Raw genomic sequence first — 72,089 nt, forward strand, 5'->3', positions numbered from 1 at the left:
ACAAAGTTTGTATTTAACTCTATCAGTAGCTTCTATTATTTCAAAAAAAATTCAAACCTTACTTCGTTTTCTATGATTAGTAGTCGGAGCCACAGGTGGTCTACTTCTAGTGCCACGACCACCACCCCTTATAGTAACCCCAACACTACCAACTCCAACACTAGTAGGTGTAGCTGGTATCTCATCTTCCATTCCTATTTCATTATCTTCTATTCTGAAATCTTCTTGTAATTGTTCATAATCTATATCTAAATTATCATTAGGCAATGATTCGGAAACATGTATAAATGATAATGGGTTATTACTATTACTACCAAATGCTGAAGGACTACCTTTTTTTTTATTTCCCCTACCAGTAACTCCTTTACACGCTCTTCTAGCAGCATTAAACATATTGTAAAAATTAAAGTATAAGCTAAAATTAAATATGCAATTAAAATAGTAAATAAGAGAAAGAGTTGGAGGGAGTGCACCAAATTCGACAATAAATTGAGCACTTGATTAGGTAATTTCGATGTTACCACGAACAAACGTCAAGCAAGTATTTCAATTTTGAACTTCAATTGTTCAAAGTTCAAACTTCAAATTCCGAATGACAAAACATGACAAATTAAATTCAAGAAAAGAGAGCCAAATAAAATTAGATTGAAGACTTGAAGTCTTGCAAATTGGAGAATGAGAGAATGAGAGAAATTGAGATTGAGAAATGAGTATTGAGTGAAGAAATGAATAAATACATTGTTAGCGGAAACGTCAAAGAAAGAACACAAGATTTAATGTGGTTCAGATCAAAATAATCCTACGTCCACCAGAGAACAGTTGCCTTTTTAATATTAACAAAGGAAGGGGAGAGTTCCCAATTACACTTAAGAGAATTTCTCTCTTAACTTTCTACTCACTACAATGTGTTGTATTATTTTTGGGATAGTTTCTACAAATGAAGGAGTGCATCTATTTATAGAGGTAACGACCTCCTCTTGATGTCATTGGTGATATCAAACTACCTCCTCTTGATGTCATGGGTGACATCAAAGGAGGAACATTCCTCCTAGCATCCACACCAACTCTTTCTACCAACTCTTCCAATTGGCATGTCATTGTTGACTAAACATAAACCAACACCTTCAATCTCCACCTTGGTTTGCGTTTCGAGCGTGCGTGTGAACAACTCTGGCCAAAACTTCTAAGCTTACTGGGCAACCCCGTTGTAAGAAACAAGAAGAATCAAACCATTGTTGAACATACCACCTCCACCTAACAACTGTTCTCTTCGGAGTTGCATCAGTTGATGCACACCCCCGCCAAGTCCTTGCAGTGTGCAAACTTAGCGAGTGGGACTATCTTGGTCAACATATCTGCAGCATTATCGTCTGTGATAACCTTCACGACCTTGATAGTTCCCTCTTCAACAACATCTCGAATAAAATGAAATCTGACATCAATGTGTTTAGTGCGCTCATGAAATCTCTGATTTTTCATTAGATGAATAGCACTCTGACTATCACATCTAAGAGTTGATTCCAGCTGAACCAAACTCAATTCCGCTACTAAACTTTTCAACCAGATAGCTTCCTTTACCGCCTCCGCTGCTGCCATGTATTCTGCTTCTGTCGTAGACAAAGCGACAATCGACTGCAAAGTCGACTTCCAACTGACGGCACTGCCAACGAGGGTAAAGATGTATCCAGTTGTGGACCTTCTTCTGTCAAGATCTCCTGCATAGTCAGAATCCACATAACCGAGAATTGAAATACCTGTACCACTTTTTCGAAAGGTAAGACCAACACCAGAAGCTCCTTTGAGATATCTCAATATCCACTTGACAGCTTCCCAATGCCTCTTTCCTGGGTTGGACATGTATCTACTTACCACACTTACAGATTGAGCAATATCTGGACGTGTGCATACCATAGCATACATAATGCTACCAACTGCACTGGCATAAGGAATCTTTGACATATGCTCCACCTCATCCTCGGACTGAGGCATTTGTAACTCTGAAAGTTTAAAATGAGGAGCTAATGGTGTACTTACAGGCTTGCACGTATGCATATTGAATCTCTTGAGAACCCTTTCAATATACCTCTTCTGAGAAAGATGTACAACACCGTCTTCTCTTGAAATCTCCATACCAAGGATTTTCTTTGCAGCTCCTAAATCCTTCATGTCAAATTCCTTACTCAACAGTTTCTTCAAAGCATTTATCTCTGTAATGTTGTTAGCAGCAATAAGCATATCATCAACATACAACAGTAAATAAATCATTGAGTTACCAGACATCTTCTTGTGATACACACAGCTATCAAATGCACTCCTTGAGAATTCATGTGTAGTCATGAATGCATCAAACCTCTTGTACCACTGTCTAGGGGATTGCTTCAAACCATACAAAGACTTCTTTAGTTGGCATACGTGATCTTCTTTTCCCTCAGCTAGGAAACCTTCAGGTTGATCCATATAGATTGTCTCTTCTAGATCACCGTGTAAGAAAGCAGTTTTGACATCAAGCTGTTGAAGCTCCAAGTCAAATTGTGCAACCAATGCTAGTAGCACGCGAATTGAGCTATGCTTCACGACCGGAGAGAAAATCTCATTGTAGTCAATTCCCTCCTTTTGGCTGAAACCTTTTGCAACCAATCTCGCCTTGAACCTAGCATCTTCCACTTCAGGAATTCCCTCTTTCTTTCGGTAGACCCACTTGCATCCAACTGTCCTCTTCCCCTTTTGTCTTTTCACTAAAACACATGTCTGATTCTTGTGAAGAGACTCTATCTCTTCAGTTATGGCTAACCGCCATTGTACAACATCCTTGCAAGAAGTTGCTTCAATATACGAGGAGGGCTCCAGATCCTTAATCTCTTCTTGTGCAGCTACTAACGCATATGCAATCAAGTTTGCTTGATCTATAAGGCATTCCGGTTCTCGTGTTTGCCTCTTCTCCCTCCCCTTTCCAATTGTGTATGGTTCATTGACAGCAAGTTCTTCAACGCCTACATCTTCTGACTCATCTTTAACCTGAGTCTCTTGATCCTTTTCCTTGGCAAGCTCCACCGGAAGCTCCACCTGCTCGTTGTTCTTGTTTCCTGAAAACTCCACGGAAACTTTACGGGGATCAAGTATAGAGGATTCATCGAAGGTGACATCTCTACTAACTATAAATTTGAGTAAAGACAAACACCAAAGTTTGTACCCTTTTACTCCATCCACATACCCTACGAATATGGCCTTCTTAGCCCTTGGTTCAAGCTTTCCTTCATTAACGTGATAATAAGCTGGACACCCAAATACTCGTAAGTATGAATAGTTAGAGGGTTCACCTGACCATACCTCATTCGGAGTCTTAAAGTCAATTGCCGATGCTGGAGATCGATTGACAATATGAGCAGCAGTGTGAACTGCTTCAGCCCAAAATACTTTGGACATTTTGGCTTGTAGGAGCATACAACGAGCCTTTTCAAGAAGAGTTCTGTTCATTCTCTCGGCAACTCCATTCTGCTGTGGGGTATGCCTGACAGTCCTATGTCTTGAGATCCCATGAACCTTGCAGAATTCATTAAACTCTTCATTGCAAAACTCCAAGCCATTGTCTGTGCGAAGATACTTGATTTTCCGCTCCATTTGATTTTCAACCAAAATCTTCCACTCTTTAAATGCTTCAAAAGCATCACTTTTTGCCTTCAAAAAATGCACCCAAACCTTTCGTGAGAAATCATCAATAAAAGTGAGAAGATACCTCTTTTTGCCCTTCGATGGAAGTTTAGAGGGACCCCATAAATCTGAATGGATGTAGTCTAGCACTCCTCTTGTCTTGTGTTTGCCAGTGCTGAAGCTGACCTTCTTTTGCTTCCCTAGAACGCAGTGCTCACAGAAGTCAAGTGTGCTGATCTTCTCACCTTCCAAAAGGTTACGATTGCTCAACATCTCCAGTCCACGTGCGCTCATATGACCTAGTCTCATGTGCCATAGTATTGCCTTATCATCATTAGATAACTGCACTGTAGATGCATTTGTAGAGCCAACAATGGTGCTTCCGGCCAATGTGTAAAGGCCGTTCTCCAGCTTGCCTTTCAGCATGACTAAAGAACCTTTAGTCACCTTTATAATTCCTGCTTCGCTCATGTACCTGTAGCCTTGTTCATCCAGAGTACTCAGGAAGATCAAATTCTTCTTCAGATCAGGAACATGATGGACTTGTGTAATAGTCCTCACGACTCCATCATGGCAGAACCCGAACTGAGCCAATGCCAACTATTGCACAAGTTGCATTATTGCCCATTACTACGGTTCCTCCACTTTTCTCGTAGCTACTAAACCAGTCTTTTCGGAACGTCATATGCAGAGTACAAGCAGAGTCTAACACCCATTTGTTTTCATAACTACTATTATTATTACACGATGTTGTTAGTACATAATCATTATCAAAATTATGTACCTGTTCAACTGTAGATGCACTCGCCTTTTCCTTGGACTTTGACATTGGGCAATCTCGTTCAAAGTGCCCCTTCTTGCCACAACCCCAACACTCTGTATTCTTCTTGTTCACACGAGACTTTGATCTGTGCTTTGATTTGGTCTTTCCCTGTTGGCTAGTCCGGCCTCTTACAAAGAGGCCACTTGCCTGGTCATCTCTATCTCCTTCAATGTGCCTCCGCACATCACTAGAGTTAAGTGCCTGCCGCACTTGCTCAAGCTTGATAGGCTCCTTGCTATACATCATTGAATTCTCAATATCACGATATCCTGAAGTCAATGAAAATAGCAAAGCACATGCAAGCGTCTCCTCCTCCTTTTTAATTCCTGCAATCTGTAAGTCCATGACAAGTTTATTGAACGCATCTAAATGATCTTGTAACGAAGTACCTGACCCCATCTTAAATGTGTGAAGACGCCGTTGTAACAACATCCTTGTTGTCACTGATCGGTCTTGGTATAGCCCTTCTAGCTTTTCCCATAACTGTTTGGCCGTCTCTTCGGTACCCGTACTCACTTCACAAAGCACGTTAGGTGCAAGGGATAGTTGGATTGCACTCAATGCATCCCCTTCAATCTTCTCCTTGTCGGGAGTTGATATATCCTTAGTATACTTTCCGTCAATAGCATGGATTGAACCTTCCCTCCGCTGTAACGCCGTCATCTGGATCTTCCAAATATTGAAGTTGTTGTGTCCACTGAATCTATCAATTTCAAACTTCATGGAACTCATCTTTGCTTGTTCTTCCTCCTTGGATCGTTAAAGAATCATGTTGCTCTGATACCAATTGTTAGCGGAAACGTAAAAGAAAGAACACAAGATTTAACGTGGTTCGGATCAAAATAATCTTACGTCCACCAGAGAACAGTTGCCTTTTTAATATTAACAAAGGAAGGGAAAGTTCCCAATTACACTTAAGAGAATTTCTCTCTTAACTCTCTACTCACTACAATGTGTTGTATTATTTTTGGAATGGTTTCTACAAATGAAGGAGTGCATCTATTTATAGAGGTAACGACCTCCTCTTGATGTCATTGGTGACATCAAACTACATCCTCTTGATGTCATGGGTGACATCTAAGGAAGAACATTCCTCCTAGCATCCACACCAACTCTTTCCATCAACTCTTCCAATTGGCATGTTATTGTTGACTAAACATAAATCAACACCTTCATACATGAATTTGAAGTTTCTCATTATACAGTTCAGTGTAAATTTTATGCTCAAGTATTTAAGCATGAGCTTGAAATAATAGCATGGGAACAAATTATCTGATTCGACACTTGATTCATAAGCACCCACAAGTAAAAGATAAAGTAGAAGGCCACTAGAAGGTCTGAGATTGAATTGGATCGATAAGAAGAAATAAAGAAAGAGCAGAAGATCGTTCAGAACATGAATTTGAAGTTTCTCTTTATTTTTTAAATTTTATTAAATTAGAAAAGTCGTGTTTGTACTTTGTAACTTGCAAGCTTTGAAATTTAAATTTGAATTTGAATCTACAATGTTATCAATTGAAGTCTAAAAATTAGTAGTCTAATTAATACAATATTACAATGTTATTAGCCTAATTTAGTTGCTTAGCCTAATCTAATTCAAAATTTTAATCATAAGTCATTAAGACAATAAACTAGGAATAGAAAGAAAGTTATCGGTAAATGATTGGACTTTAAACGGTCATCTTTCCGATCGTTTATCCAATTTATATGATTTGTTTTTTGATTTTTCATATATTTTTTCAGTTCTGGGAGGACAAACTGCCAAAGTTTGACCGAGCCAATTTCTAGAAAAATAATTATATTCCTAATCAATTTAAATTTCTTTCCAAATTGGTAATTTTTTTTAATCTTTCAATATATAATTTTGGCAAGATACATAAAGAGACACCTAAAATTGGCCCCAATGTCTATATTACACTCCTACTCACCAGGTGACCATATAGACACTTCAAATTGGTAGAGGTATATTTCGTGAACACCTGAATCTGACATGGAACTATGCGTGTGTTATCCTCACAATTGAGCGCATTTTCAACTAAAAAGGTATTGTGAAATTCTCTTTTTACCCTTATAAATTACCTTTATTTCACCCCAAATGCCCTACCATCCTTCTTCATCTTTCTCGTTAGCCAACCATTGTTAAAGTACCATTAAAACCATTAAATGTAGTAGTGTAGCAGTACCCAGGTTGTTAATTCTTAAATTATACTACTAAAGTCAAAAAACATTCACCATTCAATCAGCTGAATCACTCTTACAGAACTAGTGACATTTCTTCTCCACACCAAAAAAGTGTTTTCATAGGGATTGTTTTCGTACTACTAAAGTAAAAAAAAGTGACATTTCTTCTCCAATCAATCTTGCAATTCCAAGCTGTGGAGATTGTTCTCCACACCAAGAGCTACTCTCCACCAAAAATCAGGAGATTTCATCGTAGCAATCGCCACGTCTGATGACCTACAACTCTCCAGCGAGCTCTAGTTGGTTGAAGATGGCGTTCCAGTGGTCCAAATCGCCCAAGATCAATGTCAATCGATTCCTGCTGCTGAGGAGGTTGAGAACAATATGCCAATTGGGCACTACAATGAATCAATCGTCATAACTTTAAAGAAAACCAATTCTGCGACAGTGCTGATCGAAAAATTTCTACGGCAATCTACCTAGCCAGAAAAAAATAAGAAAAATTTGGAAAGAGAGGAGAGGACGAAGAAGAACCTGGGAAGGGAGTGCTGATATGGACTAAACGAGGAAGTAGACGGGGAAGAGGAAGTTAGAAGGGTTTAAGTTTTTTCTTTCTCATTGTATTTATTTTTATTTTTAAAATATAAATATATGTGATAATTTTTATTTAAAAATTACACATGTCATTATTTGGGTGGGGTCTACTTTTGAATTTTCATTTCCGTTTTTATTTATCACTTTTTTGTTTAACAACGTGTAGTCTACGTGTTAAATTATGATTGGTTCATTTATCTAAGTAAGAGCGATTGTGTCTCACGCATTTTACCTTCTTTACTTGACATACTAATACCAACATAAAGTGTCTATATGGTCACCTGGTAAGTTGGAGTGTGAGATAGACATCTGGGGCCAACTTTAGGTGTCTCTTTATGTATTTTGCCTAAAAGTTTTTATGCAAAAAAATAGATTTCAACATCAAAAGGTTGCATGTAGCTTATGTGACAATCAATTTTAGTAATATAATAAATATAAAAAAATTAAAAATTTATTGGATCCGGGCCGGCGCGGATAGCCCTGCCAAAATCTCTTAAGGGCTGGGTCGAAAAATCTTATTCCACCTAAAAACCGGACGCGATATCGGCCCATATGGATTGGGACCCGCGAGGGCTCACCAATTCGTAAATTTTTCATGTGACACCAGTTTTGCGCCACCCATTGAATTTGTACCCACTTTTTAAAAAAAGTTTAACTCACACCTAATTTTAAGATAACTTCATATACATACACTTTTCTCTTCTTCTTTACTATTGTTTTTGAATGAATTCTGGATTTCGAGACCTTAAAAACCTCTTTCGGCATCACCTCGATTTGCGTGCACCGTCCGAACGCGTATCCGGAAAGCCATTATGTAAAAATCTGTGAAAAATGATGAATTTTGACTGTAAAATGGATTTAAGTTGACTTCGGTCAACATTTTAGATAAACGGACTCGGACCCATGAGACTTGGCGCGTATGCCCGGAATCGAATTCCGAGAAATGAATTTTTAAAGAAAATTATTTTCTGAAATTATTTCTGAGTTTTGGAAATGAAATGAGTTTAAAACTCGATAGTATCGGGCCCGTATTTCGGTTCCGGCGCCCGGTACATGTCTTATATGTGATTTATGATAAGTTTGTGAAGTTTGGTAAGAAACAGACTTGGAATGACGTGAATCAGATCATTTTTGAGAAAAAAATGGAAAATTTGAAGTTCTTAAGAAATTTCATGATTTTGATGCTAAATTCATAGTTGTTGATGTTATTTTAGTGATTTGAATGCACGAGCGAGTCCGTATGATATTTTTAGGTTGGTGTGTGTATTTGGTTTGGAGCCCCGAGGGCTCGAGTGAGTTTGGATAGGCCAAAAGGTGGATTTTTGAACTTAAGGAATTGTAGGCTTCAGCTGTTTCTGTGCAGGCCTGCAGGCTTCCCATTTGCGAAGCCTGGCTCGCAAATGTGATATCACAAATGCGAGGGCTATGTCGCAATTGCGAAAGTAGCCCAGGCCAGCCTATCTTGCAATTGCGAGTGTTTTAATCGCAAATGTGATCCCCCAGTTTGTGGCCAGTCGTCGCAAATGCGAGCCCATTTTTGCAAATACGAACTTAGCAGAGGTTTGGGTTCGCAATTGCGAACCCTGGTCGCAATTCCCATATTTGCAACCTGCAATTTTATAACTTAACAAAAAATCTTTCATTTTTTCACACTCTTTCAAAACCAAAATACTCTTGGGTGATTTTTCAAAGACAACTCTTCTTCCAAATCTATTGTAAGTCAATTTTAACTCGTTTTCTTCAATCATTAACAACTTTTCACATGATTTCAACTCAAAATCAATGATCTTTATGGGGGAAATTGGGTGCTTTGGGTAGAACCTAGGTTTTTCAAAATTTGGGAATTTGGACCTCGATTTGAGGTCCGATTTCAAAACAAATTATATATTTGGGTTCGTGGGGGAATGTGTAATCGGGTTTTGGTTCGAACCTCGGGTTTTGACCATGTGGGCCCGGGGGCAATTTTTGACTTTTTGGGTAAAACTTTAGAAAACTCATTTTCATGCATTAGAATTGATTCATTTAACATTTATTGATGTACTTAAGTAACTTATGGCTAGATACGAGCGGATTGGTGGTGAAATCAAGAGGTAAAATGATAGTAGAGGCTTGAATTGTATTCGTGGCATCGAGGTAAGTGTTTGGTCTAACATTAGCTTGAGGGATTATGAGTCGAGTCCTATTTGCTATGTGGTATTTGTCGAGTACGATATATAGGCATGGTGACGAGTATCTATACGTTGGTGTCAAGCATGCCCGTGAGTCTTATATTGTGACTATTATGGCGTCGTTTTATTATTCATGCTTTGATGATGATTTCTATTGTTGGGCAAAGTTTGTGGAAGTAATTGAGACATTTGAACATTGAGGAGCGTTGGCTCAAGTTGTAAAATGAAATGTGAAAGTATAAGTGGAAATTGAACCTTTTATAGCACTGGTTCAAAGTGGTGAAGTGAGTTGTGAAATAAAAGTGAAAAAGAGAAGAGAATCATTATATGCCGGGATATTGTTGCTTTTCATGTTATCTCGCTTGCCAGAATGTTGATGTTTCTTTTGATGTTATTCCCTTGCCGGGACTTGATTGTTGAACTATTGTTCCCTTGCCGGGATTCTTATCGTAATTTCATTTATTCCCTTGCCCTATTATTTGTGATTGTTGTATTGGTGAGGAAGAGTGTTAAAGCATGAAGGGTGATGTCGTGTATGATTTGTGAGGAAAGAGTGTAAAGCACGAAGGGTGATGCCATGCCGCACGGTGTACCATTCCGTGCCGATCATATTGACTATATGGTGAGGACGAGAGTAAAAGCACGAAGGGTGATGTCGTGCACTTATTGATTTCTGATTCTTTGTTGATATCTGAAATATGTTATTTCTTTCAATTTCCTGCTGTCTTTCTATTCTAAATTGATAGTTCCCCCGCAGCATGTTACCCCTCACATACTTGATCGTATATTTATGTTCTTCTTTTCCGTTGTATATAGCTAAATTGCACAGGATTATTTGGTAGTCTGGTCCTAGCCTCGTCACTACTTCGCCGAGGTTAGGCTAGGCACTTACCAACACATGGGGTTGGTTGTGCTGATACTACACTCTGCATTATGTGCAGATCTCAGAACAGTAACATTTGGACCGTAGAATGTGTGTCTGCCTTCAGTCCACGCGGAGATCCAAGGTAGACTGCAAGCGTCCGCAGGCCCGGGCGTCTCCCTCTATCCCTTATTCCTGTTTCATTTCCTTAATTCAGAAACAGTGTATTGTTTGTTTTCAGACTTTGTATGTAGTATTCTTAGATTGTCTGTGGTACTGTGACACCAGTTCTGGGTGGTCGAGTTTCAAACAGTTGTATTAGACATATATATTCAGATAATTTACTGCATTTCTTCCGCTTATTGAAATTTTCCGATGTCCACACGCTTTGGCTTTATAATTGTTAAAGAGTATAAAATGGATAAAGAAGCAATTTGTTCAAATAATTGGCTTTCCTAGCTCACATTAGTAGACGCCATCACGACTCTCGAGGGTGGGAAATCCGGGTCGTGACAGTTTTCTTCTTCTTTGTGCTTAGAGTTTCTTCTTCTTCTTCTTAGTTGAAAAATGAGCTTATTAAATATATTGTTGGTTTGACACTATGATGATTGATATTTGTACTTTATAATATTTGAAATTTATGCTTCAAATTTGAGCTCATTTGGAGTAGATTTGGGAATTGAATCGTGTATTGGATTGTTAAAATTCGAAGAGCAAGTTTATGATTCAAAACATAAGATTTGAAATCTGAAGTTGCATTCAATAGATTGAACTACTTAAGATTCAAATTTCTGAAGTTGCATTTGAAAGATAGAATAACTTCATATTTTATATCTGAAGTTGCATTGAAGAGATTGAACTAATTCAAATCCGAGCGGGTGCACTTTGCAAAATTATAATACGAGTATAACTTCAATGGCGGCCCTAAAAATGGTATATAATGAAAATGCCTTTACCAATTTGAGGGTCGAGTTTACCTGGTCCGCCCCAGTTGACACCCTTAGGAAGATGAGAAAATGACTTTGCATGTTTTCTTTCTCATCTTGACAAAAGATGCCTTTGAGACAGAATATTTGGACGGTGTTTTGTGTTTTATATATAGAAAGAGATTTGACTATTTATTATTACGAAATTTTTTAATAATTAGTTGACCTACAAAGTTTAGGAATAATTTTACTTGGTCAAAGACAAAATGTTGACTCCCGAGAAAAATGAGAAATAGCCTGATTTACAACGGGTAATTGAAATATAGTTATAGTTTCAAAAGTAATCAAAATTTAGTCACTTTTTTTATGTAAAGATAAATTTGAACAAAAACACCCTTAAAAATCAGAAAAAAATTCCAGCATAATATGCTGGAATTTTATAACGTGCTGAAATTCTAACATAATATGCTGAAAATTTATACACATGAGCTTAATAATCCAGCATATTATGTTGGAACTTTTCGTGTTTCAGCATATTATGTTGGAACTCTTCCTGGTTCTCGGCGACGAGGAAGGCATTCCAATTTCATGCCTAACAACTATAATTTTTCTGGACAAATGACCAACTCAAAGGCGTTCAATAACATGCATAATCAATAAAGAATGCAGTTCCAACTTTGCGACAAGTTTGGTCATATAGCAAGGTGTGCCGCTCTAAATCTCACGATGCACTTGAAGCTCAGGCAAATTTTACTAATCATGCAAACACTGCTGCCAATCACTCAAGTTCATTGATTGTTGACTCAGGGGCTTCTCACACATTACAGATAATCCAAAATACCTTCAGTCTACTACTCACTTTTCAGGCAATGATGAAATCATCATCGGCAATGGTAAAGGAATACTAATAACTCATATTGGTCAAACTACATTTTCTTATGATAACACTAAGCCTTTTCACTTGCATAATGTTCTTTGTTCTCCAAGAATCAAAAGAAATTTAATTTCAGTTGCTAAATTTTGTCGCCACAATCAATCATCTATTGAATTCTTTCCCTATTCTTTTTGTGTGAAGGATTTAAATACGGGGGCACGCCTCATGCAAGGACGGAGCAAAGGGGACCTCTATGAATGGCCAGCTGACAAGTCACAACATCGTCCATCTTCTCCTCATGCTCACTTCACAACTAAATCCACGCTAACATTACACCTATGGCATGCCAAACTTGGTCACCCTCAACCTAGAATAACGAAATCATTTGTTTCTTCTTTTAAGCTTCATGTTGCTAGTAGTAGAGACGATTCCTTTATATTCTGTCATTCATGCTTATGCAATAAAAGTCATCGCCTTCCTTTTGGTGACAATTCCATTAGCAGTTCTAGACCTTTTGAATTTTTGTACTCTGATGTCTTGGGTCCTTCTCCTATTCATTCATTTGATAATTTTCGATTTTATGTGATTTTTGTGGATCACTATACAAAGTACACTTGGTTATTCCCATTAAAGAATAAATCAAATGTTCAAGGAGTATTTGTGAACTTTCTTAGAATGGTGCAAAGCCAATTTCACCTTACTGTTGGCACACTCTATTCAGATGGGGTGGAGAATACATAAGCTTAAAATATATCCTTACGCAACATGGCATTCAACATCTCACTAGTCCTCCCTACACTCCTCAAATTGTCGGAACAGCTGAATGCAAGCATCGACATATCATTGATACTACTCTAACTTTAATGCACCAAGCATCTGTACCTTTACGTTTTTGGTCATTGGCTTGTCAAACGGCTGTCTACCTTATCAATAGGATGCCTACTCCATTGCTCAAAATTTGTTCTCCTTTTCAATGCCTCTTTCATACATCCCCTAACACTTTGAAATTAAGAGTTTTTGGTTATTTATGTTACCCCTGGTTAAAACCATATAACAACAACTTGCTCCCAAATCAAGACCTTGTGCCTTCATGGGGTACTCACCTTCTACAAATAGTTATGCATGTCTTGATATTTCAACCTCCAAAATATTCATCTAGAGACATGTACTCTTTGTGGAACATATATTCGATTCAAAAATAGTCAGCTAGGTCTTCCCAGAATAGAACCATCACTCTTGCACTAGTGGATCCACTCCACAGAACCAACCAATATTTCTCCAATACAAAACTAATCAGATATTGCATTTGAACCTATCTCATTTCCTCCCTCAAGCAACTCTCCTTGTCAGCAGCCACCCATGGAAGGTTCTCCGAGCTTATCATTGCAGGATAATGCTTCACCTTCACTCGAGGTATGATCTTCTCCACCTTATTCTTCTTCCACTACTACGCCTCTTCTCTCTTCTTCTACCACACAAGTGGTACCTATTCCTCCCTCAAGAATGGTGACGAGATCTCAAAATAATGTCTTAAAGCCCAAACAAGTTTTTGATTACCTTTCTATCTCGCCCAACAAAACACTGCCACTAGCACCTCATACGTTTAAACAAGCAAACAAATATATTGAATGGCACGATGCAATGCATGCTGAATACTCAACCTTTTTGAATAATTCTTACTTGGTCTCTAGTTCCTCCAACTTTTTTACAAAATATGATAGGCTGCAAGTGGGTGTTTTGTGTAAAACACAATGCAGATGGATCAATCGAACGATATAAAGTGCGTCTAGCTACAAAGGGTTTTCACCAAAGACCTAGTATTGATTTTCATTCTACCTTCAGTCAAGTCATTAAACATACCACCATTCGTCTAATTATTTCTTTAGCAATGTCTTTCAGGCGACCCTTACGCCAACTAGATGTCAACAATGCCTTTCTCCAAGGCACCTTGCATGAAGAAGTCTATATGCAATAACCTCCCGGATTCGTTGATCCTGTTTATCCCAATTATGTCTATAAACTTCATAAATCCATTTATAGACTTCGCCAAACTCCAAGAGCTTGGTATACAGAGCTCAAGAACTTTCTTCTTTAATGTGGTTTCAACAAAACTCACTCGGATAACTCACTGTTTGTCTAGTGTCAACACAATATCCTTGTCTTTGTTATAATGTTTGTCGATGATATTGTTGTCACTGGTTCGTCAATCAAGCATGTCGACCACACCATCAAGTTGCTGGGCAACAAGTTCTCTATCAAAGATCTTGGATCTTTGCATTTTTTTCTTGGTGTCAAAGTCATCCACATTCAGATGCTCTCTTACTTACTCAAAGCAAGTACATCGCTGAGCTATTAGATAAATTTCACATGCTGGAAGCAAATGGTATTGCTACTCCAATGTCTACTAGTGAGCATCTAAGCATTAATGATAGAACATGTTCAGCAGATGTGAAGTTGTATAGACAGGTCGTTGGCTCTCTTCAGTATCTTAGTTTTACAAGGCCGGATATTTGCTTTACCATCAATAAGCTTGCTCAATTCCAACATGATCCATCAATTCGACATTGGCAAGCAGCTAAGCGCTTGCTCAGATACCTCAAAGAAACACTCACCTATGGACTTCTCATAAGGCCCTCATCCACTACCATATTTCATGCTTACTCTGACGCTGGTTGGGGCGGAATGCTTGATACAAGACACTCAGTTTCAACTTATGTCATTCTTCTTGGGTCCAATCCCATCAATTTGTATTCTAAAAAGCAGCGAACAGTTGCTCGCTCATCCACTGAAGCTGAGTATCGAGCTGTTGCAGGAGCTGTAGCTGAAGTAAACTGGATTGTTAATCTCCTTAAGGAGCTGCATCTTCCACCTAAGACTCCGCCAAAAATCCTATGCGATAATGTTGGAGTCACTTATCTCAGTCATAATCTTGTCTTCCACAGTAGAATGAAGCATGTGGCCATTTATTTTCATTTCGTCCGTGATCAAGTTGAAAGGAATCAAATTGATGTTCGGCACATTAACAATGCCTCACAGCTTGCAGATGCCCTAACAAAACCTCTACCTCGACGACCTTTCTCTGACTTTGTGACCAAGATTGGCCTCCAACCAGTGGAGCCAATCTTGCGGGGGCATGATAAGGATAAGGATAAACAGAGCTAAAATTCTCATTTGAATTCAAATTGTTGGATATGTCTCCTAAACCTCTCTTCCTCGTCTACAAAACTCCTACTACCATTATACTTCTTCAGATATAAATGTACCCTTTTACATGACTGAATAATACAAGTTGGAACACCAAATCTTCACTGTTTTAGAAACTACACTATTGAATAAAGAATTTCACATAGATAGTCGATCGAATTTATTATTTATTTTTTATAGCCGATATATTTATATTATTTATTAATTATACTTGATTATATATAGATTATATACTCATCGAATATATTTTATTTAAACAGTTGGATGGACAACTATTTAGGTTAGTTTTTCTTTGATTTATATAAACAGGTACAGCAAAAAGACTGAAATTTTATGAAGTCAACTGAATGGCTGACGATAAGCAGATAATGGTAAGTTAAGCCACGAATTTGAATATCATTAATTTCTCAATTGAAGAAATGATTTCTCAATAATTATTTTAAGTCGAGTCGTATTCATTGACGATCACAATCTCCAAATGATCGTAAGGGGACAACATCATAAGAAAAAGACTTGCAAATTTATTCTAACAACGTACTATATTTTATTGGAACATATTTTAACCTAATTATTTTATTACAGACCTTTATGCATTTATTTCCCCGAAATAATTTCGCGTATGATCGCTCAACTTTAATTTATTGTATTAAAGTTACTAAGGTATTTTTTGTGACAAAAAAACACTCTAACTTCTTTAAGTATCACAAAAAATGTAATAACAACCGCTCAGTATAATAATTTTTATAATTAAAATATAGCTCCGCTTTGCTTAACTACCATAGAAAATGACTCATTTGTTCCTCCATTGACTTTCTAGTTTCTATGATATGACACTTAGAGAAAGAAAAAAAGTGAAAATGACAACAGTAAAACTTTTCCTTGTTGTAGCAAATTGTAAACAAAAGTTTTTTTTTTTTAATGGCTCGTGCATATCACAGAAGTTTCCTTAAGCACCTCTTATATTATCATGATAAGTATAGTGGGTCGTCGTCTAATGTGTCATTAGTGGAATCAAACGGTTTTTTTCAAATATATTTTAAACATCGAATTATTATAAAAACAAGCATAGCAACCTCCCAAATTGAGAAAAAGGTGAAATCATATTTAATTCTTAATTGCTTAAGTAAGAGATTTTAAAATATATAGGTTGCGTGTGAACCAAAATAAAATAGCAAAAAGGATTGTTCGACTTGTTCAGTATTGTTTATTAGACTGATCTGACTATTTCAAATTCATATCGTATTGGCCTCATTTAAAGGGAAAACATTCTCTAACAAAAAATTTTACGTTGCGCTAGCGCAATACGGCTTTTCAACCTTCTGCAGGTCCCTTCATTCCCTCCACCTTATGCGGGAGCAACCCCATTTTTCACCTTGAATTGGTCAAAATATGCGGAATTTCTTACTTTTCGTGGAGGATTAGATCCTGTAACTGGGGGTCTGTGGCTGACTGATATTGCCCATCGCCATTTAGCTATTGCATTTATTTTTCTCGTTGCTGGTCATATGTATAGAACCAATTTCGGGATTGGGCAAAAGCAAGTAGTGGACCGTCTGCTATCGGGACAGCCAGCCCAGTCGGCATCGGAGAATGCAAAGAAGGTGGTTAAAAGTCCCTGAGTGATGGTTAGGCCAAGCCCAAGAAAACCCTTCATATACCGTAAGATGCCTTTTACAGCCTGGAGATAGAACCTCTTCTCTTCTTTCAAATCGCATCTCTCAAGTGAGAAGAAAAGGCCCCCCACGGAGCGGTGGGAAAGCAAGGGCGTAGCAGGAAGAAGAAGTATGAAAGCAGCAAATCTTTCCTCCTCTGAGTAAATACTCAAGACCCAAGTAGGCTTACAAATCAGATCATGATATGATCAAGTGCTTTCTGGGTCGTCTCAGACCTTCTAATTGGTATTTATCTCCAAAATATTTGGAGCACTTAAAAGAGATGATTGGTGTAACCCGTCTCCCGCGCGATTTGAGGCAAAATTTCGTTGGCAGGGCCCAAACCCGAACATTTGGTTATGAAAGAAGCAATCTCATCCGTTCTATCACGTCTGTTAGTGATTGAGTTCACTCTGACAGTGTATATTGAGTTCTCCCTATTTTCAAGTAATATGAACTGAGTGTGCGGTCCCTTCGGGGACATCCGATAAAAAAACTCAGTGTGTACTATTGTGCTAGAATAAAATATCCACTTGCTCCTTGAGCTTGACTAAGAGGAGTAGCTTAGCTTAGTCACGTCTGAAGGAGATAGTTTTAATTTATTCCTTAATAAATTAAAGTAGAGACATTCTCTAAATAATCGTGATTTTGTTATTTGTGTTCCCTGAGCTTTTACTATTGACCAATTCCAAGTATATATATATATATATACACACACCCCTGACCTCAATGAGAGCGGGAATTTTTCTAATAGGCCATGAACTAGATCAGAATCATTCTCAACGAGTCCATAAGAAGTGATCCTTTTTTATTTTTTTTTAAGTAAGTAAGACCCTGTCCTCTTCCCTTTCGACATCAAGATAATTGACGAAGGTAGTGCTTTGAACATTTTCGCTGACTGTGCCCAATTGGTTCTATACATATGACCAGCAATGAGAAAAATAAATACAATAGTTAAATGGCGATGGGCAATATCAGTCAGCCACAGACCCCCAGTTACAGTATCTAATCCTCCACGAAAGTAAGAAATTCCGCATATTTTGACCAATTCAAGGTGAAAAATAAGGTTGCTCCCTCGGCAAACTGGGATATATATATATATACACACACACATATATATATATATATATATCCTTATGTAACACTATATATCCTTCATTCTAATTTCAGTTTTATTAGTCCCTGGACATGTATAATGCACGTGTATCCCATATAATTACTATAAAATTGAAAAAATTATATCGTTTTGTACATGGATAGTAAAACATTTTGAATTATGATTGGGTTTATAAGAAAAGATTGCATGTAGAAATCATAACAATTTGAATATTTAAGCTAAGAAAAATAGAAGGAAAAGAAAAATATAAGAAATGTAAATGTTAGCTCAAAATATTATTATACTCATGTGAAGTTAAAGAGCTTAACTTTGTAGAGTGAAAAATTTAGATACATTTACCTTAATAAATTCTTTTTTCGAGATGTTTTGACTCACAATCAACTTGAGGCTTGATTATTTCTGCCCTAAATTTATTTTAGCATATAAATACCTCTTAAACTTAGTTTTTAGGGGGGTTAGACATTATTTTAGCAAGAAAAGTCGGCTGGAACAAGTGCAAGCAACGGATCACAAGAATTCTTCTTTCAATTCTTTCTAGTTTGTATATCAATATTTTCAATTATTAACATGCTTGTTGGCATGACTATGAATAGCTAAATTTCTATCTAGAGTTTGATTTAACATTTTGAAGGACGACTGCCATTATATTTGAATATAAATTTGCCATTATATTTGAAGGATGACTTTAAATTTCTCTATGCATTCAACTACATATTTATTTTAGTTGATTAAATGACCATCAATTAACTGTGCCTATTTATTATATATTACTTGAAAAAAATATATATATATTTAAGTAATTGCTAAACAACGTACTCCCAACGTGTATGAGAGTACGACAAGTTTAAAGATGGATTTAGAAATAACAGAACCTTGACATAATCTTAGTAAAGAAAGTGCAACTAGATAATTCGGACATAAATTCTGTCTTTTTATTGAGAATATAATTAAATAAATAAAATTATACTTTCTCTAACCTTTCGACAAATGGCCACACATTAAATAACTTTTATCTTTTATTTCACCGTCTCCTAAAGCAGCTTCAGAACTCCCACATAAGACAGTGCGAACCAAAACATTCGCTTCACATGGTAAAACTCAGACAATTACGCATACTAATGAACCACGCCTTAGTTCAAAGTTCAAAATCGGAAAATGGAAATAAACTCATGAACTACTCTGCATCTCTAATCGCCTGCAAATCAACATTAACAACATGCACGCCGTCGATGAAAATGAACTCGGTTACTTCCTCGCCAAACATTTGGTCAAGAAAAATAGGCCAAATACAATATATTCATCAACCAATACAAACCAAGTTACTGGAAAAACTACAACATTTCGGTAAAAGCAACTGTTTGCCCGGAACTGCAATTTGCTGCTCTTTTATTCGTGTATCCGCTTATTCATCTGATAGTGAATTGTCATTTATTCATATTTAAAGCACTTGCATAGATTCAACTAGCCTTCTCCACCAGAACAAATTGATGAACTGAACCAAGCTGCTCTGCTTTTTCTTTCATCCTACGAAGTGCCAAAATAAGCTGCTCTGCCTGAAACTAAAACGAAAGGGAAAAAGAAAAAGAAACTGATCCTTGTACTTTACTGCATCCATTTTCTGACTCTTTGGGGAAACCAACTGAACAACATCCACACTGGGGGGGGGGGGGGAGGATAAGCATCTGGTATCTGCCATATGTAGGCTATTTAACTACAAGCAGATGATAATGTCAACTCCAAAAACATCATTCATTGAATGGCACCATATCTATCTCGCAAGTAGTACACTTTACCATCATGATAAGTTTGAGAAGTGGAGTTTATTGGGTCTATGAGGATTAAAAAGGAATTTCCCAGTAGGTATCGTTATTTTCAGGTGAAATCATTTCACCTTATACAGATCTCTGCTGACTGTAGCGTAAGATTCCATAAACATCAATCACACCAGGAGGGAATACAGGGTCTGTTGCCGCTCTTACAGCAACTTTAGCTACTGCAGTGACGTTCACAGGAGGAGTAAACAGTGGCCCGACAAGGGGTATTTGACTCAATGGTTTTGCACGTTGCAAAATCTGAAAATGTAACCAAGAGAAACTTTAACCAACAATATATCAACATACTAACAGAAACTATCACAATGCACAATAATTGCAAAAATTGTATGGATGAGAGTCATACAGCACAACCATTCATTGTATGGATCTGTCATGAGGTAAGGAAAGAGACTCCTGTTCCCTTTCCAAGCTAATAATTCTTTTATTACTTTATTTATTAATTTTGTGCAGAGAGGAGAACGGGGTTTGAGGGGCTTTTCATCTTTGGATAATACAGCACATGTTCAATTCAATAACCTAAGGAGTTTCATTAAGGAATGACAGCTAGACGAAACAAAAAAGTAATTACTCTTCGATGTACATTATAAAAGAAAAAATGTAACGGAAGGTGGGCGGTCCAACTTTTGTTCATCTTCCAGGATGAATAAGCAGTATATGCAGTAGTTGTGCATGAAAAGGAGTAAGAATAAGCAAAGGATACACACCATCTCTAGAGGAGAACCAACTACACCGAGGGGCAATTTCATGCTCCCGACACGACGGGTCCCATAGATAAATCCAGGCCTCAGAATTATTCCTGAAAAAAACTAGATATCACCAGATGGGTTTTTACAAACATGTGAATAAGTCTCAACACTTATCTTAAATCATCAAAACAAAAATACAATTGCAAGTAGAAATTAACTTCAAATATCACTATCTTTTGCAATACAATGAAAGTTTCCAGCTATAACAAGGAGAGTGTTCCTCTGTTCACCCATTGCACTTTTTCTCCTATGATTTGTAGAGTTGGGTCAGAATAAGCACTAAACGTGGAAAATCCTCAACATTTTTACCGGTTATTTTGAGCCTCTTAACGGGCCACCAATTCAGCAGATTCTCTTCCATTGATCTAAATGCTACTCACATCATTCCTCTTCCTTTTCCTCAACAAGACCAATACATGTTACATAAGCCATCTCTAATGCGGTGCTGTAATTCTTAAAGATATAACAAGAAATGAAACTATATGATTGGGAAGGAAAACCCCAAAAGAAGCAATTAATACTGTGTTACGTTGCTCATTAGAGTTAGCTCTCCTACCAGAAAGGGTTGGGTTGAAGTGAAGGCATAAGTTTTACGATCTGATGACAACTACTTAAGATAACTTATCCAAAAGTTTGAACAAAAATAACCATATCGCGCCTAAGGAGCAATTTTGCATGTTATGTCAGTTAGCACGTCGACCAGTTAGACAGACATAGTGAGCACACCACAAAGTAGTTAGGTAATGAATGAAAACCGGAACAGCTTACCTCCATATGGATATCTTGTTAGCAGCTCAGTTTCAGCAGCTCTCTGCATAACATATACAGACATGAGACGAAAGAACAAAAAGGTCACTTTCAGAGGTTCTCCAAATTCCATCCCCTCATTCAACCTACTTGAACAGTGAGCTCCACAATTGGGTGCTGGTTATTCCTTTTATTATGTCCTAGACACTAATATTTTATTTTTGTAACATTTGTCAGTGCAAGTCCTCCAAAGTTGTTTACATCTGAGGTACCTTAAGTCGTGAAGAATCTTCTTACCTTTGCCTTTTCTTTTTGAAGTAAAGATGGGGAGTGGAAGCAGAATTGACATAACTGGTGCTGTAGTGTTTATTAGTTTAAAAACTATGATTCCAGACAGGGGAAGACCCCTTGGGACTATCAACCAGCCCCAAGCCTCTTTCTTAGACAGGGAATGTTCAAGTAGATAGGGAAATTACCCACCGAAAGAACAAGGAAAACATCTATAATTAGTCAAATGATATCAACTACATACACCTGACCCTGAGTAGCGTATTATAATTATGGTGAACATCAAGAAATGTGTGTCCAGACTGATATATGTCTGCATTCATTAAACAGGATTAAGGAAAATATTATAACATACTACACAAAATACCTTAGGATATTTGGTATTTATTATAGAACATTTAGTTACTTTACTAGTACCGGGCATTATTGCCTAATCATATTCTACATAGTCTAAGACTCGTATATAAGGAGCCACAGTTGTAATGTCAATAATCAAGTTAATAAAAGGCTCTAATCTACTTCGACATGGTATCATAATCTCTGTGATACGGGTAGAATATCAAGTAACTTCTGCCAACTAGGGGGAGGACGTTTTTGCTTCTCTCTCCTCTTTCGCGGCTGGAATGCTTTCTTTTTCAGCAACAGGCTCCTCAAATATTTCATTGCCACCTAACAGCTATTAGATGTCACTTGATTTCTAAGAGACCCTCGGAGAGGCTATTATCAGGAACCTTCCCAGAAAACCTGGTCGAAGATCTTATCAGGAGCCTTCCTAGAAAACCTGGTCCAAGGATAGGACGAAGGTAATGGTAACATTACACGCTCCCTTACAAATAATACATATATATAAAATAGTATATACCTATGTTTACTTGAATTTCATATGCGACACTCATACCCGAGTCCACAAAACAGCCTACATGAAATTCCCACATTATGTACTCAACCCTCCCATTGCAACTGAATATAATGGGCTCACAGACCACCATTAAGAGATGTAGTTTTGAAATGTTTAAAGATGGACTAAAGAGAACAAAATAATAATAAAATCTAATGTATGTTTCTAGAAAGGAAATTTATACTACGACCTTATACAACCATGGATCCAATTTGAAAAAAGGACCTAACAATTGAAGAATACCAGATTATTCACCAAAAATTAGAAGCTTTTCAGAAGAACAAAAACAAGTTATTGACTTAAGATTCAGGATTGGCTCGATTTAGGACCCCCAATAGCTCTTGGCATGACCTCGGCAGAAATTTCTTTGGACCACAACCCCCAAAAGTGTAAGTTTGAATCACCAAGGATAACATACCACACAACGTCCTTCACTGTTCTCTAAGTAGAACTGTAAAAGGCAACATCTTCTGCATATAATTAGTAACTCGTCTACATCAATCAAACGTATTGAGCTAATACCTTCCCCTCATAATAACCTTGTAGCACGTAATTTGCAACACCAAAGTCTGCAGCAGAGATGTAAACAAATCTTTTAACTCCTGCACACAGAAATAAAACATATATTAACAACATCGCTTCCACCACTCCAGCATCAACAACATATTATACCAATACAGCAGCAAGGCCAAATTTTCCTTTCTGTTTACATAAAAATGCATATTGCAGTTCTTCAGCAAAAGTACATTTTTAGTAATTTATCCAAAATTGACGCCTAAACAAGACAATCATCATGCAGACTGAAGATGTGCAAACTGATCAAATGCTCATATAGATTAAAGAGTCGAGTGGAGATATAATTTTTTATTTGATAAGAACAACATCAAATAATTATTGGAGTATTTACCAAGTACATCTATTGTAAACATATCCCCGGAATGTGTAAGAATTCTAATGGTTAAATGATCTAAAAAAATCCCTCTGTAGTCTGTATCATTGTAGGTGGCAGTATTTCTTTATTAGTTTGTTCAAAAAAGAATGACGTTTTTCTATATTTAAAAACAAGTTAACTTTAAACATCGCCTTGCTGCAGCACCAAGTCACCCAGTGATTTCATCACAAATACTTGATTCCTCTGTTCTAGCATCCCGGACAGTGGATGTTCGGGCATCTCAAGGTATAGAGAATAGACGAGGAGGAGGTCGTTTTGGGAGATCTAGACCCAAGTGTTCTTATTGTCACAAACTTGGACACACTCGTGAAATGTGTTATTCCCTACATGGCCGTCCACCCAAAAATGGCTATGTTGCTCAGAGCGAGACTACATGTAACCATGGCTTTTCCGTATCTAAAGAAGAATATAATGAGCTCCTTCAGTATCGAGCAAGTAAGCAGACATCTCCACAAGTAGCCTCAGTTGCCCAGACTGATACTCATGTTGCTGGTAATTCTTTTGCTTGTGTTTCCCAGTCTAGTACTCTTGGACCATGGGTCATGGACTCGGGCGCTTCTGATCATATCTCTGGTAATAAATCACTTTTGTCGAATATTGTATATTCACAGTCTCTTCCTACTGTTACTTTAGCCAATGGATGTCAAACTAAGGCACAAGGAGTTGGACAAGCCAACCCATTGTCTTCTATCACCCTAGATTCCGTTCTTTATGTTCCTGGTTGTCCTTTTAGTCTTGCATCTGTTAGTCGTTTGACTCGTGCCCTCAATTGTGGTATATATTTTATTGATGATTCTTTTATTATGCAGGACCGCAGTACGGGACGGACAATTGGTACAGGTCGTGAATCAGAAGGTCTTTACTACCTTAACTCGCTCAGTCCTTCCACAACATGTCTAGTTACAGATCCTCCAGATCTAATCCACAGACGTTTAGGACATCCGAGTTTATCCAAACTTCAAAAGATGGTGCCTAGTTTATCCAGTTTGTCTAGATTAGATTGTGAGTCGTGTCAGCTTGGGAAACATACCCGAGCTTCCTTTACGCGTAGTGTTGAGAGTCATGCAGAGTCTGTTTTCTCCTTGGTTCATTCTGATATATGGGGTCCTAGTAGAGTCAGTTCAACCTTGGGATTTCGTTATTTTGTTAGCTTTATTGATGATTACTCAAGATGTACTTGGCTTTTCTTAATGAAAGATCGTTCTGAGTTATTCTCTATATTCCAGAGTTTTTGTGCTGAAATCAAAAACCAATTTGGTGTCTCTATCCTCTCATGGAATTATTCATCAGACATCTTGTCCTTATACCCCTCAGCAAAATGGGGTTGCAGAAAGAAAGAATAAGCACCTTATTGAGACTGCTCACACACTTCTAATTGAGTCTCGTGTTCCGCTGCATTTTTGGGGCGATGCAATTCTCACAGCTTGTTATTTGATTAATAGGATGCCTTCATCTCCCATCAAGGATCAGATTCCACATTCAATATTGTTTCCCCAGTCAGCCTTATACCCTCTTCCACCTCGGGTTTTTGGGAGCACATGTTTTGTAGCCCCTGGGAAAGATAAGTTAGCTCCTCGTGCTCTCAAGTGTGTCTTCCTTGGTTATTCTCGTGTTCAGAAAGGATATCGTTGTTATTCACCTGACCTTCGTAGGTACCTTATGTCAGCTGACGTCACATTTTTTGAGTCTAAACCTTTCTTCACAATTGACGTCACTTCTGTTGACCACCATGACATATCTGAGGTCTTACCTATACCGACTTTTGAGGAGTTTGGTATCAATCCTCCTCCACCTTCGACCATAGAGGTTTCACCCATACCAACTTTTGAGGAGTCCAGTGTTATCCCTCCTAGTTCCCCAGCCACAGGAACACCACAGGACATATCATCGTCGTCTTACCTATACCGACTTTTGAGGAGTTTGGTATCAATCCTCCTCCACCTTCGACCATAGAGGTTTCACCCATACCAACTTTTGAGGAGTCCAGTGTTATCCCTCCTAGTTCCCCAGCCACAGGAACACCACTCTTGACTTATCATCGTCGTTCACGCCCTACATCAGGCCCATCTGGTTCTCGTCCTGCACCTGACACGGCTCCTACTGCGGATCCTGCTCCTAGTACACCGATTGCACTTCGGAAATGTATACGAACCACACTAAACCCTAATCCTCACTATGTTGGTTTGAGTTATCATCGTCTGTCATCTCCCCATTATGCTTTTATATCTTCATTGTCCTCAGTTTCCATCCCTAAGTCTACAGGTGAAGCGTTGTCTCATCCAGGATGACGACAGACTATGAGTGACGAGATGTCTGCTTTACATACAAGTGGTACATGGGAGCTTGTTCTTCTTCCTTCAGGCAAATCTATCGTTGTTTGTCGTTGGGTTTATACAGTCAAAGTTGGTCCCGATGGCCAGATTGATCGACTTAAGGCACGTCTTGTTGCCAAAGGATACACTCAGATATTTGGGCTAGATTACAGTGATACCTTCTCTCCAGTGGCTAAAGTGGCATCAGTTCGCCTTTTTCTATCCATGGTTGTGGTTCGTCATTGGCCCCTCTATCAGTTGCACATTAAGAATGCCTTTCTTCACGGTGATCTTGGGGATGAGGTTTATATGGAGCAACCACCTGGTTTTATTGCTCAGGGGGAGTCTTGTGGCCTTGTATGTCGCTTGCGTCGGTCACTTTATGGCAGTCTCCTCGAGCCTGGTTTGGTAAGTTCAGCACGGTTATCCAGGAGTTTGGCATGACTCGTAGTGAAGCTGATCACTCTGTGTTTTATTGCCACTCTGCTTCAAGTCTATGTATTTATCTGGTAGTCTATGTTGATGATATTGTTATTACGGGCAATGATCAGGATGGTATTACTAATCTGAAGCAGCATCTCTTCCAGCACTTTCAAACTAAGGATCTAGGCAGATTGAAGTACTTTCTAGGTATTGAGGTTGCTCAATCTAGCTCAGGTATTGTTATTTCTCAAAGGAAATATGTTTTAGACATTCTTGAGGAAACAGGGATGACAGGTTGCAGACCTGTTGACACGCCGAGGGATCCGAATTCTAAACTTCTGCCGGGACAGGGGGAGCCGCTTAGCGATCCTGCAAGCTATAGGCGGCTGGTTGGTAAATTAAATTATCTCACAGTGACTAGACCCGACATTTCTTATCCTTTGAGAGTTGTAAGTCAGTTTATGAATTCTCCCTGTGATAGTCATTGGGATGCAGTTTTCCGCATTATCCGATATATAAAATCGGCTCCAGGCAAAGGATTACTATTTGAGGATCGAGGTCATGAGCAGATTGTTGGGTACTCGGATGCTGATTGGGCAGGATCACCTTCTGATAGACGTTCTACGTCTGGATATTGTGTTTTAGTAGGAGGAAATTTGGTGTCCTGAAAAAGTAAGAAACATAATGTAGTTGCTCGGTCTAGTGCAGAAGCAGAATATCGAGCAATGGCTATGGCAACATGTGAACTAGTCTGGACCAAACAATTGCTCAAGGAGTTGAAATTTGTTGAAATCAGTCGGATGGAACTTGTGTGCGATAATCAAGCTGCACTTCATATTGCATCAAATCCGGTGTTTCATGAGAGAACTAAACACATTGAGATTGATTGTCAATTCGTCAGAGAAAAGATACTTTCAGGAGATATTACTACGAAATTTGTGAGATCGAATGATCAACTTGCAGATATTTTCCCCAAGTCCCTTACTGGTCCTCGCATTGATTATATATGTAACAAGCTCGGTACATATGATTTATATGCTCCGGCTTGAGGGGGAGTGTTAGAGATAGCTATGTAATTGTCCCACATTGGAGTAGGAGTAGTATCCCCTTTGTATAGAGTAGCTATAAATAGCACCTCTTGTATTGCATTACACACAATATCAATATATATCATATTTTCTCCCATGTCTTCTCACAAGAACTTAACAAATATTTAGGCTTTCTACAAATCATTAAATATGTAGTCTACCATAATCAACTAATGTCTCAATTTTTGATGAAATAAGTGATATATCATTAACGGGCATCAAGAATATGCAAAGATTACAAAAGAGAGAACTTCTCAGCTCAAAAAAAGATAAGAAAAACTATCACAGAACTAGTGAGCTGAATTCCAGGAAAGTATCAATATTGACTCAAAACTTTATCTTTCAAATAAAGAGGCTAATTTTTAGGATTTCTAACGGTTATAAACCACTCAAATTTAGTCTACCATAATCAAATTGTTTGTCTCGATATTGTCTGAAAAATGAGAACTTAACCATTCAACAAAAAAGGCAAAAGCGCACTTCCAAAGTGAGAATGCAAAGAAACGAGGCATAACGAAAAAATTCAGTGAAGACAGGGGGAGAGAATTGGTTTCAAATACATGTCTTGAGCATGGGATGCAGTCATGGTACTTGGAGAAAGCCAAATTGATTTTGAAATTATTCACTTCTCTACGGTCAAAACTTTGAAAAAAAAATGGAAATACTAAGAAAAGAAATTAAGTTCCCTTTGGCAGAAAGGGGAAGGCTCAAAATTTAAAACTAGAAGGGGATGTCCAAACTAAAGGGACTTCCAGAAGGTAAGTTATGTCGTTCTTATCTACTCTTAAGGACACTAGGCAGAAGAAAGGAAGGTAAACTCATGAAATGAATGATCACGCCCTTGAATATGCAGTACCTTTTCAAATTGTTGATAGTTGAGCCTGTAAGAAGGCACGGGAAAAAATATGATATATATTGATATTGTGTGTGATGCAATACAAGAGGTGCTATTTATAGCTACTCTATACAAAGGGGATACTACTCTTATTCCAATGTGAGACAATTACATAGCTATCTGTAACACTCCCCCTCAAGCCGGAGCATATAAATCATATGTACCGAGCTTGTTACATATATAATTAATGCGAGGACTAGTGAGGGACTTGGTGAAAATATCTGCAAGTTGATCATTCGATCTCACAAACTTCGTAGTAATATCTCCTGAGAGTATCTTTTCTCTGACGAAGTGACAATCAATCTCAATGTGTTTAGTTCTCTCATGAAACACCGGATTTGATGCAATATGAAGTGCAGCTTGATTATCGCACACAAGTTCCATCCGACTGATTTCACCAAATTTCAACTCCTTGAGCAATTGTTTGGTCCAGACTAGTTCACATGTTGCCATAGCCATTGCTCGGTATTCTGCTTCTGCACTAGACCGAGCAACTACATTCTGTTTCTTACTTTTCCAGGACACCAAATTTCCTCCTACTAAAACACAATATCCAGACGTAGAACGTCTATCAGAAGGTGATCCTGCCCAATCAGCATCCGAGTACCCAACGATCTGCTCATGACCTCGATCCTCAAACAGTAATCCTTTACCTGGAGCCGATTTTATATACCGGATAATGCGGACAACTGCATCCCAATGACTATCACAGGGAGAATTCATAAACTGACTTACAACACTCACAGGATAAGAAATGTCGGGCCTAGTCACTGTGAGATAATTTAATTTACCAACCAGCCGCCTATAGCTTGCAGGATCGCTAAGCGGCTCCCCCTGTCCAGGCAGAAGTTTAGAATTCGGATCCATCGGCGTGTCAACAGGTCTGCAACCTGTCATCCCTGTTTCCTCAAGAATGTCTAACACATATTTCCTTTGAGAAATAACAATACCTGAGCTAGATTGAGCAACCTCAATACCTAGAAAGTACTTCAATCTGCCTAGATCCTTAGTTTGAAAGTGCTGGAAGAGATGCTGCTTCAGATTAGTAATACCATCCTGATCATTGCCCGTAATAACAATATCATCAACATAGACTACCAGATAAATACATAGACTTGAAGCAGAGTGGCAATAAAACACAGAGTGATCAGCTTCACTACGAGTCATGCCAAACTCCTGGATAACCGTGCTGAACTTACCAAACCAGGCTCGAGGAGACTGCTTTAGACCATAAAGTGACCGACGCAAGCGACATACAAGGCCACGAGACTCCCCCTGAGCAATAAAACCAGGTGGTTGCTCCATATAAACCTCATCCTCAAGATCACCATGAAGAAAGGCATTCTTAATGTCCAACTGATAGAGGGGCCAATGACGAACTGCAGCCATGGATAGAAAAAGGCGAACTGATGCCACTTTAGCCACTGGAGAGAAGGTATCACTGTAATCTAGCCCAAATATTTGAGTGTATCCTTTGGCAACAAGACGTGCCTTAAGTCGATCAATCTGGCCATCGGGACCAACTTTGACTGCATAAACCCAACGACAACCAACGGTAGATTTACCTGAAGGAAGAGGAACAAGCTCCCATGTACCACTTGTATGTAAAGCAGACATCTCGTCACTCATAGCCTGTCGCCATCCTGGATGAGACAATGCTTCACCTGTAGACTTAGGGATGGAAACCGAGGACAATGAAGATATAAAAGCATAATGGGGAGATGACAGACGATGATAACTCAAACCAACATAATGAGGATTAGGGTTTAGTGTGGTCCGTATACCTTTTCGAAGTGCAATCGGTGTACTAGGAGCAGGATCCGCAGTAGGAGCCGTGTCAGGTGCAGGACGAGAACCAGATGGGCCTGATGTAGGGCGCGAACGACGATGATAAGTCAAGAGTGGTGTTCCTGTGGCTGGGGAACTAGGAGGGATAACACTGGACTCCTCAAAAGTTGGTATGGGTGAAACCTCTGTGGTTGAAGGTGGAGGAGGATTACTAAACTCTTCAAAAGTCGGTATAGGTAAGACCTCAGATATGTCATGGTGGTCAGCAGAAGTGACATCAGTTGTGAAGAAAGGTTTAGACTCGAAAAATGTGACGTCAGCTGACATAAGGTACCTATGAAGATCAGGTGAATAACAACGATATCCCTTCTGAACACGAGAATAACCAAGGAAGACACACTTGAGAGCACGAGGAGCTAACTTATCTTTCCCCGGGGCTAAGTTATGAACAAAACATGTGCTCCCAAAAACCCGAGGTGGAAGAGGGTATAAGGCTGACTGGGGAAACAATATTGAATGTGGAATCTGACCCTTGATGGGAGATGAAGGCATCCTATTAATCAAATAACAAGCTGTGAGAACTGCATCGCCCCAAAAACGCAGCGGAACACGAGACTCAATTAGAAGTGTGCGAGCAGTCTCAATAAGGTGCCTATTCTTTCTTTCTGCAACCCCATTTTGCTGAGGGGTATAAGGACAAGATGTCTGATGAATAATTCCATGAGAAGACATAAACTGCTGAAACTGAGAAGATACATATTCTAAGGCATTATCACTGCGAAAAATGCGGATAGAGACACCAAATTGGTTTTTGATTTCAGCACAAAAACTCTGGAATATAGAGAATAACTCAGAACGATCTTTCATTAAGAAAAGCCAAGTACATCTTGAGTAATCATCAATAAAGCTAACAAAATAACGAAATCCCAAGGTTGAACTGACTCTACTAGGACCCCATATATCAGAATGAACCAAGGAGAAAACAGACTCTGCATGACTCTCAACACTACGCGTAAAGGAAGCTCGGGTATGTTTCCCAAGCTGACACGACTCACAATCTAATCTAGACAAACTGGATAAACTAGGCACCATCTTTTGAAGTTTGGATAAACTCGGATGTCCTAAACGTCTGTGGATTAGATCTGGAGGATCTGTAACTAGACATGTTGTGGAAGGACTGAGCGAGTTAAGGTAGTAAAGACCTTCTGATTCACGACCTGTACCAATTGTCCGTCCCGTACTGCGGTCCTGCATAATAAAAGAATCATCAATAAAATATATACCACAATTGAGGGCACGAGTCAAACGACTAACAGATGCAAGACTAAAAGGACAACCAGGAACATAAAGAACGGAATCTAGGGTGATAGAAGACAATGGGTTGGCTTGTCCAACTCCTTGTGCCTTAGTTTGACATCCATTGGCTAAAGTAACAGTAGGAAGAGACTGTGAATATACAATATTCGACAAAAGTGATTTATTACCAGAGATATGATCAGAAGCGCCTGAGTCCATGACCCATGGTCCAAGAGTACTAGACTGGGAAACACAAGCAAAAGAATTACCAGCAATAGGAGTGTCAGTCTGGGCAACTGAGGCTACTTGTGGAGATGTTTGCTTACTTGCTCGATACTGAAGGAGCTCATTATATTCTTCTTTAGATACAGAAAAGCCCTGGTTACCTGTAGTCTCGCTCTGAGCAACGTAGGCATTTTTGGGTGGACGGCCATTTAAGGAATAACACATTTCGCGAGTGTGTCCAAGTTTGTGACAATAAGAACACTTGGGTCTAGATCTCCCAAAACGACCGCCTCCTCGTCTATTCTCCATAGCTTGAGATGCCCGAACATCCACTGTCTGGGATGCAAGAACAGAGGAATCAAGTATCTGTGATGAAATCACTGGGTGACTTGGTGCTGCAGCAAGGCGAAGTAATCGAGAGAATAATTCATCAACTGTAGGGACAGTCGGACTCGCCAAAATCTGGTCTCGTACTGAATCAAGATCATGAGGAAGTCCAGCGAGTGTAAGAACTAGAAACATTTTCTGTCGCTGCTCTTGTTGTTTTGACACACTAGCAGAAACTGGCATCAATGTCTCAAATTCCTCCATGACTGCCTGTACCTGACCCAAGTAAGTAGACATATCTAATTCTTGCTTCTTTAAGTTTGTCATCCGTGATATCACATCATAGAAGCGAGATATATCATTAGTGTATAACGTACGAGCCTTTGCCCAAACCAAATAACATGTCTGGAATGGCCGAAACAAAGGCATCAACTTAGAATCAATAGAACGCCACAAGATGCTACATAATTGAGCATCAATTTTTGCCCAAAGCGCTATCGCCTTTTCATCTCCTTCGCTAGACTGTTTAATCAGATGATCTTGCACACCTTGACCTTTACACCACAACTCGACAGATGAAGCCCAAGCTAAGTAGTTTGAACCTCCCATTAAAGGTTCCGAGGTAATCATAACATTAGAGTTTCCAGAACTCATGCTTTTAGACCCAAAAACATCAATTCCCAAAGACATCTTGTAAATTATTACCAAATAAGAGAAATAATCAACTGTAATCCACTGAAAATAGAGTAAGGAACACTGAACCAGAATAGGAAACTACTGTAGCAGTTGGAAAGTTACTGTTGCAGCCGGAAAATATTCAAAGTGGTCGGAATGAAATAAAAACAGTAGGGGTAGGATCGGAATTACCAGAAGACCCAATTGTTCTAAAGGAACTTTTTCAAAAAATGGCCGGAAGTCCACTTTTTTTTTTTAATCATTATTCACGCCGGAAAAATAAAAAAGTGTGCGGAATTTGGTGTAACCTGGATGGGTAGGCTCGGAATTGCAAGGGAAACAATCTGTCCTGAAGAGTCATCGCCAAAAAATGGCCGGAAGGTGGCCCTCGCAACGTTGGAACTTCGCCAGAAAATTTTCTTTGGACAGCTACAGTACCGCCGGAGATTTTCACTGGGATTTGGTCGCCGGACAGTGACTACTCTTGTGGTAGTGTTGGATTTTGTGCACAACACTGACCGAGACAAAGCAGACGCAAAACAACTTTGAAAGTCGCCGAAAAAAGGGTTCCGGTGACTGATTTTACTTCCCGGAATCGCTGGAATTTATGCACAGCGATAAATCTTTCACGATAGCTCTGATACCATGTGAGAAGGCACGGGAGAAAATATGATATATATTGATATTGTGTGTGATGCAATACAAGAGGTGCTATTTATAGCTACTCTATACAAAGGGGATACTACTCATATTCCAATGTGGGACAATTACATAGCTATCTCTAACAGAGCCTATGGATGCACCAATTTTTCAGCTAACCACTTTGCTTCCCATCAACTATGCTATGAAAATTTAACCAATATATCCACCATTATGTTTTCGGTGGCGTAATCACCACATCAAAGAGGATTAGGTTCATTTACATATACCAAAAACTATTTTCCTAACAAGGATTTGGGCGTTGAATTACATAGACCCAATTTTCCTCCTGCATACCTAGATAGGCTCATGAGGTCCAGTCACTAAGATCCCCCATACCTCAACTCTACCTATCAAAAGAAAGTTGTACTTAAAAATATCAATCATTCTCACAACTCCCATTGGGATTTGTAAAAAAGAGGTGACAAGCTTGCTTAGTGCAATATGCTCCTCAAAGGATAACGAAGACCCTTTCTAACTGTTCAACATCGCTTACAAATGCTACCAACATCAGTCCTTACAGGCAGTTAACCTACTTTTACCTCCTAGAGGCACCATTAAATAATAAAAATCCAGGTCAAAACAAAGCAATCAACTGTAGAAGCAGTGGTTTTATAACCAATGTGGATTCCCAAATAGGCAAGACTTTAAATATTAAGGGCCCGGGAGAAAATTAAAAAAAGGAACATGAATTACCTTAAAACTGTGGAAGGTGCTTTAATTGGTAGAAGGGGAAGGATTCCATCCATAGCAATTAATTAAATACTTCAGAACATTATATTATTCTAACATTCAGGTAAAGTTATCTACATTTTATAACTAAGCTCCTCTTATGGAATTGAAAGATCACATTTTCAAGGTTTGAAAAAAAAAAACGTATAAAGCTGAATCTCATACCAATATGGAGAGGTGCTTAACTACAGCTAGCTAATACCTTCTTCTGAAGCAGCTCTGATGGCATTTATATTGGCTGTCCCATTTATTTTATACATGTATGAGTTAGAGCCAAACCCACCAACGCAAGAAATCTGCAAAAACATTTTTGCCATCGCATAAGAGAGAAAACAGCCAGTGCTATTAACTTCTCATATAAATAACATAAGAAGAAGCTGAGAACATAGTAGCTGTTCAGAAAGAGCTTCATGAGAATCAGATTGAATTGGATCAGTAACTTTAAGGGAAAAACTATAGACAAATATCTCAAAACCTAAGAGGAGGGCAAACTTACTTTATCACTAAGTCTATTTAATTGAAGCTGTAGAAGAAAAGAAATAGATAAGACTATCCACCAGCACAGGTAAATTCAACTGTTTGTGAATATTGTGAAGCTCTATGAAGTAATGCCTATTCATTGTCAAACCACTAGAGATCCAACTTACTTTCCTTTGTTCACATGGTGAAAATTCCAATTTTGAAAGTAATAAGATAGCAGAGATGAGGACTAGACTGGCACCAATTATACACCTGCATTAATTGGTCTAATTATTTCTATCAGTGTGCCCAATAACCAGCACAAGAGACAAAACTCTCACTCTGGTACAACCAATCTGACCGACTGCCTATTTGCATAATATATTTAACTTCCTTGCGCCCTATTAAACAGAGATACAAGAGATAGTCCCTCCAAAATGTGGAGAATTGACTGTTCCTATGAATTAACGTGCACATAGCTAAGGAGAAGTTTCAATAAGAAAGAGAATCCATCAGCAACAGCCAACGGAATTATATCAGCATCGATGAGGACCTGTGCTGAAACCCCTCGTGTGACCTTCACTAAGAAGTTCTGTATAAACTAGGGTATAAAAGACACTATTGCATTCTGCAGATCATAATCAAATTAACTTTTGCACCAAACACAGGATCCAAAAAATCATTTGAATAAGGTTCAAGAACTCTCGGTCACATTAGCTGGACCACACAACAAGATGCATGTTGATATGAGCTCGGGAGGGCCAACTTCGAGTTAACTAAGACAGATCTACTCTAAACTACGATGTGCCTATTTTCTGCTTTTGATCATGTTTTAGAGGTTTTGATGGTTTTTGCTCTACGCTCTCTCTCTCTCTCTATGCGACCCTCTCTCATTCTCTGCCCCAACGGTCACTGACCGACCGGCGACCAACAGAGCCGCCGGCAACCACCCACCCCAGCAAGGTAAGCCCCTCTGTCTCACCTCTCTCCTCTCATCTCCCCCTCTCTCTCTCCCCCCACCCCTACCCTCTCCATTATTTCTTTCCTTTCTTTCCCCCTTTCCTCTTTTTCTTCTCCTCTATTTGCTGGCGGTCTCGCCTGCACCCCTCCCTCATCTTTCTCACCTCTCATCTCTCTCTCTCTCCCCTCACCCCCCTCCTCCCTATTCTTTCTTTCCCCTTTCTTCTTTTTCTTCCCTTCTTACCACCAGCGGCCTCGCCGGCCGGTTTCATCTCCCTACCCTTGAATTTTGTCCCTCCCCCTCGTTCCCCAACCCTCTGTGTGTGTGAGTGCGTGTTTTTGTTTTGTTTGTGATGCGGCGCGTTTCCGGCCAGACGTGTACCGCGGGTGGTTACTCCCTTGAACCGGACTCATCCCACCGAGTTCTAAGCCACTTCAGACGTGACCAACAACCCCGGGCAGCTCTCCGGCAACCTCCACCGGATACATCACCTCCGACAACTATCATGACGTCATCCATAAACTAGGTTCTACGTTCTTGTTTTGTACATTCCTTTTTCTATATACTTTGTGAGACATGTTGTTTTGTTCCTAGTGTGTTCTTGTTTTGTTTGATGCATAAAAATTATTCATATATTTTTCATAGCTAATAATATATCTTTTATCATGAAATAAATAAATATTATGCTCAAAACTCATATTTTCTAACACGTATTGCAGGAAGAAGAATTAACATAGACGAAGACAAAATATGAAACTCTAGAGAAAAAATAATGGAATGAAGAAAATGGAAGAAATCTGTGGGACACGACAAAGAATCAAAAAAGAGAAGAAATGAAGTCATGGATTCATCTAGGCCGTAACTCAGGATCCATATGACTTACAATCCTATAAATACACTAGCAAGGTTAAGAGAAAATATCAAGTATTAAGGAGTAGGCATTGTTATCTTGGTCTCTCACTCTTTAACTTAAGTTTTCTTCTAGTCTTTTATTTTGCAAGTAAAAAATAATACTCTTTCAAGAGTTCGCCTTTCTTGTCTTTTTAAAATCAAATGCTTCTTTACGGAGTAATTTCTTTTTGTTGGGATAATCGATGAAGCTTGATATATTATTATAGTTTCATATGTGCTTGTCATGAAAATTCTATTTCAAATCTATTATGTACTAGAATGATAGATTGCAGTTATTATTGTCACATTCATCTATTTTATTTCTTAATTATTCTTGCATAAATTTTATAATTATCACGAAGCAAAATTGATAAATTATATAGTTATTTAATAAAATAGAGTGATAGTAATTTATAACTATCTATTGTTCCGAATCTTCAATCATACTTCTTTTAAATCTAATCCTCAAGGAGGAATTGACTCAAGCAAGGCGACTAATTCAAAAATCTTTATCTTATTTCTTTCAATTCTAATTCTCAAGAAGGGATTGACTCAATTAAGATTAATGATTAACTGAAAATAATCTCAAGAAGTTTTCACTAATTTTAGTACAATTCAGGCAAGAACATTATTTCAGTTTTTACCGTCACTAGCTATCAATTAATTAATATATATAACCTCATGGAGTGATATTAATTGATTGTTTTAGAGTGAGTAAATATAATTGTATTAGCAATAAGCAGTTATTCTTCGGCAAAATATATGTGAAACTGAATAGTTTTATAATAACATTATCAAGTGAATTCCATGATTCCCAACTCTTCTTAAATAAAAATCTTCCGGAAGTTGTTTGATATTGTTTAAGTAAATTTATAATTCTAAAATCCTACTCTCCTTTCACCAATTTGATTCTCTCAGATAGTAGCTAAAATACCAATAAATCTGCAGCATAGATCGTCCAATCTATGTGGGACGATATCATAAACTATTTGACAGTGTACGAGCCATAATTTTCTATACTCCAGAAGCTCGTCAAATTTTTTGGCGTCGTTGCCATGGAAAAGAAGAAGTGAGCTAAGGAAGATCAACTGGAAATGGAATTTTTGTCTGGCTTAAACTATGAAGATGGTTACTTTTGTTCCTTGCATTAAAGAGTGGACCCCTACGTTTATTTATAGGAAAAAGACAATCACTGAAGATCTTGAGAAGTACAGATGCATCGGGCCTTTTGCTAAATGCATCCTGAATTTTTCTTTATTATTTTGTTCTTTTCTTTTAAAAGAATTATTAGTTGTACTATATTGTGTCTGATGCCTTCAAAAAATGTAACTTGAACCATTCTTGTGACATTCTTTGGTTAAGTCAAATCACGAGAATTCAGGAGCACCGGTGCATCAAAATCGTTGTAATTTCCGAAGTTTATTATTGTTTCTAATATATTTATTTTCTATTGTTAGCGGAAACGTAAAAGAAAGAACACAAGATTTAACGTGGTTCGGATCAAAATAATCCTACGTCCACCAGAGAACAATTGCCCTTTTAATATTAACAAAGGAAGGGGAGATTTCCCAATTACACTTAAGAGAATTTCTCTCTTAACTCTCTACTCACTACAATGTATTGTATTATTTTGGGATGATTTCTACAAGTGAAGGAGTGCATCTATTTATAGAGGTAAAGACCTCCTCTTGATGTCATTGGTGACATCAAACTACCTCCTCTTGATGTCATGGGTGACATCAAAGGAGGAAGCTTCCTCCTAGCATCCACACCAACTCTTTCCACCAACTCTTCCAATTGGCATGCCATTGTTGACTAAACATAAACCAACATTTTCAGCATGCCATTGTTAACTAAACATAAACCAACATTTTCAATCTCCACCTTGGTTTGCGTTTCGAGCGTGTGAACAACTCTGGCCAAAACTTCTAAGCTTACTGGGCAACCCCGTTGTAAGAAACAAGAAGAATCAAACCATTGTTGAACATACCACCTCCACCTAGCAACTGTTCTCTTCGGAGTTGCATCAGTTGATGCACACCCCCGCCAAGTCCTTGCAGTGTGCAAACTTAGCGAGCGGGACTATCTTGGTCAACATGTCTGCAGCATTATCGTCTGTGATAACCTTCACGACCTTGATAGTTCCCTCATCAATAACATCTCGAATAAAATGAAATCTGACATCAATGTGTTTAGTGCGCTCATGAAATCTCTGATTTTTCATTAGATGAATAGCACTCTGACTATCACATCTAAGAGTTGATTCCAGCTGAACCAAACTCAATTCCGCTACTAAACTTTTCAACCAGATAGCTTCCTTTACCGCCTCCGCTGCTGCCATGTATTCTGCTTCTGTCGTAGACAAAGCGACAATCGACTGCAAAGTCGACTTCCAACTGACGGCACTGCCAACGAGGGTAAAGATGTATCCAGTTGTGGACCTTCTTCTGTCAAGATCTCCTGCATAGTCAGAATCCACATAACCGAGAATTGAAATACCTGTACCACTTTTTCGAAAGGTAAGACCAACACCAGAAGCTCCTTTGAGATATCTCAATATCCACTTGACAGCTTCCCAATGCCTCTTTCCTGGGTTGGACATGTATCTACTTACCACACTTACAGATTGAGCAATATCTGGACGTGTGCATACCATAGCATACATAATACTACCAACTGCACTGGCATAAGGAATCTTTGACATATGCTCCACCTCATCCTCGGACTGAGGCATTTGTGACTCTGAAAGTTTAAAATGAGGAGCTAATGGTGTACTTACAGGCTTGCACGTTTGCATATTGAATCTCTCGAGAACCCTTTCAATATACCTCTTCTGAGAAAGATGTACAACATCGTCTTCTCTTGAAATCTCCATACCAAGGATTTTCTTTGCAGCTCCTAAATCCTTCATGTCAAATTCCTTACTCAATAGTTTCTTCAAAGCATTTATCTCTGTAATGTTGTTAGCAGCAATAAGCATATCATCAACATACAACAGTAAATAAATCATTGAGTTACCAGACATCTTCTTGTGATACACACAACTATCAAATGCACTCCTTGAGAATTCATGTGTAGTCATGAATGCATCAAACCTCTTGTACCACTGTCTAGGGGATTGCTTCAAACCATACAAAGACTTCTTTAGTTGGCATACGTGATCTTCTTTTCCCTCAGCTAGGAAACCTTCAGGTTGATCCATATAGATTGTCTCTTCTAGATCACCGTGTAAGAAAGCAGTTTTGACATCAAGCTGTTGAAGCTCCAAGTCAAATTGTGCAACCAATGCTAGTAGCACGCGAATTGAGCTATGCTTCACGACCGGAGAGAAAATCTCATTGTAGTCAATTCCCTCCTTTTGGCTGAAACCTTTTGCAACCAATCTCGCCTTGAACCTAGCATCTTCCACTTCAGGAATTCCCTCTTTCTTTCGGTAGACCCACTTGCATCCAACTGTCCTCTTCCCCTTTTGTCTTTTCACTAAGACCCATGTCTGATTCTTGTGAAGAGACTCCATCTCTTCAGTCATGGCTAACCGCCATTGTGCGGCATCCTTGCAAGAAGTTGCTTCAATATACGAGGAGGGCTCCAGATCTTTAATCTCTTCTTGTGCAGCTACGAACGCATATGCAATCAAGTTTGCTTGATTTATAAGGCGTTCCGGTTCTCGTGTCTGCCTCTTCTCCCTCCCCTTCGCAATTGTGTATGGTTCATTGACAGCAAGTTCTTCAACGCCTACATCTTCTGACTCATCTTTAACCTGAGTCTCTTGATCCTTTTCCTTGGCAAGCTCCACCGGAAGCTCCACCTGCTCGTTGTTCTTGTTTCCTGAAAACTCCACGGAAACTTTACGGGGATCAAGTATAGAGGATTCATCGAAGGTGACATCTCTACTAACTATAAATTTGAGTAAAGACAAACACCAAAGTTTGTACCCTTTTACTCCATCCACATACCCTACGAATATGGCCTTCTTAGCCCTTGGTTCAAGCTTTCCTTCATTAACGTGATAATAAGCTGGACACCCAAATACTCGTAAGTATGAATAGTTAGAGGGTTCACCTGACCATACCTCATTCGGAGTCTTAAAGTCAATTGCCGATGCTGGAGATCGATTGACAATATGAGCAGCAGTGTGAACTGCTTCAGCCCAAAATACTTTGGACATTTTGGCTTGTAGGAGCATACAACGAGCCTTTTCAAGAAGAGTTCTGTTCATTCTCTCGGCAACTCCATTCTGCTGTGGGGTATGCCTGACAGTCCTATGTCTTGAGATCCCATGAACCTTGCAGAATTCATTAAACTCTTCATTGCAAAACTCCAAGCCATTGTCTGTGCGAAGATACTTGATTTTCCGCTCCATTTGATTTTCAACCAAAATCTTCCACTCTTTAAATGCTTCAAAAGCATCACTTTTTGCCTTCAAAAAATACACCCAAACCTTTCGTGAGAAATCATCAATAAAAATGAGAAGATACCTCTTTCCGCCCTTCGATGGAAGTTTAGAAGGACCCCATAAATCTGAATGGATGTAGTCTAGCACTCCTCTTGTCTTGTGTTTGCCAGTGCTGAAGCTGACCTTCTTCTGCTTCCCTAGAACGCAGTGCTCACAGAAGTCAAGCGTGCTGATCTTCTCACCTTCCAAAAGTTTACGATTGCTCAACATCTCCAGTCCACGTGCGCTCATATGACCCAGTCTCATGTGCCATAGTCTTGCCTTGTCATCATTAGATAACTGCACTGTAGATGCATTTGCAGAGCCAACAATGGTGCTTCCGGCCAATGTGTAAAGGCCGTTCTCCAGCTTGCCTTTCAGCATGACTAAAGAACCTTTAGTCACCTTCATAGTTCCTGCTTCGCTCATGTACCTGTAGCCTTGTTCATCCAGAGTACCCAAGGAGATCAAATTCTTCTTCAGATCAGGAACATGACGGACTTGTGTAATAGTCCTCACGATTCCATCATGGCAGCGAACCCGAACTGAGCCAATGCCAACTATTGCACAAGTTGCATTATTGCCCATTACTACGGTTCCTCCACTTTTCTCGTAGCTGCTAAACCAGTCTTTTCGGAACGTCATATGCAGAGTACAAGCAGAGTCTAACACCCATTTGTTTTCATAACTACTATTATTATTACACGATGTTGTTAGTACATAATCATTATCAAAATTATGTACCTGTTCAACTGTAGATGCACTCGCCTTTTCCTTGGACTTTGACATTGGGCAATCTCGTTCAAAGTGCCCCTTCTTGCCACAACCCCAACACTCTGTATTCTTCTTGTTCACACGAGACTTTGATCTGTGCTTTGATTTGGTCTTTCCCTGTTGGCTAGTCCGGCCTCTTACAAAGAGGCCACTTGCCTGGTCATCTCTATCTCCTTCAATGTGCCTCCGCACATCACTAGAGTTAAGTGCCTGCCGCACTTGCTCAAGCTTGATAGGCTCCTTGCTATACATCATTGAATTCTCAATATCACGATATCCTGAAGTCAATGAAAATAGCAAAGCACATGCAAGCGTCTCCTCCTCCCTTTTAATTCCTGCAATCTGTAAGTCCATGACAAGTTTATTAAACGCATCTAAATGATCTTGTAACGAAGTACCTGACCCCATCTTAAATGTGTGAAGACGCCGTTGTAACAACATTCTTGTTGTCACTGATCGGTCTTGGTATAGCCCTTCTAGCTTTTCCCACAACTGTTTGGCCGTCTCTTCGGTACCCGTACTCACTTCACAAAGCACGTTAGGTGCAAGGGATAGTTGGATTGCACTCAATGCATCCCCTTCAATCTTCTCCTTGTCGGGAGCTGATATATCCGTAGGATACTTTCCGTCAATAGCATGGATTGAACCTTCCCTCCGCAGTAACGCCATCATCTGGATCTTCCAGATATTGAAGTTGTTGCGTCCATTGAATCTATCAATTTCAAACTTCATGGAACTCATATTTGCTTGTTCTTTCTCCTTGGATCGTTAAAGAATCCTGTCGCTCTGATACCAATTGTTAGCGGAAACGTAAAAGAAAGAACACAAGATTTAACGTGGTTCGGATCAAAATAATCCTACGTCCACCAGAGAACAATTGCCCTTTTAATATTAACAAAGGAAGGGGAGATTTCCCAATTACACTTAAGAGAATTTCTCTCTTAACTCTCTACTCACTACAATGTATTGTATTATTTTGGGATGATTTCTACAAGTGAAGGAGTGCATCTATTTATAGAGGTAAAGACCTCCTCTTGATGTCATTGGTGACATCAAACTACCTCCTCTTGATGTCATGGGTGACATCAAAGGAGGAAGCTTCCTCCTAGCATCCACACCAACTCTTTCCACCAACTCTTCCAATTGGCATGTCATTGTTGACTAAACATAAACCAACATTTTCAGCATGTCATTGTTAACTAAACATAAACCAACATTTTCATCTATGAATGGGAAAGACAATGACCTCACACATATGATGCCTTCGATAGTTGTAATACGTACTTTTCAAGCTTACTACAAGAAGACAACTAGAATTAACAAATGTTTCTTCTTTCTTTTTTTTCAAAGTTTTAAAATACTTTTATTTACAATGTAGTCTATTACTATATTCGTTTAATATATGTACTTTCTATACACATCAATTTGCTTAAAATACCAATATATATATATATATATAAAATATTTTGTTGCTTAAACTATGTGAGACATGTTGCTTTGTTCCTAGTGTGTTCTTGTTTTGTTGCACTCTATTTTCAATATATTCTGTTGAAACTTGTTGCTTTGTTCCTGATGTGTTCTTGTTTTGTTACATTCCGTTTTCGATATTCCGTCACCTATTGATTTGCCTCTAGTGTGCTCTTTATAGTCGTTTCCCTCTAATGGTGGTTAATCTGTCTAGCTCATTTGTATTTGTCTACGGACCTTTTAGCATTCTTTAGGGTACTTGGTCTCACATACCATGCTGCGACTATCATTCCTAGTTCATTAGTTGTGTCCCTACTTTTGTGCATTTTAGTTTCGAACTACTTGCACTGTTTTTTAGTTCTCCGCTACTTCTGTGGTAGTTCGTGCTTAGTGTGTATAAGATTATAGTGGTTGTACCAAACAATGGCGGGGGAAGGTCATGTCCTCGGGAGGGTCCTCCGAGGAGATAGGGGGTTGGGGGGCAAGGGTGGTAAGGATGCCTCCAGGTTGAGAGTTGGGTCTTAGAACATAGGGACTTTGACGGGAAAGTCTATAGAGTTAGCGAAGATTCTCTATAGGAGGAAGATCAATATAGCTTGTCCCCAGGAGACTAGATGGGTGGGAGATAAGGCACGGGATGCAGATGGGTTTAAGCTTTGGCACTCTGGACGCGGGGGGGGGGGGGGGGGGGGGGGGGCAAGAACAGGGTAAGTATTTTGGTTGATAGGGATCTCGGGAGCTAGTGGTGGAAGTTAGGAGGGTGAACAACAGGCTAATGGGCATTAAGCTAGTTGCCGGGGGGTTTTACTTTTGATTAGTACGAACGCACCTCAAGTGGGCTTGGACGAGGAGGTCAAAAGGCGTTTCTGGGAGGATTTAGACAAGGTTGTGCGTGGTATTCCGCACACTGAGAAGATTTTCATAGGAGGGGATTTCATGGCCACATTAGGGGGGACGTCTGGGGGCTACAATGACGTGCATGGCGGCTTCGGTTTTGGAGTTAGAAACGGAGGTGGTACTTCACTGCTGAATTTTGCTAAGGCTTTTGATATAGTGATAACTAACTCTAGTTTCCCTAAGAAGGAGGAGCATTTGGTCACCTTTCAGAGTTCGATGGCCACAACCCAGATTGATTATCTACTCTTCATATTGATTATCTACTCTTCATTATCTACTCTTCAGGAAGTGGTCTGATAAAGGTCTGAAAAAGGTCTGTGCGCAGAATGCAAGGTCATCCCGAGTGAGAACCTTACATCTCAGCATAGGCTTCTGGTCATGGACTTAGAGATCATGAGGAAGCGAAGAAAGAGGGTTGTGTTTGGTCTACCTAGGATCAAGTGGGGAGCTTTGACTAAAGACAGAGCACAAGAGTTAGGAGATAAGTTGCTGGCTATGAGAGCACGAGCATGGAAGAGTAGTGGGGACACAAGTGGTATGTGGACCGCGACTGCGAATTGCATTAGGGAGGCTGCTAAAGAAGTATTGGGGTCTCAAAGGGCTCATTTGGTGGCCGCAGAAGGGATTGGTGGTGGAGTACTGAGGTTCAGGGGAAAGTGGAAGCCAAGAAAGCGGCATATCTGAAGTTTCTGGAGAGCGTCGACGATGAGGTGAAGAGGACGAATAGGAAGCAGTATAAGATGGCCAAGAAGGAAGCGAAGTTAGCAGTTACTACTGCGGCCAGGACTGCCGCGTTTAAACGCCTATATGAAGAGGCAAAGGAGGGGATAAGAAGTTGTACATGCTAGCCAATGGACGAGAAAGGAAGGCCCGTGACCTGGACCAAGCGAAGTGCATCAAGGACGAGGAAGGCAGAGTGTTGTTGGATGAGGCACTTATTCGATGAAGATGTCGGACTTACTTCTATTAACTCTTGAACGAAAAGGGGGATAGGAGCATTGAGCTAGGTGACTTAGAACACTCTGTGAGTCGTCGGGACTTTGGGTATTGTAGGTATACATATAAGAGTCGAGGAAGTTGAGGGGGCTATACGTAAGATGAGCAGGAGTAGAGCGACTGGTCCAGATGAGATCCCGGTGGAATTTTGGAAGAGTGTAGGTAGGGCGGGCTTGGAGTGACTCACTGGGTTACTTAATGTCATTTTTTTCGTCGGACTTACTTCTATTAACTCTTGAACGAAAAGGGGGATAGGAGTATTAAGCTAGGTGACTTAGAACACTCTGTGAGTCGTCGGGACTTTGGGTATTGTAGGTATACATATAAGAGTCGAGGAAGTTGAGGGGGCTATACGTAAGATGAGCAGGAGTAGAGCGACCGGTCCAGATGAGATCCCGGTGGAATTTTGGAAGAGCGTAGGTAGGGCGGGCTTGGAGTGACTCACTGGGTTACTTAATGTCATTTTTAGGACGAAGCAGATGCCTGAAGAATGGAGATGGAGTACGATGGTCCCGCTGTATAAGAACAACGATGATATCCAAAGTTGCAACAACTACTAGGGCATCAAGTTACTAAGCCATACTATGAAAGTTTGGGAGAGGGTGGTGGAGCTGAGATGGAGGAGGATTGTGATTGTTTCTGAAAACCAGTTCGGATTTATGCTGGGACGTTCGACTACGGAAGCTATTCATCTTGTTAGGAGGTTGATAGAGCAGTATAGGGAGAGGAAGAGGGATTTACATATATCGACTTAGAGAAGGTTTACGATAAAGCGCCAAGGGAGATTCTGTGGAGATGTTTGGAGGCTAGAGGTGTTTATGTTGCATACATTAGGGCTATTAAAGACTCGAGTGAGGACCATGGGAGGGGACTCAGAACACTTCCGAGTTAAGATAGGGTTGCACCAAGGGTTAGCCCTCAGTCCATTTTTATTTGCCTTGGCGATCGACGCACTCACGTGCCACATACAAGGAGAGGTGCCGTGGTGCATGTTATTTGCAAATGACATTGTTCTGATTGACGAGACGCGAAGCAGTGTTAACGAGAAGTTAGAGATTTGGAGGCAGACCCAGGAATTTAAGAGTTTCAAGTTGAGCAGGACCAAGACAAAATACTTGGAGTGCAAGTTCAGTGGTGCGGACCAGGTAGTGAATGAAGACGTGAGGCTTGATTCGCAAGTCATCCCTGTGAGACACCGTTTTAAATACCTTGGGTCAATTATACAAGGGAATGGTGAAATCGACGATGATGCTACACACCGTATTGGGCCGGAGTGGATGAAATGAAGGCTTGCATCCGGTGTTTTGTGTGATAAGAACGTGCAACCAAAACTTAACGGTAAGTTCTATAGGGTGGTGGTCAGACCAACTATGTTGTATGAGGCGAAGTGTGGCCAGTCAAGAACTCCCAAAAAGACAAAGGTGGTTGAAATGAGGATGTTGAGATGATGTGCGGGCATACCAGGTTAAATAGAATTAGTCATGAAGTTATTCGGGACAAGGTGGACGGCGAGACTTAGATGGTTCCGGCATGTGAAGAGGAGATGCACAGATGAACCAGTGAGGAGGTGTGTCATGACCATGGATAAGAACGTGCGGAGGTTGAAAATAAACCTAAAGGGTTAGGATAGGTAGCCGAGCATTGTCCTTATCTGTAACAACAGTAGCTTTAGTACATGATTTAGTGTTATTTGTGTATTTTCGTATTCCTGGACTTCTGTGATTGTTGCTTTCGTTTCAACTTTCTGATTGCAGTACCTAGTGTTAGTTTTGTATTTTTGCTTCGGTTTTCTAATTGGTGTGCTTGTTGTTGCCCTTCCTTTTACCTTTCATAGCAGAGGGTCTACCGGAAACAGCCTCTCTCCCTTCTTGAAGGTAGGGGTAAAGTATGCGTACACACTACCCTCCCCAGACCCCACTTGTGGGATTACACTGGGTTTGTTATTGTTGTTGTTGTCACAGTCAAAGTCAAAGGTTTCTTGATGGCATGATCGGCTGCCTTCTCGTTGTAGTTGAGTGAACATTCCATTTGACAGCCTTGAGGCTTGTGGAGACCTTTGTAAGGTTCTCTGTAGGAATTTGCTTTTTTATCCTACTTTGAGCCAAAGTTTGGATGTCTTTAGTGGTAAGCTGTCTACTTTGATTTATCTACACCTCTGATTCTTCTTCTTTTTTATATTTGATTCATTGCTTCTTTGAGCATTGAACAAGGATTCAACTTCATATACTTGAATTTTGGGTTCATCTCTTTCAAGGATTCAATCCTCCTATCTTTCTATCTTCTAACTTAAAAGTCTTCCGCTATCCCTGCTCGCATCACAAGTTACCAAAAGAAAGCTAATTCTGACCTAAATTACCAAAAGGAAGCTATTTGTTTTCTGTAGATTTTGGCCATGGTTTAATTGTTCTTAGCATAAACTCTCAAGATTTCCGGTTAAAATAAAAAGAAACAGATTAGCATATTTCACCAAAAAAATTCTTCAGAAATTACCACAGATTAGCATCTTTCTCCATAAAAACGATTTTTTAGAAATACCACAACTTAACCACGCATCTCGTAAAAAATTTAAACCTACTATTTATTTATTTTTAAGAAATGGAAATAGCCTTCAAATAGTAATCTACTATTTTTTTTTTAAGAAAAGGAAATAGCCTTCAAAATCGCAGTCAACAACTTTCTTGGCGGGGTCACTGACTAAGATAAGGAAGAGAATCTTGCCAGAAACCACCGAAACTTTCAAATGATCCACCCCCTCTATCACCCGAAAAGAACAGACAAACAGAGACAACAAAAGATAGGTAGTAGCATTTCTGCTTCAGTGTGCTTTAAACTCCAGTAAGATTCCAGATAGCAAACATGGTAAAATCCAGGGTTAAACAGAGACAACAAAAGATAGGTAGTAGCATTTCTGCTTCAGTGTGCTTTAAACTACAGTAAGATTCCAGATAGCAAATATGGTAAAATCCAGGGTTAAAGGCAGTACATACAACAGAAGTTACTCCCTTGAGTGCATCCTTCCATGAATCAGTTGAAAGTAGGTTTCCTATCAGCAGGAGAAAATGCATAGACGCCAATCAGAATCAATACAAAAGGAGAGCAAAAGTAGCTGCACAATGAGAATAGCCAAACCTTGATGCCAAATAATACTGTTAGCCCAAGAATCTTGTATGGATGACCTTCCTGTTCTACAAAACAAAACAACTACTACGCCTCATTCCCAAAAAACAAGTAGGGATCGTTTATATGAATCCTTATTTCTCCATTTAACCTCAACTCATGTCATCATCATATCAAATACAATAAAAGCGAATAATAATAATAATAATAATGATAGAAGTTCTCTAACAAGATTAATAACCCGTTTGGCCAAAGCTTTTCCAAAGCCAAAAGCACTTTTTTCAAAAAAAAAAGTATTTTTTTTTCAAAGTTGAAGTGTTTGGTCAAGCTTTTAAAAGAAAAAAAAAGTGTTTTTGAGTAGAAGCAGACACAATTTTAGAGAAGCAGAAAAAAGTGGTTTCCCCCAAAAGCACATTTCTGAAAAGCATTTTGAGAAAAATACACTTAGAAGCACTTTTTAAAAGCTTGGCCAAATACTAATTGCTGCTCAGAAGTACTTTTGAAATTAATTAGCCAACATAAACTGCTTCTCACCAAAAGTACTTTTGAGAAAAAACACTTAGCAAAATAAGTTGATTTTAGAAGCTTGGCCATACATGCTATAAAACTTATTCACAACTAGTAGATATCATCTATATGGATCGTCTCCTCGATTGTGCTCTATCTATAGCTAAGTCTGCATTGATTCCAAGAGGTTGTAGGTCTTTCGAGTCTTTCCATGTGATTTTAGGTCTACCACGTCCCTTTAACACCTTCACTCACCATAGTTTCGCACCGACATGTCGACGCATCTGTAGGTCGACACATGACCTACAGATAGGAACCCTAATAAAAATCCGCCAACTAGAGAAGCAGCCAAGGGGACCTTAGAAGAATATGATAGATAATAGAAGACACAACCGGACACTCTTAGATTGCCCCACACACTTTGATTGAGTCCGAAACTATCTTAAGCACATTTATATTACATATAGCGGTCATGCACAATGAACTTCAAAAAAAATTAAAAAAAAATTCATGATATGCATCCTTTTTCAATGACATAAGGAAACAAAAAGGGGAAGGAAAAAGAACCTACAAAACCTAGTGCCTAATATTGAGAGGCATTATAGACAAAACCGTTTCCTCTAAATGATCATAAGCAACTTGCATTTGATGAATCTACCTTCTAAAGATTTGTTAGTGACTCAGAGAGATTGGAGTAGTGCAACGTACCAAGCTATATAATTTTATACTAGCAAGTGGAAGGATGCCAAACAAGTGGAGCAAACTTATTGAGCTATACAATGAAAACGTGGTAAATAATGACAATGCTTAGATTTAGAGCCAGAAACCAATTTAGATTTATGCTTGCTATAAGTATTGTTAAAGGCAAAAAGCTCTAACAAGCGCTTTAGGTCTATTTGGGCTTTAAGTGAAAAGCGACTTAAAGTATGGGCTTTAGTTAAAAAAGGCGCAATGAAGAAAATAAATTAAAATTTATATGTAATTCAAGAACAAAGTAACAAATTCATTCATATTGTTTCCCTTAGCAGCTAATACACTTATTTCTGATTATAGTTGTTGTTTAGTGCCTCTTGATTCAGGAGAGAACTCATAGGCAATGAGGCGCACGCGTTAGTGCCTTGCCTTACACTAAAACGCAACTAAAGCGAGGCAAAGCGCCCTCCTTGAGCTTTTTTGAGCTTCAGGGATTAAGCGCGCCTTAGATGAGTTTTTGGCAATACTACTTGCTATCTGATGCTATGATTCTTGCTAAAGATAAAAATTATAAGGAGCGGAAAATAGATCTAGACATGATATTCATTGACCTAGAGGAAAATATATGAAAGGGAATCAAAAGGCGGCTTTTGTTAGGATTCCATAAGAACTAAATTCATATCAAATATATGAATCTCATAAAAAGGGTAAGTATGAAGGTACAGCCACATTAGTGGTAGGATAAACAAAGAAATTCTTCTATTCGTTTACACCAGGGATTTGTTTTGAGCGCCTACATTGTTACTCTAGTTATGGATGAGCTATCTAACAATATACAAGATAGAGTCCCACAGTGTATACTATTTGCAGACAATATTATATTAGTCGAAACTAGCAAGGATGTCAAGCAAAACTTGAACTATAGAGAAGCACTCTAGAGAGTAGAGATTTTAGGAAAATTAGAAATAAAACTGAATACATACTATAAATTTTGGCAATATAAGTGAATGAAGATGAGGTGAGATTATACAGAATGACAGTACCTAAATGCAAACAATTCAGATATCTAGACTCATCTCACACTGCAAAGTTTTCATACTCTTCTTTTGTTGTTTGTTCATATTGCAACTTCTCATGTTCTTCAGTCTTTCTTAATACGTTTTCCTTTTCCTTATCTCTTTCATCTAGGTCTTTAAAGGGTAGGGAGATGCTTTAGATGCGTGGAAGCAGGGAGAAGGTAAACTAATCTGAACAATGTGAACTATGGGAAGGTGGGATGCCAATATGATTTTGTTTTCCCTTTTCCCTGTAAGGCAATATCCTTTACTCTAGTCAAAGAGCCAATCCTGCTCAACCAGCATGGGCAATGCGCAGTTCAGGTGTCTTCCCAGTTGGTAAAATAGCAGTTTCGGATGTTCAAGACGTAATGTGTCAAGTCATCTTAGATATGCAAATGCTCAATTGGAAAAGAAAGAGCCCATGGAAAACTCAATATAATATTCAAATGACAGGCTCACTAATAGTCTGTCAAATCACACTTTCACAGCTGGAGCTAACCAAAACAAAAGGGACAAACTCTGCGAAACCTAGAAGTATGCAACAAGACAGTTCTTAGAGAAATGCTCATGCTCCAGTGTAGAAGACATACATAACTAACTGACACAGCGGAAGTGAAGCAAAATACCTGCTAAGACTAGCAACTGTAAGACCACGATCCAGAGCTTCTTTGCAGACATGTGAGCCGACAAATCCATTTCCACCAAGCACAAGTAACTGAAGTGAAAGTTTAAAGAGTCACTTCAAATGAGCAAGTGCAAGCAATAACATATGACATCGGTATAGTCCTGATAAAACTTTAAAACGTCAACACCTTCTCTGTTGGGGGTGGAGGCATATTTACTGTTTCTGCTTCCTCAACTTTAAAGGAGTCATCTCTTTTATTGGACTCAGTCGCTTTCTCAACTTTAAAGGGCTCATCTGTTTTATTGGATTCCAATGACAAAAACCGAACATTTCTGGATGAGGCGACACTCCTGTTTAAAAAATTGTAAATCAGCAAAGCTAGAAAAACATATTGTCTCCCAATGATTGAAATTATACCTCATTTTTACAACGAAAGAAATTAACGGTTTCCCAGTAGAATTAAGAATAAAGAAACAATGAGAAAAGAAGTCAAATCACCATATGCACAATCCTCGAGGTGTAAAGATAGTCTACTGATATCTAAACAAAAATAATATCAAGACCAGTGAAAATATTAAAACAGAAGTTCAAGGAATAATATGGAGGTAAAGGGATACTCAGAATTGTATCTGCAACAGAAATAAATTGTTTCCGATGTTGTAGTCTAATTTATCAATAAATAACTTGGAAACTCAAGAACATGTCCCGTATTTCAACTACACCTTCAATATTGTGGTGTCTTTTTTTATTGTTAATAGCATTTGTGTTATCTTGCAGGAAAAATATCACTTCAGCTGTGCATATAATGCACAAATGGAATTCTTTTTTTTTAAACTTCCAAAACCAATGCATTTAATTACCAATAAGAGAATCTACAGGGGAATCTACCAAATGCTCAGGCGATATATACGAATGTTTTAGCACATTTGCTTAATATTTGCTCATACAGTAATCTTCCTTCCATCTTTTTAGATTTAAAACCTCTTATCAGGCAAAATATTTGTTAACTCAATTAAAATCCTGGAGATCAGCCCAAGACGCATTATATTTGAAAATTCAAAGTCCTTATGATGTATTACAGCCACTGTTACACATTCCCATATTTTTCATTTTGCCTCAGAAATACTAACGATCTGACTTTGCAAGAAACTAACAACAGGAGAACAAAGAAAAGAACATTGCAAACTAACTCTAGGAGAATATTGGGGTCGTTTGGGTTACAAGGATAAGGGATTACAACCCGGGGAAAAATGCTACTTTTATCTTATGTTCAGTAGAATTCTTTTAATTCCGGGATTGCTCCTGGGATTGTTTATACCATAATTGTGGTATTACTTTTATACCGCACTCTATGTGGGATTACAATCCCGGGATTATATCACGGGAAAAAAACAACAAAATGACACATTGCCATTCTCCCAAGCTTTTCTCTCAAAGTCTTTTAAGAAAGTCAAGGTAAAATTAGAAATAGAGGTTTATCCAAGTTTATCTAGTTTACATCAAACAATGTTTTATATGATATCCTGTATACCTCATTTTTAGTCCAATGAACTAAACATCTGCCAAGTGTCTACCAAATAATGGCATCATTATTTTATCCCACACTATAGTCTCGCATTATAATCCAAGTATAACTTGTTCACAAATCAAACGACCCCTAAAGAAATTGTTCTTTGCTTGATAAAAAAGACATAATAACAAATTGTCCAAACGAAGACTTGCATCTTCAATTAATCTAACTAAAGAATAAGAAACAAATGTCAATAAATATAACGATCATCATTTCCCATACGCTCGAACAGAAATCCCAAATTGAACACATTAAGAATAGCACAGAACAAAATCCACAATTTCACAATACACATAAACAATTAATAATGCAGAAAATTAACAAAACAGCCGAGAAATTTAGCTTCTGATTAGTGTAATAAAATAAACTTCACATTCGACCAATTCAAACAGATGAAATGTAAAATTAGGGCTAAAAATAGCTCACGAGAATCTGGAGAGAGAAAATCGAGCTTGGATTAAACGTGACATGATCCGTTCACCTTTCGTTTGAATTGCTAAGCGCTGCGAATTGTTTCTGTACTGCTGCTGCTGCTATGTATATTTAAAGGTTAGAGGGAGAGAATTACGTGGACGGTTTATGTAACGGCACGCAAGTAGAACATGTGGCTTTATATGTGCCGAAGCCGACTTTTGAGTTTCTTTTTCACTAGGGAGTTATTACCGCGGATAATTTCATAATACAAAGATAAAACAGTATTTATTACTCCACCACAAGCCTTGAACTAAATTTTAAGGTTGGAGCCAATTTATTCGCTAAAAGTATGAGTTCATAACCAAAACTATCCTTTATGTCCGGAGATAAAGTCATTTTCATCATTTATATATACAGGTGAGCATATATCTTTCTTCAAAGTTGTAAAAGTTGAGCAGATTTAGTCCACTTAACGGAAGGACACTGTAATAATCCAATCGGTCATTTTACTTTTTAGATGTTCGTTCCCCTAATTAAGACTCCACGTATGTGTCTTTACTGTTTTATGACTTGCGAGGATGGTAGATTCGTGTTTGAAAGGGTTCAGGTTGAAATTGGAACACTTAGTTCCTTAATAGTGGCCCATAATGGCCAAGTTTGATTTGAGTCAACGTTTTGAGTAAACGACCTCGGAACCGGGATTTGACGGTCCCAATAGATTTGTATGGTGATTTTGGACTTGGGCGTGTGTTCGGTGACCCGGGAGCGTTTCGGCGCTTAATGATGAAAGTTGGCGCATTGAAGGATTTCAAGTTCTTTAACTTTGGTTTGGAGTAGGTTTTGGTGTTATCGAGGTTCGTTTAGGATTCCGAGATTGGAAATAGTTTTGTATGGTGATTTATGACTTGTACGCAAAATTTGGCGTCATTCCGAGTTGATTTGGTAGGAATCCGACATGCGGACGTGTTTCTAGAGGATCTTGAGTTTCATGATTGAATTCATGCGTTTTGGCATCTGATTCGTGATTCTAGATGTTATTTCGATGTTTTGATCATGCGAGCGAATTCGTATGAAGTTTCTAGACTTGTGTGGATGTTTGGTGTGGAGTCCCGGGGGCTTGGGTGAGTTTCGAGCGCGTTTGGAGTGTTGAAGGAACTTTAGTTTTCTAGTTTTGGTCTGGTGCTGCAGGTCTCGCAAATGCGAGGTTTTACTCGCATTTGCGAACCTCACATTTGCGAGGTTGGGGAAAACACTGAGGTCTTTGCATTTGCGAATATTCCTGCCGCTTTTGCGAGCTGCCCATCTTCGCATTGTAAATTTTTTGGTCGCAATTGCAACCTTGACAGAGATGGCCAGTCTTCACATTTGCGATGCTTTTGTCACATTTGCGACCATCGCATTTACGTTGCGACATCTGCGACTAGTACAAGGGCTTTTTATTACGGGACTTAGCTTCATTTCCCTCATTTTCTACTTGGTCTTAGGCGATTTTGAGAGCATTTTGTGGGGGAATTTCATCAATATCAAGAGGTAAACAATCCCGATCAGTTCTATAGCTAAACACGAGAATTACGGGTAGATTAAATATAGAAAAATTGTGAAATTAGTGGGATTTTGTGAAGAAACTAGGTTGATCATGGTTTTGGTGGTGGAAATTGAAATAAATTATATATTTGAGTTCGGGGAGGTTATGGGTAACTTTTATATTAAAAAAAAATTCGGAATTCAGGCACGTGGGCCGGGGATGAATTTTAGGAATCTTCCAAATTGGGTTGGATAATTACTCTAATAGCTAAATTATGAACTTTTGAGTATATATTGATTAATTTATATAATATTTGCCTAGTTTTGGATTGTTCGGCACTGACTTGAGGCTTTTAAAGTGATTTGGGGATCGAAAAGTGAACTTTGGAACGAGGTAAGCCTCTTGCCTAATCTTGTAAGAGGAAATTTACCCCATAGGTGTTCTAAATTACTATTTGCTACTAATTGTGAGTGCTACGTACACACGAAGTGACGAGGGTCCGTGCGTAGCTACAAATCATGCTTATGTTCGGGTAGTTTTAGGACTCTATGATGTAATACTTATATTAATTGTACTCTACTTTTTAATTTAAGTGCTTAAATTATATTGAAACTTGATGAAGGATTCATAAAGACCGAATTTCATTTACTTTGAGTTTATTTCATTTACTTTGAGTTTTGGCGGGTTACTTGACCGTTGGTAGAAATTGTGCCTCCTTGTGTATTAGTCTTGTAGTAGCTGTTATATTGGAGTTCGTAGAGTATTCTCTCTTCTTGTGGAGCGGGCCAAACGCCTCGGCAGTATAATAGATGCATCTATAATTTGCGTCGGTCGACCCTCGGCAGTGTATATATTATTCTGGGTATGACCTCGGCATAATGCTCGAAGTCCGATTACACTTTATTATTTACATGACTTAAGACTTTATAATTTACTTGATGGCTCATGTTGGTTAAAGTTACTATATGTTAATTGGAGATCTTAAATTGACATCTAGTTAAAAGATCATTTATTTATTGTTCATTACTGCGTTATTACTATTGATGTATTCCATGCCTATTTAGAATTTCTGTACTTTATTTATTGGCCCATAGTAAGTGTCGATGTCGATTCCTCGTCACTATTTCTTCGAGGTTCGACTAGATACTTACTGGATACATGTTGTTTATGTACTCACGCTACACTTTTGCACTAACCATGCAGGATCTGAGGCAGGTGCATCTGGTAGTCATTCAGGCGCACACCCCCGCTACCCCGAGGCATAGTGGTGAGCTTCTCTCTGTGCCCATTCTGCAGCGCATACAACCTCTCTTCTGTATTTATTTTCTGTCTATATTATTCCAGACAGTAGTATAAGAGGTTTTGTATATTCTACTAGTTGCTCATATACTTGTGACACCGCGTTTTGGGAATATTCTAGTAGACACTTTATGGTTTTGAGTATTAAATTCACTGTATTTACTCTTTCGTTAGTTTATGCTTTACTTTTCTATAAATTTTTACTAATCATTCTCTTAATAAATAAAATCAAATACTTTGAAATTATTTTAAAAATAATTTCATGACTAATCCATCGTTGCCTTGCCTAGTGGCGACGTTGGACGTCATCACGGCCTATAGGAGAAATTGGGTCGTGACAGCTTGGTGTCAGAGCACTAGGTTCACGTAGGTCTCACAAGTCATGATCAGGCCTACTAGAGTCTTGGGATTGGTGTGGAGACGTCCGTACTTATCTTCGAGAGGCTATAGAGTGGTAGGAAACTTCTCTTTCTTCATCTCCTATCGTGCAATTAATGTTGTGCTAAGTATCTTTCTATTATTCTCTCACGGATGATGAGAACGTGTGTGGCAGATGTACCCAACCGTGGAAGAGCTACTCCCTATGTTGCTAGAGGCCGAGGGAGGGCTCCAGCTTCTGCCAGAAGACAAGGGCATCCTAGAGTTGCTCCAGTTGTGCCACCAGTTGATCCAGTGGAGGATCATGTTATTGATGAGCAGGGCGAGGTACCTGCAGTTGAGCCTGCCCCAGCATCTTTCATGTTCACACCATTCCAAGAGGTCATAGGCTATATGCTGCGGTTCACGGACTCTATGACGCAGGCTAGTTTATTTCTAGTGGACCCAGTCATATCTCAGGCGAGAGGGAGAGCAAAGACCCCTACCGCTCAGGCTCCAGGGCATGCTCCTACCGTATATCAGACCTCAGGTTCACTACCCGTGGATGGGGCTCGGCCAGTTGCAGTGGCTATACCAGAGCCTAGACCAGCCGCGACAGGCGAGCTACAAAAGCTATTGGATAGATGGACCAGGTTACATCCTTCTGCCTTTGGCAATGAGCTACATGAGGACTCCCAAGACTTTATTGATCATTGCAGGGACAGATAGCACAACATGAGAGTATTAGAGTCCCACAGGGTGGATTTTACGACCTTTTAGCTGAAGGGCAGGGCCCGTAGATGGTGGCAGTCCTATCTTCTCAGCAGACCAGTAGGTTCTCCTCCTTTGACTTGGACCAGTTCACATGTCTCTTTCTGGAGAGATATATCCCACCCTCTTAGAGAGAAGAGTTACGGGGTCAGTTCGAGCGGCTCTAGCAGAGACAAGCGGTCTCGATATTCTGGAGGGTTCAGTGGTGCTCCGTCTGGGGGCAAAGGTCAGTTTGTGAGGTGCCAGTCTAGCAGGCCCACGTATCTAGCACCGCCGCCTTCTCGGGATTGTCACGACCCAAACCGATGGGCCGCGACGGGTGACTGAATCCTACATGTCAAACACCCCTAGCATGTGTCTAAGATATGAACCTGAATAACATTTGCTGTTACGAAAATAACACACATGAAGGAGACCTGCCAACAAGGCATATGTACGTATACATGCAGAATATAGTGGACGAGCCAGCAAGGCTGCTATAGACAACTATACATCCAAAACCGAAAGCTGACAAGGTCACATACAACCCAATTAGACATACTGCCTAAAAACCTCTAATAGAAACATAACTGTACAAAGACGAGACTGATATATATATACACAAACGTATTATACCAAAATCAAAAGCAACTCCAGATCAAGTGGTGCACGCCAACTCTCGCTGATCAGGGATCCTAAGAAGGGGGACCGTCAGCTTGCCTACCTGCACCTGCGGGCATGAAGCACAGGTCCCGTAAAATAGGGCGTCAGTACGAAAAATATACTGAGTATGTAAGGCATGAAAATTAGTACGTAAAAGACATAGATGAACCATGGAATAAAGAAACACATCTTTAAATCTGAATGACTTTGTAAATTTTGAAACGTTTATAATATCATGCACGTGCGTATAAATGTTGTGTCATGTATAGGTATGGGTGTACATAATATCATCAAGCCACTGAGGGCATCCCATCATATCGTCTCGGCCACTGTGGGCAACATCATCAACATATACCAGCTGATCAGGTGGTGGTGCATGTATAACGTCGTAACCTTTTCCCATATCCTATATACATATATTTACATATATACGTGTATATAATGCCAACTAGTCATGGGTCAATGCACATGTATAAATGGGTGAAATGCATGAAAAATACGTAATAATCTCAATATTCTTTCCGGATAAACCTTTTCAACTGCGTATTATTCTGAGACCCATGAACAGAAAATAATAATTCTCATGGGGAATCAAGAATATAGACACCCCTACTATTTCTATGAATAGAGTAATTTATGAAAACTGTGTGTTTGCTCATTTATTCTATATAATTTGGACCATGCCAAAAGAAAGAAGGGATGGCCTAAACATACCTGGAGTAGGAAAAACTCTGTATAATATTCTTGGAGAAGATTGCACCGTACTCCTTTAGAATCGCAAAATTTTACGTTGCTACGGTTCTAATCAATTCTTGTTATAACTGTTTGCAAGAATTCCGTTGGAATTTTTGAAACTTGGCGTCTATTCTTGGAAAGTTAAATTTAGGAAGCAAGAATGGAATTTCATTCTGACAAAAAAAATGAACGAAGCTTCACTATTCTTGGAAAGTTAAATTTAGGAAGCAAGAATGAAATTTCATTCTGACAAAGAAATGAATGGAGCTTCAAAGAAAACAAGCTTTTAAATGACCAAGGCTTTTAAAATGACCAAAATGAACAAATCTTCAAAGAAAACAAGCTTTTAAATGACCAAGGTTTTAAAATGACCAAAGTTTTTCTTATAAAATTTCAGTGGCTTACACGTTTTAGCCACTAAGCATTATGACTTAATTAGTCATATGTTTGAATAGTGGCCTACTGCCACGTGGGGAGTGAGGTGGGGATTATTAATCTTTACCCACTTATTAGTTAACTGGGTAATATCCTGTTATCCGATAATTAATCAATTACCCGCTTAATTTAAAAATTGTCTCAAATTACTTAAAAACACTACTCATTTTTAATATACTTTACATATGTATATATATATATATCATATTATCACGACCATATAGTACCTTGTATGGTACTAGTTCATAATTATCTAGTATTATCGCTTGACCCGTATTTTATCCCAAATCGGCCACTTTCAACGAAACTCGTTTTATTTAATTCGAATACCCTTTATCCTTCATGATACTTATTTATAGCTTGCTATAAATAGCGTAAATACGTTAATCGCGAGATTATCTCATCCCCGAGTCCATGTCGGTTAATTAAAAATGAAATTTTAAGGTACAAAAACGCGAGATGTAACATCCTCCTACCCTTAGAAACATTCGTCCTCGAATGTTCAACTCCCCGTGATCTATATAAATTTGGCAAGGTCGCCTCTGTAACAACACCACTACCAACTCTCCCCGTAGAAGCTTAATAACCTAACGACACACAAGACCATAATTATGAATAACGACAATGGCCTCACATGACCAACGACAATAACCAACACAAGAATTTATACACGTACCTTATGGTTATGACGTCTCAGTCAGACCCTTCTTTGGAGGAGGAAATAAGTAGGGATATCTAGACTTCATGTCTTCCTCGGCCTCCCAAGTCATCTCTTCCACATTGTTGTTCCTCCAAATTACTTTCACGGAGGCTATCTCCTTATTCTGTAGCTTGCGGATTTGTCGGTCTAAGATGGCAACTGAAATTTACTCGTATGACAAGTCCTTTGTAACCTGTACATCATCTGTGGGCACCACTCGGGTAGGATCGCCAATGTACTTCCGTAACATAGATACGTGGAAAACCGGATGGACAGACTCCAATTCCGAGGGCAATTCTAACTCATAAGCTACTTGGCCCACTCTCCGAATGATCCTATAAAGACCAATATACTGTGGACTAAGTTTACCTTTCTTGCCAAACCTCATCACACCCTTCATAGGTGACACTTTTAAAAATACCCAGTCATCAACCCCGAACTCTATCTCGATGTCGCATGTCAGAATATGACTTCTGACGATTCTGAGTTGTCAATAGTTGATCCCGGATAAGATTTACTTTTTCTATGGCTTGCTGAACCAGGTCTGGCCTATGTAATCCAGATTCTCCAACATCGAACCACCCTATAGGTGACCTACACTTCCGTCCGTAAAGCGCTTCACAAGGAGCCATCTGAATACTAGAATGGTAACTATTAATTATATGCGAACTCAATAAGCGGTAGATGATCATCCCAGCTACCTTTGAAGTCTATTACACAAGCTCGTAACATATCCTCTAGTGTCTGAATAGTACGCTCAGCCTGTCTGTCTGTCTGGGGATGAAATGTTGTACTAAGACTTACTTGAGTCCCTAATCCTTTTTGGAAGGAACTCCAGAAGTTAGCTGTAAATTGAGCTCCTCTATCCGAGATAATAGATATAGGGACACCATGCAATCGTACTATCTCCTTAATATAAAGCCTTGCATAATCCTCTGAGGAATATGTGGTTTTAACGGGCAGAAAATAGGCTGACTTTGTAAGCCTGTCAACAATCACCCATATCGAATCGAACTTACGCTGGGTACGAGGTAAGCTTACGATAAAATCCATATTGATTACTTCCCATTTCCAAGTCGGAATCTCCATAGCTTGCTATAACCCACTGGGTTTCTGATGCTCAATCTTAACCTGCTGATAATTAGGACACTGAGCAACAAATTTCGCTATATCCTTTTTCATTCCATCCCACCAATACACTTCCCTGATATCATGATACATCTTGGTCACTCCTGGATGGTCAGAATAATGAGAATAGTGAGTTTCTGCCATAACCTACCGATGTAGCCTTGCAACATTAGCGACACATAATTGTTCTCGATATTTGAGGACCCCATCTTCTGTAATTTCAAACGGTGTCTTCTCCTTCTAAAGGGTGGTATCCCTATAATGAACTAACACAGGATCCTCGTACTGGCGTTCCTTTACTTCAGTTATTGTTGATACCTAATTTTTTCCTATGTATTTTTATACTCAAAATACTTTCAAAATAGCATATGTATGTATATATAAGCATCCCCAAGGGTTTTGGTATTTTTCCCAAATTCTTTAGGATTTTTAAAACCAATTTATGGCCTATTTTTGCACTATAAAATCCATTAATTATTCCTAAAACTTGCCATTTTGGTGAATAATTTATTTCACTCTCACATTTACGTCAAAATACAATTTACATGATTTTTGCATGATTTTACAAGTCCATTTGGTATTTTTAAACTAAAATTGCATGAAATTGCAATTTTAGCCTACTTCTAGATTTAATAGCAATTTTATTACAAAATCAATCCTAATATTTTTAAATTAATACCTACATATTGTTTATCAACCCAGTATTTTTAATTTGATTTTTAACATCTTTTACTATTTTTATAAATTCAAAAGGGAAAAATGGCTATTTCAATTTTAGCCTCTTTTTGATTTCAATTACAGCCCAATTCTGACCCCAATTAACCTAATTGAACGACCCAATTACCCGACCCATTTCCAAACCCATCCGGCCATTGTTTTAATCCAGGCCGTTGATCATTTTGATCAACAGCCACGATTTCCCCATTCCTTTTTAATTTCCCAACTACCCCTAACCCTAATTCATTTTTCACAAATAGCCGCCCTAAAATCCCTTCGTCTCCTAAATCCTCTCTAGCCCCCCCCCCGAAACCCTAGGTCTCTCCCACCGGCTTCCGCCATGTTTCACCGGAACCCATGGCATCTTCAAGCCCTGTGTGGCCTGTACTCACCTCTATGTGCTCTTGTACACCTGCTACTGGAAGATTCAAGGTCTGACCTTGAAGATTTTCGCTCAGATCGTCGCCGATTCAAGTTTCACGGCCATCTCCGGCATGTCCTGGTCCTATGAGCCTATCTCTGGCTCACCTGGCTTAGAGCAGACCCTTTTCCAGGCCTTTCTCACTTCTAGGGTTCTTCTGAAACCCTAGCCCTTCTAGGTTTTCCTATATTTCTCTAGATCCTCTCTAGATCCATGCTTGTTTTAAGGTTTACAAAATGATTTCTTAAATCTCTTTCAAAAGTCTGGTTTCAAAGCTATTCATCTTCTTCGATTTAGGGTTTCTTTGATTTTACTCGTTCTACTGTGATTTTATGTGGTTTCTTACTGTATTCGTCTTACTGTGACTCCTGTTTGTTTCTACTTTGACTCCTATGTATTTTTTTCTAATGTTTCCTTCTATTTTCTTTTACTGTGTTTTCCCTCAGCATGTTTTCACGGAACAATTAAGTTCATTTGGGTTTTCTATGTTTGCTCTTGCTTGATCTGATCGTTTTCGTCACTACACTAGACTAATGACGAAAACCCTAGAATTTGGGGGTTTTCAGACCACGTGTATGTGACTTGCATGTTCTCACCTTTGAACTAGTTTGATTTCAATTTCTGAAAGTCATCTCTGTTTTCATATGGTTCTGACCTTTTTGCCAAAAGCTAGATTTTCCTTCTTTCATGTTTGAAGTGTTCGTATGCTCCTTATATACTATGATGTTCCCCCTAAATGGTATTTCAAATTTGCAATTAGTCCAATATTTCTTCTGAATACAGCTTTATTGATTTCTTTCCATTTTTGCCCGTGACTCGACCTAAGTAAAGCCCTTCTCTCTTTTCAGACTGGATTCATTCGTATAAAAATCTCAGACCTTTGATTTACTGTTTGTTAATTGGTCTTCTTACCTTGTTTGCACAAACCGTGTATTTCAAAAAACTTTTCCTTAAATAACTTTTATGTATTCACCCTTATTTGTATACTATGCACATGTTGTTTATTTGATCCCCTTTCCTTAAATATTTTTCGTCCTTTACTGATCAAATTGGGATTCCTTAATTAAAGGAACCTCTGTTAATTGATACTCGACTAATTTTCTTTCCTTGCTTGCATGACTGATTTCAAGTATAAATACATGCTCTTATTTTCACTTCATCATCGAATTCTGACTAAAAATCAAAACCAGAATTCATCTCTCTGTCTTCTTTACTACTACTGTTACTACTCTCTATTTCTCTACACTACTTCTGAGCATTCTATATCTGTACTTCATGCTGTCTGAACTTCTAAGCAATTGGGGAGTTTTCTTGAGTCTGTTCCTGTTGTTCCTGGCTGTCTGTTTGTTGTTACTATCCCGCTATTCTAGAATTTATAACTGGTATGTTCTTCTATGTTAAATAGCATCCCTGTTCAACTTCTCTGCTTCTACCCCTTTCTTTATGTGTTTATTTATGCTATCCTGCACTATTTAATTACCTTCAAGCATGTTATGTCTCTTATGTTATGTTAATCCCTTTCCGTCTACTCCCTTTGTATGTGAGTATTGTCCTGGGTCATAGCAGCACTATGAATTGCTATCTGTGATCCAGAACTAGACTCTTCTGAGTCTTTACTCGATTATTTTCCCATTCCATTTCCCCTCAATGTGCTGAGCTCTAATTTGGGTCTGGTGGTGTCCTAATCACCATTCAGACCTAAGTTTGACTCTCTAAGAGTCTGCTCTTATTTGTTTGAATCTAAGCAAGGGGTTAGGGGTGTGTCAGTCTATGCCATGGCTGGGTATGACCACCTCCTGCTAAGGTTCCTCCCTCACTTCACACTTACTCCTAGCTCTTAAGTTCTACCCCCTCTGGTAAGCCATGCTTAGGGACCCTAGAGCTCCCTCTGAACTTGGATGCCTAAGGGCTGGTAATTCCACACATTGCACTACTCTGTTACCACATTCACTCTTTAGGGTGTAAGCATTGCCTGGGCTCTTGAAGCTCCTTGGAACTTTGAAACACTCTAAGAGAAGGCCTTAGAATCTGGAACCCAGATTTGGTAAAACACATGAATTGGATATCGAGATTGCAGTAGGCAGTTTGGATCTAGTTGTGGGCTATGATGTATTTTATTTTTACCTTTTGGCTCTATAATAATAACTTTGTAATAAAACTTGGGGAATATAGTAGTAAAGGGTATGAGAGGGTTTTTTTTAGTTGTTTGCATGTTAAAGGGTGGAAATCATGCCTATAGGATTTAATACTTTAAATCATGCCTATAGGATTTAATACTTTAAATCATGCCTATAGGATTTAATACTTTATATCGCCCAGATACCATGCCTATAGGACTTTTACTACTTTGAATTGCTAGATATCATGTCTATAGACTTTTAACGTTTGAATCACCTAGAGATCATTTCCATAGGCTTGCATTTTTCTTCATTCAAGCATATATAGAAGTCATGCCTATAGAATCGAAATAATAATAGACAAACAATAGGGTAACACAACTATCGCCTGCCTGAAACGTTTAAAATAGCAAAAAAAAAAATGGAATAGATATCCTGCCCATAGGATCTCAGAACTCGCTTATGTCGTATAATTAGTAATCTGGCAATTATCCCAATGTTTTCAACATAATTCGTCCAAACCTGTCTGCAAAGAACTTGTATTTCTGTTGCTAAAATTGTTTTCCAACTCTCTGTCTAAACTTTTATTCATGAGGATACTTTCAAACAACTTTCAAACTCTCGCCCCTTTTTATGAACACTTTACTTCTGAAACTCTGCTGTACATTTCCTTAAACAGTCACAGTGATTTTCCTAAATCTTTTTGAACTTCTGCAACTTCTGCTTCTTTCAAAACTTGTTTATGTTAGTCCTTAATTAACAATTTGGTAAAATACTCCAGATCCTAACAATTGGATCCAAGTTGCCTAATGTAGACCTTTTATCTAGTTCTATGTGTTAAACTGATCCGTTCGCCGCTTAAGTTTTAATTTTAAGACCAAACTAGTATGTGTAAGGCATGTTAAACTAAGTGTTATCTGATTTACGGGGTTTCATGTGAGCCTTGCATGTTTGTTTGTCAATCCCCTTACTTGTTATTTGTTTTGGTTGTCGAAACTAGTATTTTATCCTTTTAAACCCCATATATGCCTCTACCCCTTTCTTTCCTTTTAGGATTAGAAGTCCAAATACCCCGGGACTAATAGGTCGGGACGGGTACTAGCATGCAATAAGCAAAACGAGACTAATCGCGTTTAATACCTTGACGGGGTGGGAAGGGTAGAATATGGAGATGATGACGGTGCGCTAATATCTCGTGCAAGAATGATTGCTGGGTATTGCACCAAACTGATTCATATTATAATTAAACCTAGGACCCCTTTTCTCCTTCTTTAGTTATTAATGTTTTCTTAAATTAATGTTTTCTTCAACTAAGCTTTCTCTTTTCAAAATCACTTGTGTCCTTCTTCTTTCAATTTTTTTTTCAACTTGTTTGTACTTCCTATGTGCAAACTTTGCTTGTTTATTCTTACTCTTCTTAAAGTCATAACTAAGCACGGCCGGGAACCACACTAGTGGATCTTGAGGGGTGCCTAACACCTTCCCCTCGAGATAATCTCAAGCCCTTACCCGAACTCTGGTTTATCTTTCAAAATCCTTTTTTAAGTGTCCTAATGCACTATAATCATTAGGTGGCGACTCTTCAAATTCCATATCCCGATTACTCGAAAGGGGAATAAGAGTTGTTTTGCCCATAATGTCGTAAACCCGATTTCGCCTTCTTTTAGCAGGGAAAAAGGAGGCGTCGACAGCATGGCGACTCTGTTGGGGAGATGCTTTAAGGCTTTTACCATTATGTTCTTTTTATGACTTTATTGCTTCCTTTGTTACCTTTATTTCCTGCTTTTAATCATTTCTCCATGAATACTAACTTGACTCTTTGTGTTTTCTTTTCCTTTAATTGCTTTCCCCTTTACTGCTTTACCATTATCTCAATTCTGTTTTCATTTCCGAGCATTTATTGTAATCTTTACTTTATGAACGTGAAAATACATGTGATTTGTTTTATTATTGTAATTGTATCTCTCAACATCATATCCCACTCGTGCCAAAACAAATCCTATAGCAACGCTTATAATGAGTGGTTGAGCCCTTCCGATATCATAACCCCTAAATGTGGCAAAGGCATATTTGCGGTAAAACCAGTCGATCAACGGTGTAGTCGACGGTTCCACGCCTTTCCCTCTTGAGTTGTCCGCTCAAGGGTACCTTGTCTAGCACTTCAAAGTAGAAACCTTACTCTATTAAACTGTTCATGCATCATGGTCAAACTTAGTCGAGTCAGTTATGTTGTCCGCATAATGACTCATTAAGATAGCCTAAACCAAAGTCCATCGGGTTTCCTCGAAACCCAAACGGACACCTCCACGTTATGTGCATTTATTTGGAGAACTAAATGCCCTTTTGCTAATTATTGATTTAAATAGTCGAGTCCGGTGGGGGTTAAGGGCCTAACATTTTGTTTTGTAGAAAATGAGGTACGAGGTCCCCAGATTCGGTATGGTATCCAACATCCACCCAAGGTTACTAAGCTGGTGGGAAGATCTTCATAGTAGTGATCAAACACTCGTCCGCAAGTACTTAGGGAATTTACCCTCACTTTTGGAAATCCAACCCAATAACAAGATCATTGAGGCTGCCACTTTATTTTGGGATGGTGATCGATCAGTGTTCCGTTTCGGAGACTTGGAAATGACCCCTCTGCTAGAAGAGATAGGGGGCCTAGCTGGTATCCATTGGGAAACTCTGGGTTTGCTTATGCCGGAGAATCGCAAAAGTAGAGGCTTTCTTAAGATGATGGGACTCAAGAAAAACCCCAACCTTTCTTGCTTGAAGGACTCCTACATACCCTTCGACTTCTTATACGAGAGGTATGGCCACAGCAAGTCCTATCGCACCTACATGGACGAATTCGCCCTCACCTCTTTGGGGCAAATACATAGAAGGGTGTTCGTGTTCATGTTTTGCTTCTTGGGCATGATAATTTTCCCTATGATCATCGCTGAAATCTATCGAGCCTTGGGAAAATGTCAACAAGGGGCTCCACACTTCGAGGGTTGTAATCTGTTACTTCAGCTTTGGCTTATAGAACACCTTCAGAAAGGCGACTACAGATAGGAAATCATACGCAGGGATTGGGATGACCACATCTCTTTTCATCACCCAAAGCGAATGAACTTCACGCCCAATATATTCGCTCAGCCAGAGGACGCCAGTGGATGGGTAGAGTTGTTTGAGAATCTAAAAGAAGAGAAGATTCAGTGGATGTTCGAGTGGTTCCCAACAGGGGAGTTCATTATCCGTTCCCGAGACGCACCATTCCTCATACTCATTGGCCTGAGGGGAACTCACCCTTACTTCCCCCTCCGAGTCATGAGGCAAGCCGGAAGGAAACAAATCATACCCAAGATAGAGAAAATGAGTCATTTCAGGGCTGACTTTCAAGATGATGATAGCCCGCACAGGTGTCACGCTCAGCATATGTGGCACTGTAAGCTCATTTTAGGGAAGGAGTCTATTGAACCAGACAGGTATCATGCCGGGTGTGTGCCGCACTACACAGGTTGGCTGGAAGATGATCACATTAGTTTGGGTCACCCAGGGTTTGTCCCTGGTCATAAGCTTATTGATGAAAAGACTGCAGCAAAGGTTAAATACAATCAACTACGCAAAAGGATGCGAGAATGCGAGAACGAACATCGGGAAATACAGAAAGCCCACGAGAAGCTGATCAACAAGTGGAAGGATATGGCTGTCAACACCAACAACCGGCTGGTGTATCTGGAATGAGGCTTAGTGGAATTGGAAGGTAAATTTCTGAAGAGGATCGACGATTGTCAGAATGCTGAGGGTAATGAAGGTGGGCACCTGGCCCGAGCTTACTTGCTGCTGGGACTGCGCGAGCTGGTGCAGCTGTACGAAGGAGGCAAGAGTACCGAATCTGGGGAAGGTCCTTCTGGGACCAAGTAGTAGGACTCTTATTTTCTGCTTTCATAATGTAATAAGGCCACTGGCCATTAGTGATATTTTATCATTCATTTGTTTTAAGACTCGTCTTGTTTTTATCAATAAAATGAGGCATTTAGCATTATACGTTCTCCAAATTTAATTTGTCGCTAGGCTTACCTCGGGCACAACGAGACACCCAAATCAGGAAGCGATTTATATTCCAGCACAATGTGTTTAAATATTGCAATATTATTTACCAGAATCCGCGCTAACTTTTTACCCTTTTTTTTTCTTTTATTATTTTTATTCCCCTCCCCAAAGGTTAGTTCGTATATTCTGGCACCATCAGTATACTCAACAAGATCCAAGGGTCCTCCACCTCCTCCTCCTCCAAGTCCTACCAGAAACAGGAACAAAGGCGAAATGGGAGATACAAGTGCTAGAAAGGAAATCGAGGAAACCTCTCAGAACGCTTCAATCACTAAGGAAACTGTTGTTCATCTTGAGCAAACTTTGCTAAGATTTCAAGAAGAATTGGAACAAGTTCGAAACCTGGAAAGTCTGTCAATCACTCTTGCCGCTGTTGATGCCAACAACCAGAACCATACTACACCACCAGCACAACCCGCTCATGCCCAAGCCTGCAACACCTGCAACAACACTCCACTGCACGTTCCTGAAACACAAAATACCACAAAAGACCATAACACTCCAATCTTTGTGGACACCATGCCACATTACAGTCAGCCAATCGCCAGTGCAATCGAGACAGATGACAAGAGCTCCCTCATTCAGAATTTGGCCGCTAAGATCAAGAAGTTAACTAGCCGGGTCCAAGATTTCGAAGGTAACAAAAGTGTTGAAGGGTTAAATTACGAAGATCTCTGTGTTCAGCCAGATGTTGAGCTCCCAGAAGGGTACAAACCTCCCAAGTTCGAACTATTTGATGGTATAGTTGATCCCAGGGTCTACCTTAGAATGTATTGTGATAAGCTGGTAGGAGTCGGAAGGGACGAGAAGATTCGCATGAAGCTGTTCATGAGGAGTTTGAAGGGTGATGCTTTATCATGGTATATTAACCAGGATGCAAAGAAATGGACTAGTTGGGTGAACATGGCATCTGACTTTATGGATCGGTTTAGGTTCAACACGGAGAACGCACCAGATGTGTTCTATATCCAGAATCTCAAGAAGAAGCCCACAGAGACCTTTCGCGAGTATGCTACTCGTTAGAGGTCAGAAGTTGCTAAGGTCAGACCGGCCTTAGAGGAAGAACAAATGAACAGGTTCTTCGTCTGTGCTCAGGATCCACAGTACTATGAGAGGCTGATGCTAATAGAGGGCCAAAGGTTCTCCAAAATCATCAAGTTGGGAGAAAGAATCGAAGAAGGCATCAAAAATGGTATGGTCACTAACCTCGAGGCATTGCAAGCTACCAACAAGGCTTTACAGTCTGGTGGCTCATCAAAGAAAAAGGATGTGAATTCTGTGATGGCTGCGCAAAGGAACAACTCCCCTATGAAGTACCAAACCTATCCCTCAGCTCCACTCACATATAAACCTACCCTAAATTACCAAGCACCATCACCCACCTACCAAATTCCATCACTTTCTCCACCACCTACGTATGAACCCGCTTCACACAGATATTCCCAACCCACACCTATATACCAAGCATATAACTCCCAACCTTCTCACTACCCATCACCTCCTACCCGTCAAAACTTCCCTCGACCTAGACCAAACTTCGACCGCAAACCTCCTAGACAATATACCGCCATAGCCGAGCCAATTGACCAATTATATCAAAAACTCAAGGCAGCTGGTTACGTTACCCCTATCCCAACCGTAACTCCAGAAAATCCTTCCCAGTGGATCAACCCAAACAAGACTTGCGCATACCATTCCGGGATGAAGGGCCATACCATCGACGAGTGTCGCTCGTTGAAAGACAAGATTCAGAACCTGATTGACAATAAGATCATTATAGCAAAGGAGCCCGCTCCTAATGTCTGCAACAATCCTCTGCCCGACCACGAGGGTAGAGGCATCCACATGATCGAGATCGAAGATGATTGGGACCCCAAGGGGTCAATCGGGTTGATAGCTGAAGGAGACGAGCCTAAGAAGCCAATAGTTACTCTCAATCCCATTGTTGTCCAGATTCAGCCCTCTGAGGGCGACGTGGTAAATGTGTCCGTACCACTCGAGTTTGAAGCACCACCTTCAAAGGCGCCAAAACCAATTGAGGTTGAGTTCGGAGTTCCAAGGGTGCCTACGCCGTTTGAAGTTACTGTGTTACCTCCTAAGGCACCAATTCTAGTCTCCATGATAGACGTAACCCCGTTCAAGACAAATGCTATACCTTGGGATTACACCGCCGAGGCTAGAAGGAAGGGAAAGACATACTAGGGAAGCGATTGCCGCACAGGGCATGACCAGGACAAGCAGGGTATACACCCCAGAACACTTGGCTGAGTCCAGCAAGCAGGCCTCCGGGTGGGCTGTTGAAACTGGACCCGATGACCTTTGGAGGAAGGTACATGCCAAAGAGTACTCGGTCGTCGAGCAATTGAACAAAACGCCAGCACAGATTTCTATTCTGGCTCTTCAACAAAGCTTAGAGGCACATAAAAACGCCTTAATAAAAGTACTGAGTGAAGCTTATGTTCCCAGCAACATAACAGGAGGCGAAATAGCAAACATGGTGGGGCAGGTACTGGAAAGCCATAAGATCACCTTTCCATGAAGATGAATTACCGCCAGAAGGGCTTGGTCACAACAAAGCGTTGCACATCACTGCGCAATGCGAGGATCACTTTGTCACCAGGATTCTAGTCGACGGGGGATCCAGCCTCAACATCTGTCCGTTGGTAACTCTCAGGACATTGGGTAAGGGATTGCACGAGATCAAAGACGGGGCTATCAGTGTCAAAGATTTTGATGGATCTCAGAGGTCCACCATTGGAGAAATTAGCTTATGCCTGCATATGGGACCCACCTGGTTCGATGTCGAGTTCCAAGTCATTGACGTACCAGCATCCTACAATTTTTTTGCTAGGACGACGCTCGATCCACGCCGCCGGGGCTACGACGTCAACTTTGCATCAGGCTGTAAAATTTGAATAGAATCATCAGGAAGTAATCATTCATGGCGATGGTAGCAACCCTATATATAGTCGCCAGGCCATCCCGATGATTGGAGGTAGAAGGAAATCGGCGGAGAAACATACCATCACATCGAGCGAGTCAACGCCATAGACAAAGACAAGTGGTGGGATAACAAAATTGAGAGCATCCTGAATTGGAGCGGGTATGAACCCGGAAAAGGACTTGGCAAGAACCTGCAGGGTATCACCAAACCTATCAAGCTGAAAAAGCACGATACCACTTTTGGCCTAGGGTATGAGTACATTTGGGAGGAGTTCAACCACTGGTCACCCCCATGGCGCAGACCATACCATCCGCTGGAGCACCCTATACCTCAGTTGGAACACATTTTTCAGCCAGCCGACACTTCGTACGGATAAGAGGAAGACGAGGCACTAGCAGCAATAAAGAACCTGTTTCTGGAAGATGATATGGATTGTTGTGTTATCTTCGAGGAGGAAGTGGAGGAAGGTCCTTCCATTCAAGCTATGAACCAAGGAGAGCACCTCACCAATTGGTCAATCAGGACCACCAGTGCCCGGAGAGCCTCGGGGTAGCAAGGCTAAACGACACATATGCATCACACTTTACTTTAGTTGATTTTACTTCTCCGCATTGTCTTTACTTTTGAAAAGAGCTCCAATATTTTAAACGATTATAAAAAAGCATTTTCCAAGTTTATCTTTACGTTTCGCTCTCATTTATTTTCTCTACCATTTACTTTATTTTACACAGCATTACTATTACATATCTTGATGATGAACCAACAACTGTGACTTGCAATGAGACAGTGCGACAACAGATATAGACTCAGAAGAGAATGAGATACCAGAAGAGGTTGTCAGGGAGATCAAGAATTTCGAGAACAGGCCCAAGTCTAGCTTAGACGAAACTGAGGTCATCAATTTGGGGAACGCAGAAAATGTCAAGGAAACACGTATCAGCGTACACTTGTCACCATCAGAAAAGGAAGAATACACAGAGTTTTTGAAAGAATATGAGGATATATTCGCTTGGTCGTATGATGATATGACCGGTCTCAGCATATCCATCGTGGCTCACAAGCTGCCGACGGATCTGGCATGCCTACTAGTCAAACAGAAACTCAGAAAGTTCAAGCCAGACATGAGTTTGAAAATCAAAGAAGAGGTCACCAAGCAAGTCAAAGCCAGGGTTCTCAGAGTAGTGGAGTATCCAACATGGTTAGCCAACGTTGTGCCGGTACCGAAGAAGGATGGGAAGGTTAGAGTCTGTATCGACTACCGGGATCTCAACCGGGCCAGTCCTAAGGACGATTTCCCTTTACCAAATATACACATACTGATTGATAACTACACCAAACATGAGCTCCAGTCATTCGTCGAT

General features: G+C 39.5%; 1 protein-coding gene across 2 annotated transcripts; it reads right to left on the bottom strand.

The window, feature by feature from the left end:
* Positions 1–19,279: 19,279 nt before the first annotated feature.
* Positions 19,280–53,008, bottom strand: LOC104223512 (uncharacterized protein At1g32220, chloroplastic). 2 transcript variants are annotated; one of them, XM_070164941.1, is made up of 10 exons: positions 52,852–53,008; positions 51,043–51,205; positions 50,857–50,945; positions 47,985–48,040; positions 47,843–47,898; positions 34,178–34,271; positions 23,086–23,165; positions 21,399–21,441; positions 20,589–20,680; positions 19,280–20,121 (listed from the first exon to the last, which is right to left on the bottom strand). In XM_070164941.1, exons 1-10 carry the CDS (start codon positions 52,893–52,895, stop codon positions 19,942–19,944), a joined length of 897 nt encoding a protein of 298 aa, XP_070021042.1. In that variant the 5' UTR covers positions 52,896–53,008; the 3' UTR covers positions 19,280–19,941. The 2 variants fall into 2 exon arrangements, with proteins under 2 accessions (XP_070021042.1, XP_070021043.1); XM_070164942.1 differs by having other exon boundaries at positions 20,589–20,690.
* Between the last annotated feature and the right edge of the window lie 19,081 nt (positions 53,009–72,089).

This window comes from Nicotiana sylvestris, chromosome 12 (assembly GCF_000393655.2).
Source record: "Nicotiana sylvestris chromosome 12, ASM39365v2, whole genome shotgun sequence".
NCBI classification, from domain to species: domain Eukaryota; kingdom Viridiplantae; phylum Streptophyta; class Magnoliopsida; order Solanales; family Solanaceae; genus Nicotiana; species Nicotiana sylvestris.

Bases quoted from the DNA above. Each gene is read 5' to 3' on its own strand.
- LOC104223512 (XM_070164941.1), bottom strand. From the start codon at position 52,895: ATGTCACGTTTAATCCAAGCTCGATTTTCTCTCTCCAGATTCTC. The intron at 50,946-51,042 runs GTGTTGACGTTT...CTTTCACTTCAG, and splicing joins CTCCACCCCCAACAGAGAAG to TTACTTGTGCTTGGTGGAAA. The intron at 21,442-23,085 runs GTATTAGCTCAA...TATGTTATGCAG, and splicing joins AAGGTTATTATGAGGGGAAG to AGAGCTGCTGAAACTGAGCT.